At 42.4% G+C, this 72,089-nt stretch overlaps 1 long non-coding RNA gene across 1 annotated transcript; it reads left to right on the forward strand.

Annotated features, from left to right (window-relative positions):
- Nucleotides 1–22,161: 22,161 nt before the first annotated feature.
- LOC113097714 (uncharacterized) lies at nucleotides 22,162–24,420 on the forward strand. Its single transcript, XR_003288936.1, has 2 exons — nucleotides 22,162–22,864; nucleotides 23,724–24,420. It is a non-coding gene; the product is annotated as an uncharacterized LOC113097714 (long non-coding RNA).
- The last annotated feature ends 47,669 nt before the right edge of the window (nucleotides 24,421–72,089 follow it).

Raw genomic sequence — 72,089 nt, forward strand, 5'->3', positions numbered from 1 at the left:
ACACAATGACGTCACAGGACTCATGAACCGATACGAGAGTCGATTCACTGATGATTCACTGCTGCCCAGAGAAGCACTTTCAACCTCTGAGATTCACAACATACAACACATGAACATATTCTCATCCACCAGTGTGACGTCAGACAGTCAAGCTCTCTCTCTTTAAGTGTTTCTGCTTGTTTTGAGTTTATAAATGAAAGCAGTAAAAATACCAGAGACATGTTCTGAGTGGAAAATTTGTAATTCCTATATTTACTAATGTTTGGCCAAAAGAGTAATTTTATTGTTGGATTGCAATATTGTAGTCACGCAGCATCATGAAAAAAAAAAGAAAAGAAAATTATTGTTTGTTTATGAGATGATAAAGTTGTAAACAAGTAACATAAACAGGGGTTTCAAAGTAACTTTGAAGACAGCATGCTAGCAAGACCCGAAGTAATATACCTGGGTCAGATAACCTCTGACAGATTTAGAACCAATGTTGAAATTCCGAAGCCATGGCCAGAATTAAGTGAATGAATAAATACAAGTTGATGTACAAGTAATGACAATGACTGCAAAGAACTTTGAGAAACATTTGAGTTGCGAAAATAAAGTAAAAATACAAATATAAAGATGTTTATTTTTAAAATGCATATAATTTCTGACAAGTTTTAAACTGGGCTAGAGTAAAATGATAGTATGATGAAATTATGTTAAAAATGAATGAAAATGCATTGTTACGAGTCCTGAATCCCTCAGAGTTCTCTCTCTCTCTCATTCAAAGTAAGCTAAAATGCCTGTGTTTAAGTGATAAGCTATTTATAGTACAGCACAGTGTTTCAGTCAAATCATACTGAGATGCTAAAGGACATGATAAAAAGAGTTCAGATTTAATGCATTAAGAGGGCAATTGGTAGGTAAATGTTCAACTGCCCAATGCATGTAAGAAATAAGAGATTATAAAAATAATGAATAACAATTTAGGAGCGATTGTTGAAGAGACATGAGGTCTTTAAAATCATAATACAGACCCTGAGCTATAGATGTAATCATTTTGAATAGTTAAACAGTTGTATTGCTATTTGTTCTATGACCAGTAACTTATCTGTATTATTTTAGTCTCCACCATCACACAGGGCCTGATGGCTGCAGCTACAGAAGCAACAAAAAAAATTACAATGAATGGACGGGTGTGAAAAATAAATTGACTGAGTAATCTCACTCAGCATGATAGTTTGGAGGTATCCAATTGATTTTAGCGATTAAATATTAGTTTGATTAACCCTTTTCAATGTTTTAACACTAGTAGGTGCTGTCAATGGCTCTCATGGTTCTTGAGTGCACCTTTCCTAACCTGAGGGAAATACTGGATTCTGGAAGAAGACTGTCGAGGATGTTGCAACGGAAAGAGTGGTTACCAGTGTGCATGAGGTGATTTCTCAACGACGGGTAAGATCCTCTTTTGGCCAATAGGGGACCACCTAAGGCAGGGGGTCACCGCCACTGGGCACCTGCCCTGAAGGGAGGTGTTATATGTGAGATGGTAGTGGAGTTGACTGGATGCTTGATAGGCCTAGAGCATCATTAAGAGGGGAACTGTAGGAAGTACAGCAATCTACCTCAAAATGTGAGCTCCTCCAGACCTGATCACCAGCAACCGCATTCCTTGATTGATTGTTGTGACAAGCGTCCACGACTCGATGCCACTATGCCAGGGGATCACACCCTGAGGACAAGGAGCTTATTTATAAAGAGTTAATGGTAATGGGCAGTCAAGAACCATCTGAGACCATGTGATGACAGACATTATTTTGAGACAAAATTTCTCATGTAGCTAAAATGATATTGAACTAATATGTCTATATCATAGTCTTTACTCATGCAGGTCATTATTCATGGCACAAGATGATTACAAGATATGGTGGTGGCTAAAAATGAGGACTGCTTTTGCTGAATCAAGAGATGGTTTAGATAACAAAGGTTAAGGGACTTAAGGATGTAAGGTAAAAATAATTTTAAAGAAATGTCCCTATCATTATGTATTTTAAACAGTCTAAACTGAGATTTGAGATATAGAAACTTTGACATTTTTAACCTATTTGAATGATTAAGGGTTATATGCTGTAATGAATTTGATATTATAGTCGAAGTTTAAGTTTGGTGAAAACGGTCAAATAAATAACTAATATTCTGCACAGTAAGAGAGAGAGAGAGTGCTTGAGTGGAGGCAGGGATGGTGCTCTGCTTCTCCTATCGGCCTGCTAAGAGTAACCAAAACAGAGCAATGATTTGAAGACCAAAACAACCCAGCTGATTTTTCTCTAAATAAAAGGCATTAATGAACAGGCAAACTTTGATACTACCAAAGTTGAAATCCTTCCGATTTAACACCAAAAGCAAGCCTTGAATATGAGATGTTAAATATTTATGTTAAGTATGTGCAAGCATGAGGATGACTACCGTATATTTTGGAGGACAATTCTGTTTCTGCTTTGTGTATATTGAGTCACTAACCTCTGGAATGAGTGTTTTATCATTACAGATGTGTTAAGTGAAATTACTTTACAGAAGTCGATAATTCTGAGTGAAACTAATGAGAAGACAATGCCGAACATGGGACGAGCTTTAAGAGGATTGGTTATCCAGCTCTGTCTGCTACTGGTAATAAAGAAAGAAGAAAAAAGAAAGTGAGGTGACATTCAGCCAAGTATGGTGACCCATACTCAGAATTTGTGCTCTGCATTTAACCCATCCGAAGTGCACACACACAGAGCAGTGAACACACACCCGGAGCAGTGGGCAGCCATTTATGCTGCGGCGCCCGGGGAGCAGTTGGGGTTTGATGCCTTGCTCAAGGGCACCTAAGTCGTGGTATTGAAGGTGGAGAGAGAACTGTACATGCACTCCCCCCACCCACAATTCCTGCCGGCCCGGGACTCGAACTCACAACCTTTCGATTGGGAGTCCGACTCTCTAACCATTAGGCCACGACTTCCCTAAAATTAGACCACGACTTCCCTAATAATGACTTGTTTTGTCTTTTATATTAATTAATATTAATTATTAATTATTGATTAATATGTTTAAGAGTGTTTATATGATTGGATTTGTGAAATTTAAGTTTGCCGTCCAAAATGGGTTTAAAATCCATGCCTAAATTTAAATGAGGGTCTAAATTTTAATAAGTTAACACTTTTTTGTTTGAATGGTAAAGGTAAATATTTTAGACTTGACGGCAGAAAAACAGTGACAGATTGGCTACGTCACTAACCAAATTATCCAGAGAGCACCCTCACATAAAGAAGCCTGGTGGGAAAACAAAGGAGTGAATCCTGTTTATGTAATATAGTGCAAAAGCAAAAGCAGCCGTAAGGCTTTGTGGCTCCTCAAGGTCTGAATGACACAATAGTTTGGTTTATGTAGAACAGAGATAAGTTGAACAAAAACATGTGGATCTCCTGGGATAGCCCCTTAATGGAGGAATACCATAACAAGAGGTTTGAATGAATTGAAATAGCACAGCAAATATATATATATATATATATATATATATATATATATATATATATATATATATATATATATATATATATATATATATATATATATGTTTAAACAACACAATTGTAATAGGCTCTATGGAGCTGCTTATGAACACAAAGTCAAATCAAATTTGCTTCTGAATGTGTCGTTAATATAGTCTGAGTACAGTAATATTGTATGATAATTGACAAGATTTGCATAAAAATGAAATAAAAAAATAAAATAAGTAATAATAATAATAAGGCAATGAGTATGATTAACAGTAATATCATAGTATACAGGTGGACAGGTTAGTTGTATTTTTGAAGTTAGCCACTTCGATACTTAAAATGTAATTTTGACCAAATGTTGTTAACAATGACAAGTTTAGGTTTATGGTTCATGTATGTTTAAACAGCATGTGAACTATGATGACTGCAAATGGATTCGTGGTGAAAGTAAAACTTAATAGAAGGACTATTAAGTAATAAACTAGAAACTGCTCTAGGTTTTCGAGGAAATAATGATTATGATTATTTTTATTTTTATTTTTAAAGATGGCTCAATATTGATCTTACTTATTTTTGGCTGCAGTAGGTAACTTTTGTAAAAATATATTTTTTACATATTTGTTAAACCTGTCATTATGTCCTGACAGTAGAATATGAGACAGATAATCTGTGAAAAAATCAAGCTCCTCTGGCTCCTCCCAGTGGTCCTATTGCCATTTGCAGAAATACACCGCTCCCGGTAAGAAACAACCAATCAGAGCTGCGGTCCGTAACTTTGTTTGTGTCCAAAATTTACAAAATGTATATAATAAGCGAGTACACCATGAATCCATTTTCCAAACCGTGTTTTTGGCTTGTCCTGAATCACTAGGGTGCACCTATAATAAGTGTTTATATTCGGCTACGATATTCTTCCGCAAGACGCAAGCAGTTCTGTTTATTAACCGCTAGAGCCTCTAAAGTTACCTACCGCAGCTTTAAGGCTGTTGGATAAATGTTTTGTTTTAGAGGGTAAGTGTGAAGTAGCTGTAGTAGGAAGAGAGGTATGTACAAAGGTATGTTGATGAAAGTATATATGGATGGAGGACACTTTTCCAGGTAGAGGGACACAGAATGATTCACTGGAAAAGATAATATGTGAAGAAAGACTAGTGCAAGTGCAGATATTGTGGGATTAAGTAAGTAGATGAATGTATATGGGAAGTAAGAATGTATATGGGAAGTATTTTGTACAGAATAATGTGTTTATTACTAGAAATGTCAGACAGTACCAGAGATGTTAAGTATATGCACCTGCTTAAGTTGACCAACAGCCTGCATTATTAGCATGCATCACAACTACACCTGACCTCATTTATTAGACCAGATGTGGGTTATTAGACCCCACATTGATCTAAAACGGGGGACTGAAGGAAGGGATGCCGAGTTGCCATATCCTTCATACTGATATTAATTATATTATTACATGATTTCTTGTTTGACTATTAATCAAGTTATGGCAAGAGTGAAATGTGTAACCTTATATGCGCTTATGAGATATTAAAGAATCCTGTTCTACCCTGTATTTCTTTTCCTCAAGATTAATGTCCACATGTGTGTGTATCCAACCGTAATAAGACACTCATCAGTGCTAGAAAGCCTTGAATTTTAGATAAGTTCTCTGTGTATGTATGTATCTGTCTGTACAGGGAGAAGCTCAGACATTCCCAGGACAAACGATCAGCTGCCAGTGTCCAGCATATCAGATATACGTCTTTGGAGAGTTTATCTAGGTTTTGGAACCAATCAGAATTTTGTTGACTTATGTATTGACGCAATTAGTATCCTCTGTCAGGGTATAACTGTGGTTGATTTTGAGTTGTACGGGGGCGGTCTACAAACTCCGTCGAGAGTATTGAAGCTGACTTCTGCTGATGAAATTGCAAACTATTTTCTTCAAGTAAAATTATTATTATTATTATTATTAATTGAACTCATCTCTGACTCCTGGTCTTCATTGCCAAATATCTGGTCCTTGGGTTTTAACTGTAAATTCCCCAACAGTAGCTTGGCAATGTTTCTAAGATGGAAGAATGCAGTTTTTGTAACATGGGAAATATGATTTTCAAAAGACAGTTTCTGTCTAATATAACACCCAGCTTTTTGACTGTAGAGGAAGTAACAGTACATTCGTCTAGTTTTTAACACACTCTGTTAGTTTAGATAATTTAGAAGTTTCATCTGGTCTCGTTGATAAATATAGTTGAGCATCATCAGCATAACAGTGAAAACTAATCCCATATTTTCTAATAATATTACCAAGGGGCAACATGTATATTAAAAAAATAGAAGAGGACCTAGGACAGTTCCTTGTTTCAATTACAATTACATTTTGGGCTAAAAGTGTGTTGTAACGCAAGCATTACTGAACATGTACCTAGTAAAATATTACTGAAAATTGATTGATGCCTTACACTATTGCATTACAGCAAAATGTAATATGTTACTTTATACTACAGGGCCATTGAATGCTTTAATCTGATTGGCTAATGAACGTTTTGAGGTGTGCAATTATTTTCTGGGAAACGCACAGCGAACGTAGTTCCAGGCAACTATCCTGACCGCATTACAGTTCCATATCACATCGCATAGAAAAGCTGTAATAATTGTCACACATTTTGCACAAAAGGAGATTTTTATGTTAACCTATATAGTATAGCAACTTTAAAGCCACACGTGGCCTTTCTCACTAGCGAGGTAATAACAGAGCTGTTTAGAGACGCACAGAGATAGCCTAATTCCTAATTCCTCTTTCTCTCTTTGTGTGTCTCTGTCTCTCTCGCTCTCTTTCTTATAACTTCATCAATAACTGCATTAGAATGCTATCAACGGCTCAAGCCTCTATTACCAGCATTAAAATTATGTTTTGGAACTAGCAAAAGTGGCATTGAATGAAATGCGGAAGAAACAATCCTACTCACAATAGCAATTTAAGCACAAAAACCAGAGGAATCTCTGGTCCGATCCTAATCAATGGAAAGGTTATTTATTCATGTTTCAGATTATTTATAAATCTCAAATAAATAAAAAAAATCATTTAAGACTGGGTTTGTGGTCCAGGGTCTCTCTCTCACGCACACACACACACACACACACACACACGCACACACACACATGTTTGTTTTTGTGAAAAGTGGGGACATCCCATAGGCGTAATGGTTTTTATTCTGTACAAATTGTATATTCTATCGCCCTTCACCAACCCCACCCCTAACCCTAACCCTCACAGGAAACTTTGTGCATTTTTACTTTCTCAAAAAAACTCATTCTGTATGATTTATAAGCGTTTTGAAAAATGGGGACATGGGTTATGTCCTCATAAGTCACCCTCTCCTTGTAATACCTGTGTCATACCCATGTCATTATACAAAGTTGTGTCCTGATATGTCACAAAAACATGCCCACACACACAAACACACGCACACACACACACACACACTTATTTGCACTACTCATATTTTCATAGACTGTACATGGTTAAAGCTATTACACTATATAAACTGTCTAAAGTTGTTACTGTACAAGCACAGTAAACTATTTATATAAAAAATATCATTGCACTACTGATATTTTGAATAGAATACATAGTTTAACAAGATTTTTGCACACTCATCCAACTGTATTTATTGCCACTGTTCTCACGTTGCTGCTGTTCATAATGTATATATAATCCTTCATTGCTCTGTTCATAATGTACATACAATCCCTACATCACGTTCATATTTATATATACTCTTCTCAGTATTGTACATAGCAACTCCACTGTTCATTCTGTATATCATAGCTTTACTTTGCACTTTTATGTATATAACTGACCAGATGGCGTTACACCAGCCTGTCTGAAAATCTGTGCTGACCAGCTGGCCCCCATCTTTTCACAGATCTTCAACAGATCCCTGGAGTTGTGTGAAGTGCCTTCCTGCTTCAAACGCTCCACCATCATCCCCATTCCAAAGAAACCCAAGATAACAGGACTTAACGACTACAGGCCTGTGGCTCTAACGTCTGTCGTCATGAAGTCGTTTGAAAAACTGGTTCAGGCTTATCTGAAGGATATCACTGGACCCTTACTGGACCCCCTGCAGTTTGCTTACCGAGCAAACAGGTCCGTGGATGATGCAATCAACATGGGATTGCACTTCATCCTGCAACATCTGGAAAAAACAGGGACTTATGTGAGGATCCTGTTTGTGGACTATAGTTCGGCTTTCAACACCATCATCCCAACAGCCCTTCAGACCAAACTGACCCAGCTCTCTGTTCCTAGCTCTATCTGTCAGTGGATCACCAGCTTTCTGACAGATAGGCAACAGTTAGTGAGACTGGGGAAATTCATGTCAAACAGCTGCTCCACCAACACTGGCGCCCCTCAGGGATGTGTTCTCTCCCCTCTGCTCTTCTCCCTGTACACCAACGACTGCACCTCTTTAAGTTTGCAGACGACACTACAGTCATCGGCCTCATCCAGGACGGTGATGAGTCTGCTTACAGACAAGAGGTTGAGCAGCTGGCTCTCTGGTGCAGTCTTAACAACCTGGAGCTGAACACGCTCAAAACAGTGGAGATGATCATGAACTTCAGGAGAAAACCCCCTGCACTTTCCCCACTCACCATCATGAACAGCACTGTGACTGCAGTGGAGTCATTCAGATTCCTGGGAACCACCATCTCTCAGGACCTGAAGTGGGACAATCGCAGGAGCTGCTGAAACAGTTCTACTCAGCCATCATTGAGTCTGTCCTGTGTACTTCAATAACTGTCTGGTTTGGTTTCAGTCTGGTTTCAGACATCAGAAGACTACAGAGAACTGTTTGGACTGCTGAAAGGATTATTGGTGCTCCCCTGCCCACCCTTCAAGAACTGTATACATCCAGAGTGAGGAAAAGGGCTCAGGAAATCACTCTGGATCCCTCACATCCAAGTTACCCCATCTTTGAACTTTTGCCATCTGGCCGGCACTTCAGAGCCGCAAATACCAGAACAGTCAGGCACAAGAACAGTTTCTTCCCTCAGGCAATCTACCTCATGAACAGTTAAATGTTCCCCACTTATGCTTTAATTTATTTGTTACCCCTACATCCTAGAACATCCCTGCATCTTATTCAATCCTATTCCATGACCATTTATAGCATTGTTTATACACTTATTTATTTGCCTATTTTTATTTTATTTTTTTGTCTGTGTGTTGTTGTCTCTGTGTACTGGAAGCTAATGTCACTAAAACAAATTCCTTGTATGCGCAAGCATACTTGGAAATAAAGATCTTTCTGATTCTGATTCTGATAAAACACTATATTCTTGCACTTCTGGTTAGATGCTAACTGCATTTCATTAGCTCTGTACTTGTACTCTGCATAATGGCAATAAAGTTTAATCGAATCTAATCTAATCTAAAAAAAAACAGTTGATCATGTGTTGTTACTCTGTCCTAGGTGTGAACAGGAAAGGAATGAACTAAAAAGAGAATCACAGAAACTTAGGATGCAATCAATTTTCAATCTGAAACACATTAAACACAAAACAAGTCAGACGCACTAACAAAGAGGCTAAATGACTGCAGGGAATCATGGCTTTGAGAGTCAAAAAAAAAAAAAACCTTCCCCAAACTACTTCTTTTTTGGCAGCTGTCACTTGTTATATATATTGTGTTTAATGCAATTAAATTATGTCATTTTTAAGTGTGATTTTTGGACCGCTGTGGGGATCATTTATTTTTAATAAGAGGGACAGAAAAGAATGAAAAGTGATGAAGAAACTTGTGTTTCACCGCTCTTCTCAAACTCTCTGAATCTCTAACAGAGAAACTATTTAAAGATACAATACCATAGAACACCAAACTCACATTAACACAAATACATCTGATTGAACTGAAGAAAATAAGAAGAAAGTGTATCACATCATAAACAGCAAAGTAAAATGACATTCAGACAAGTATGGTGACCCATACTCAGAATTGGTGCACTGCATTTAACCCATCTAAAGTGCACACACACAGAGCAGTGGGCATTTATGCTGCGGTGCCCGGGGAGCAGTTGGGGGTTCAATGCCTTGCTCAAGGGCACCTAAGTCGTGGTATTGCCGGCCCGAGATTCAAACCCACAACCCTAGGGTTAGGAGTCAAACTCTTAACCACTAGGCCACGACTTCTCCAGCAAGAGCACACGTCCACAGACCCTCCATCTTTCACAAGCAGCTCAGATAAATACATGTTTTCTGAAACTCTGTATCTGATCCACACGCAACACATCATCACATTAATCTGAACAATAAAGAATTCATAGAGCCTCCTACACACAATCATTCATTTATCTTCAGCTGAACACTGTTAATAACTGAAAAACTGAAGATAGAGTAGAATATAGTGAAATACTCACAGATCATGAGAGGCAGTACACTGGAGGCCATACTGACACATTAACAGACTGTTTTAACAGTGATGCGTCTCTAAATCAGACACTTCCTGCATTTCACAGTTCAAGAAGAGATGAGGGAGGAGACACAACTCTACACAGAAACACAAAACAGGAAGAAAAAGAGATTGATTGTAAGATATTTAGCTGCTCTTTCAGTGCAAGCAAGTTGTTAAAGCTGTTTTTGTACTTGAAAAGAGTAATTGGTAATAGTCTCCAGGTAATTGTTCTCACACTGCATTATTTTGTTGTTCACAGTCAGAGCTGCACACATTACAGACAGACCAGTGAATGAAGTAAAACCATGAGGTGAATAATGAAGGTCTGTTCATGTAAGTCCTGCTCTTATTTGAGTTATCCTCACATCAACAATAGCCGCGGCCCGGTTAATGACAACTAATCTACTTTTACACAATGATTGAGATAATCAACAATAATCCAATGTATCTGGTATTAAATTCTGGCTATATCTACATATTTTCCTTCTATTTATAGTTTATTAAAACATGGTTCCTGTAACATGATTAGACAAAAATGCAACCACTTTGCTGTCATGAAAGTATTATTGCATAAATATTGCATGCATCACCATATTTCATATATAAAGACTATTCAGCAGCAATAACCCAGAATCAAAACCCATTCTGATTGTTGAAAGCAGCAATGGGACGCTTGCCACAACTGTACAGACTGGAGCAGGACCACCAAAAGTCCTCACAGACAAAAGATGATCGTCTCAGGTTTGACTGTCGATATGCAGAACAAGAACTGACTGAAGCTTCTCACTAGAAATGTTGCTTCACCAGCTGCTATTATTGCTGATTTAGTGTCAAACTAAATATTAGAAAACAGAGACTTAAATCTGATATTAGACAGGGATTCTAAGAAGGGTAAGTAAATGAGAATGACATGCACATGTTGTTGTGGATCTTTTGGTCCTCTCATAGTATTTTGAGGTTTATGAAACTATAGATGCAGAATAAGAATAACTATCTTCCCCGCTCTGGTTAAAACTATAGAGTAGAAATAGAGCAGACGTCTAAGCACAACCATCAGCTCAACCTTTATTAGGCCTCTTAACACTTCTGTCATTTTCTTTCTACACGCAGCTCCTAAAGTTAGCAAAGCACAAATAACAATGTGTCTTCAATGATGAGCTGAAAAAAGCCAGTGCAACAACTGAAAATGTGATGCATATTGCCACAACTGAGAATTTTTATTATTATTATTTTTTTTTTTTACTTGCATTGCATTTCAGTCTAACCTGACCAAAAACAGACTTTTACAAATGATGGCATGGCTGGCTACGGCTGCATCCAAAAACTGTAAAATGGTCACGTGACACGCGTTTTAGGTTGTGTAGTGTAAACGGAGATCGTTTCTGAAACGACACAGTGTTTTTTTTTTTTTTTTGTATCGAAAGGGATTTTTGTTTTTTATTTTGTTTTTTTGAATAATGGCAAGTATGCCAAACAGACCGCCCGTATGTTCACCCGAGGTAAAGCCCCAGAGAAGCAGCTGGCGACTAAAGCCGCTGTAAGAGTTCACCCGCAACCGGAGGTGTAAGGAAGCCTCATCGTTACAGGCCCGGTACCGTGTCTCTAAGAGAGATTTGTCGTTATCAGAAGTGTAATGAACTGCTAATTCACAAACTGTCCTTCAGCGTCTGCTGAGAGAAATCTCTCAAGATTGAGAGACGGAATGGAACCAGAGCTCCGCTGTCATGGCCCTGCAGGAGGATAGAGAGGCTTATTTGGTCTGTTTGAGGACACCAACTTGTGCTCCATTCACGCCAAGAGGGTCACCATCATGCCACAAAAACATCCAGCTGTCCCGCCGCATCCGCGGGAGCGCGCTTCAATCAACAGCTGCTCCAGACACACCAACTACTAAAAGATCTGAGCTGTAGTTTATTATCAGTTAGGATATATTATCAAAATATTACTAAAGCATGCTAAAATAACATGATAGATAAGCGGCGTTCTAGACTGTTTAAACCATTTACGTTGTTAACGGAAATAATGACAGTAGTCAGGAATATTTGTATTCTTATAGTATGAAATATTTAATAATATTAATAATAATAATACATGTAGTTATTTAAACCCCGTTTATGAATATTGCAAGACTGAACTCGACACTTGAATGAGTGACGTTTAGTAGCCCCGCCCCATGATCGTGGTTTCACCTAGGTCGTTTAAGCGAAGACTAACATCCACCTCTCCTTTGATGTTCTCAGATCATCTATCTTCGTTTGTGTGAGTTGAAAGGAGAGTGTGGAGATGTCTGGATAAGGAAAAGGTGTTTCTGGATAACGTTATTCGTGATGCTGTGAGCTACACTGAGCTCACTAAAAGAAACCCCGTCACTGCCGTGATGTTGTGTGTGTTCTGAAACGACAGGGACGCTCTGTGTAAAAGACTCCTGAACAAAACTAAACCCCACCGACTCTTTTAAGAGACACACTGTTACACGCCAAGAAAAGTTTACAAATAATTATATTATTTAATATACATTATAAAAATAATAATTTGAGGATTTAAAAAAGTGAACACTAACGGATGGAGGATGATTGTAACACATGAGATGGGGGGCGGGCTTCACATTTTAAAGCCTCTGATTTGCTTTAATGTGGCCAATGAAATCATTCTGTGGGTTGGTCAACGGAGACACCAATCACAGACCGTCGTTTTCTCTTTAGAAATTATCATAGAGCAGTGAATAAACACACGAGTGATGGAGCCAAGACTCAAGCAACAAGATTTTTTGACATGGTAAAAAAATACAAATATAAAAAAGTATTTTTATATTGCAAAGGCATATACACATTTAAATGAACATTTAACATCCATAAAAATAGAAGTACGTAGCATATAGAGTATGTATATGTGTATACAGTAAAACTAAAGTACTACTAATAATACTAATAAAAAGTCAGAAGGACTGGATCCTGTCATGTCAGTCTCTGTGTGTTGTACAGTGAACACTTCTGGTGGCTTCACTGACTGTTGGCAGTTTAGAACGCGATGATTGATCCAGTCTTACATAGATCAGTGGGTTCTATACATTTTGTGGTATGTGGTGACTCGCGTGATCTGCTCCGTGCTCTCATGTCTCACCGGAGCAAAGTGTGTGCGGTGCGGTGTTTAGTTAGACCAGAGACAATTTATAAGAGACATTAAACTTCCTCAATCATCTATAAGGGTCTTTCACACAGGACGCGGTATGCAAGGTACTTCAGATACAACGCGATTTGCGCTGCGCTATGCCAAGAGCAAAGTAGGTGGAGTTTTCAAAACTGCCCATACATACGTTCTATTTATAACAGTTCTTCTATCTAATAATGTGCAGGCCTGTTAATTGTATCGTACAGCTCAGGAAATTCCGACACAGTACAGTACTAGTCCATCCATTTTGATTTCCATGCTTGTTTGGATGCCCCGATCGATTCTAGGCTGCGCTGGTAATCGTCACAGAGTGCAGCGGCAAAAGTTGAACTATTTTGAACTTTGACCGTGGCGTGCGCACCGCTGCGCTTGCGCTTTGGTCGACGCAGCAACAAAACGTCCTTGTGTGGCGCAAGCCATTGAAATGAATGGGTTTTATAGCGCAGTGCTGCCCATACCGTGTCCTGTGTGAAAGGCCCAATAGAGCATCACAGTCCCACACACAGCCCGAGAGAGCTTAGGTGCCGGAAGTAAATTTCCCATTCATTTCTCCCACATTTTTAAAAAAAAATCCGTATCTAGAGCATGTCTGAGGATAACCAGCTGCAGCACAATACTACGATATTTCTTCAAGACCAGATCGTGGAGACCTTTTTATCGTCCATGATAAAAAATCGTCATATCGCATACCCCTAGTTTATAGTTTATCTATATCAAAGGTAGGCTATATTTGTGTATAAAGTTGGGGATCAAACTGTATTCCCGGTCCCGCCCATTCCTGCTGAAACTTTATTCCCGTCCCAATCCCGTGATTCATAGTGATTTTGTTCAGTGATTGAATCCCGAATATATGTCATCCTCTATTGCAGATGAGCTCATCTAATAGACATGAAACAGGCATCTGACTGATGTGTGTGTGTGTGTGTGTGATATTGTGTAGAATTCACTGTTGTCAACATTGTAAACAAACAAATAAACTAAACATAAGTTATCTATTTTATTTGTCAGTTTGCTATATTGATAATTTAAGGAATATTTGTATTGGATAAAAAGTGAGTTACATCAGTAACTAACTCAACATCTAAATCTAGTATATCACAAATAAATCACAGAGGAGACTGACTCTGATCTGGATCTTACAGGGACAGATGAGACACACGGGTGTTTTTCCAGTGCTGAGTGACTGACTGTGTGTGTGTGTGTGCGTGTGCGTGTGTGTGTGTGTGTGTGTGTGTGTGTTTTTGTAGGATATGAAATGTCTGCAGACTGGTGTGTGCAATGAGGATGGAGAAGTCCACTGCATCATCCTGGAAATGGTCCAGTGACACAGATAAGATGCTCCATCACATCTAGCAACGGACAATCAGAATTCCATAAAGCGGTAAATAAAAATTTCATGTGTTTATCATACTATGAGAAGCTATACAAAAAAAAAAAAAAAGTGTAATGAGGATTTTGCACAAAGTTATTGAAAAAAATATTCAAGAGATAACAATTTTGGGTTTTCTTAATTAAGAAAATAATAATAATTAAAATGATTGAAGGATAAAACTTTGATCAAATGAGTGAAGTTAAAAATATAAAAACCTAAATTAACAGTATTGGCTATACTACAATCACAAAATAAAAAGGTAGCCATTTCTTCAACAAGAACACACATGGACAAGTGTTATCATTATCAAGATACTTACAAATACATTAATTAAACCTTTCACTCATATCTTTAAGTTTTTGTGCTTGTTTTAACTTCTTAGGTCACATGATCAACATAGCGTATGATGATATCCAAATTGCATTCATGCTTCATACATACATACACACTGTTAAAAATGTATTGTAATTTTACAGGAAATTCCTGGCAACTAATTGCCGTGAATTTACAGCAAGTAATATACAGGTAATATATTGTTTTTTTTTTTTAATACAATAGAGTCCTGTATTTATACACCAGTGCTACTGTGATTAAAGTAGCATTATTACAGTAAAATGATGTAATTTATTTTAATTTACTGTATTTTTACAGGAGACAATTACAATTGAATATTGTAATTCAAAATATATTGTGTATATATATATATATATATATATATATATATATATATATATATATATATATATATATATATATATATATATATATATATATATTGTTATTTCTAAACATAATAAAATACTGCAATTTTCCATCTTGCAAAATTAAAACCAAAACAATGGCAACTTTTTTTATTTTTTATTATTAACACACTATGCAACATCACATATTACAAACTTATTGTATCTGTTTGTTTGTTTTTTTCATACAAACAAAATTACAGTTTCACTGAAGAATTTTGCTCACTTCCAGATGTCCAGATAGTCTATCATCAGGGGGAATATGGTAATAAATAACAAAAGATCCCAACCAGTCTTGAACTGGGGAAACTGTGAGGTGTGGGGAGGGCATCAATACTAGCCCATCAACTCAAAGTCCAGGAGTCTTCTTAATAGGTTGCAGACAGGTGCGTTGAGCCCATGTCTCTTCTCTGCTTTGCTGACATCTTGGAGTTGATTCCACAAAAAGCTCTGAAAATAGAGAGAGTGAAAACAAGTTTTCATATCAGTTAATGATAGTAGTTCTTATCCGGTAGCTTCTGTCATGATGATTTACCACTTTGACCTTTGACCTTTTGACAGGTTGAACTTCCGGTAACCTTATGATGGATGGGCTGAACTTTCCGAATGAGTTTATGGGTTAACCTATTGACCCCTTCCCATGCATCGATCATGTGGTTTTGACAGAAGCTTTTACCCTATTGACCTAGTTAGTTCTAAATCATGGTTTTTGACGTGTGGTTTTACGGTATATGAACCCTCCCCACGCATCGATCATGTGGTTTTGACAGAAGCTTTTACCCTATTGACCTAGTTAGTTCTAAATTATATTTTTTACGGGTGGTTTTGTGCTATATGAAACTCTCCCCACGCTGTTTGTCCCAGTTAGCTTGTTTGAACTTTGTCCCAGTCATACGGTTATGTGTGTGTGTGTGTGTGTCCCACTCCCATTACATTCATGAGCAGTATATAAATGGGATCGGTGTGTTCTACATGCACTACCGGAAAGGGAAACATGAGCTACATGAGCATGGATGGTTTATCCCCCCCTTAATCGGCAGATGCGGGGCCGAGCAACAGGATGGCGAATAGTCTGACTATGGCGCCGAGAAAACCTTTCGGACACATCAGTTTGACAAGTTTTCTCCATGAAATTTCGGAATGGACTAAAGGTGAATTTATGATGCATAGTAACCACATATTCAAATACCAATTTCACATACCAACTCGAGTTGTTACGCTCTACACCACTGACGGCCTCAGTGAATTTCAGGCTGGGGAAGACGAGTGTCTGGTATTTCCTGAAAAAGACTGGTCTCTATTTTACAAACGTGTCTGGAATGATCTGAATAACGGCGGCGAAGAGCCTTTGTACGTGGCGGAGTGGGATGGGGCGATCCCGAATGTCCGGTACCGTGTGGTGGGTGACCATACTCAAAAGAGGCCAAATGATTCTGTTTACATATTCTGCTGTAAAGACAAGACAAAGCTCAACAATGCACGGTTTGGGCGCATCTTGCCTAACGCAAGCATCATTTATAGCTGCGGTATCTCTTTCGGCAGCATTCTCGACCCTCCCGACGACGACCCAACCCTACATACTCCGACTGATGCCAGCGGTCCATCGGGCCTCCACAACGACTGGGTCTCGGCTAAAACACTCAGACGGCGCATAGAGTTGCAATCATGCTTTGAAAACGATTGGGCTCCCGACAACATCGTCACCCATGAAGCCTCGGACCTCCAAAACGACTCTGGTCCGGCTATCAAACGTAGCTTATACTCTGATCCGATGATCGGGAGCGCCTGCCCCCACGGAGGGGACAAAAATTTAGGGGTCCAATCGCACGACTCATCTTCATTCAACCGAACCCTTCCTCATTCTAATCCTGGCTTCGACACCACAGACGGATGTTTCAGCGGCGTCGGATTCAAAATCGTAAAAGTCGCGACTGTGGTTTTGCTGCAACATCTCATCAACGACAAGCAGAAGGACGAGTGCGAGGGCTGTGCGATTAACATCATCATCATTATTATTATTATTAATATTTTTCAGGTTTTTTTAGGGGGAATAAATTTAAAGAACTGCATTGTTTTTACATTTGTTAGAGTTATCTCTATTTGTCACATTTATATTATTTACATCAAGCTTTTGAATGGTATAGTATTGTATATTGTTATTGAAACTTCATAATGTTTCACTTGATTATACATTTAGTCAGGAATTATAGTTTGGAAAAAGTATTTGGAAAAAGTCTAACTAGTAAAATGTTTACACGTTATGTGAAAACTAGTACAAATACATAAAAAGAGACTTACTCATGTTTATGATCTCTGCTGAATAAAGTGCTTCATTCTTTTTTCTGAGGAAATCCATTTCTCAAATCCTCAACCACATCACATCTTTTTGGAGTGATTTATGTCTTATTCCTCTCATCGCGAAGCAAACAGTAAAATAAAATAAAAACTTGAAGAACAGTCTGGCTGCTTTTTCTTCTGTGTGGGCGTATTCAAGCCGCGCGCTTCAGTTTGAATCTGAATAGCGCGTTAAGCGCGGGGGAGTGGTCACATTAAATATAATGAAGGGAGACATGCAAAATAGACATCGCGTTGTTTTCATATGGATTACTTTATCTCAGAATATTTGTTTTCGGCAGCACTTGTTTATTTTAAAAGTAGACATTTCAGGCTTTCTATAGATATCTCTCTCATGTCTCTTCGTTGAGTATTCACGGAGTTACAGTTCATTTTAATGACGTGTTTGTAAATGAAGATCAGCGCACACAAAGGCTGCAGACAGCGCACCTGGTTTGTTATCTTTGTTTTATAAGTGCACAAAGGTGTTTTGTTATTATGTGTGTATCCAAAAAAAAGTAGACTCTTTACAGATTCGATTGATGTATTGCTCTTATCTGTACGATTAAAACTGAGAGTGTAATTTAAGTTCTTTTCGGGGTTATCCGGAGAAAATGACTCAAAACGCATATATGCGTTAATCGACTTCAAAGGGTTAATAATTTCGCTACTGCTACCGATTTGAAAGCCAGCACCGTGGAATGATTTAACAGAACGTTAAAAAGTTGCATGTGGAGATTTTGAATGGCTACAAGTTCCCGTCGATACATAGATGTTTTACAAGACATCATGCAGGGGTACAACACCAGTTATCATCGAAGTATCAGAATGAGACCCGTGGACGTCGGCAAAGAAAACGAGGATCAAGTGTTTCAAAACTTGTACGGCGATATTAAGAAGACCGAGAGACCCGTATTTAATTTCAAAGTCGGCGACGTCGTCAGGATTTCTAAAGTGAGAGTCTTTTTATCTCTCACAATGTTTTCCATCTGAGCCAGGATGCATTTGGATCTATCATGAGACGTCACATAGCTGTCAACCAGACCAATCAGGGATTCGAGACAGAAAGCTTTGGAATTTTTAGCATTCAGAGTTATGCCCTTAGCTTTCATGGAAAATGGAAGCTTTAGCATAAGTTCTGCCAGGAAGACTCAATTGTTAGCGTCACCTATTACCTTTTCAATCTTCCAATCACGTTCTAATAATAGAAGTATAAAAGAACCTGTGCTTACACTTGTCTGAGTTTGCAGATGCTGAACACGTCACTCAGTTGCTCGCGTTCAGTTGCCGACCAAAAAAAAAAAAAATGTCTCAAAACTCGCAATACATTTGTGATTACTCCGACTCCGACAATGAAATCGTCCTGCCATCTCCTGTTACCGCTCGCCGAAGTTCGCGTTTACAGTGCCGCACTTCACCATGGGCTCAGTGGTCTTCGGAAAATATATACAAAGCTCTCGAAAACGCCGGAATACCAATAAGCCAAGGTCTCTCAAGAGAAGATATACTTTCTCTCGCCTATAACACGCTAGGCTATCCCCCGGTTCCTACCCAAACAACTCCAAAACCTTCAACATCGACAACTCAGACAAAACAATCCGGAAGGAAAAGAACGGCTAAATCATCTTCACCCGTTCCCGCAAAAAGAACATCACAACTTGCCAGAGCTCCGTCTCCACCTCAATGCATCGAATCCACCGATACAAATCTCCATCTCATCTCTGCTGTTCAAAATCTCTCCAAAACAGTCATAGAACTACAATCAAAAATGACTAACCTCGAACATTCTTTTATCAGTTCCCACTCAAGTACAGATCCGGCAATACACTCCTCAGCTATTCCACAATCTCGTCCTCCTCCTTCTGGAATTAGTAACTATCAGAGCATGCCATCGACTTCAGCTTCCTCGCCACCTTCCCAGCTCACTATCCAGACGCCTTTTCAAAATGTCTCCGCTTCACCGGCTTCCTCAAACTTCAACCTTTCCACAGCAACTCCAGCACAAGCATTCGGTAGGCGTTTTGTTCCACCAGCCGCCGCAACAGTGTCTAACCATTTAAGAAGCAATATCATCCAAGGTAAGGACATCAATCTTGCTACCTTACTGCTTCCTTCGCCTGCTGCCGACAGGAAAATGGTCAACTGTGGTGACGTGGCAGTACTTCTTAAAACTTCCGATCCCCGTTTACAACGAAATCTCTCGTTTGGCGAATTCGTCATTGCATTCAGTATTTATAGAGACATTCTGTGTCAAACATACCCCGAGAGAAGGGAAGAGCTAGATCTTTATCTATCAATGATGGCGGACTTCAGTCAAAGATACGGGGGAACTCTATTTTACGAGTACCACAAGTCCTTCTCAGCAAAATCTGCCTCCTTTATCTCACTTTTTAATTCAAGACTAGACTGGTCAGTTACCGACACCGAACTGCTCGTCCGCCATTTCAGAGGCCAAAAGAGCTTAACATGCGCCATTTGCAGCGCTCACGGTCACAAGGCTTCATTTTGCCCTAAAGCGTTTGCTAGTAACGCTCCAGCCGCTGTCCACGGTCCTGAAAATGTAAGCCTCTCTTCAAACTCCAGAGGTCGCTCTACTACGGCAGAATTCAATAATGTAGCTCTATGTTTTCAATTTAATGAGGCCGTTTGTTCTTTTCCTAACTGCAAATTTGCTCATATTTGTAGTGTTTGCAAGGATCCACACCCGAAATCTGTTTGTCCACGCCGGTACAAACCTGCACCCCGAGGGAAAGCCCTAATTCGGAAAAAATTTTGAATAAACACCCATCTACTCCTATTAATATTCCCAACCTTTCAAGCTACCTCTCTTCTCACCCCGATCCGGTATTTGTTGATTATTTAATCACCGGTTTGTCCCAAGGGTTTCGGGTGGGTATCCTCTCTCCTCTTTCTGCCTCTTTTGTTGCAAAAAATTTGCAATCCGCAAGACAGGAACCTGAAGTGGTTTCAGTTCTTTTAGATAAAGAGGTTAATAAAGGATATGTTATCGGCCCCTTCACTTCTCCTCCTTTTTCTCCTTTTCGGATTAATGCCATCGGCATCGCAACTCGCAAATATTCCGGTAAAAAACGTCTAATCTTTGATATGTCTTCTCCACATTCCTCCAACATAGCTAGCGTTAACGAAAACATTCCCCTAACACCTTTTTCTCTTCATTACGCTACGGTGGATAACGCCATCCAGTTAATAAAATTAGCTGGTCCTGGCGCTTGGTTAGCCAAAGCTGACATTACCGACGCTTTTAAAATTATTCCAATTCACCCATCTGATTGGCCGTATTTTGGAGTGAAATGGAACTCAAAATTCTACTTCGCTGTGAGGCTGACGTTCGGTTGTAGAAGTAGCCCGCATATTTTCAACAGTCTCTCAGAAGCTCTGTGTTGGATTCTACTGAACATCTGTAAGCTTCCTTTCGTTTTGCATTTACTAGACGATTTTCTGCTAGTCGACTTTCCATCTTCACAATCTTCCATCCTTAGTATTCTTAAACAAATATTTAGCGACGTCGGCGTTCCACTCTCTGCCGAAAAAACATTAGGCCCTTCTACTTCGTTAGAATTCTTAGGCATTTCCCTTGACACAGTCAAAATGCAAGCTTCTTTGCCACAAGAGAAACTCCTAAGGATCAGGTCATTTCTGGAATCTTTTTCCTCTCTACGCTGCGTCACGAAACGAGACATGCTCTCTCTGCTCGGTCACCTCAATTTCGCCATGAGCATCATACCACAAGGCAGAACATTTATCTCTCGGCTGTTAACTATGGCCCATTCCGTCCAAAAATTAAGCGATCCGATCCAGTTAGATGACGGTTGTCTCTCCGATATAAAATTTTGGACTCAGTTGCTTAATGATTGGAATGGTATTTCTTTCTTTTACAATGACGCCTTTGAATCCTCCGCAGACCTTCATTTATTTACCGATGCTGCCCCATCCATCGGCTTCGGTGGGTTTTTTCGAGGGCAATGGTTCGCAGAGAAGTGGCCAAACAAATTCCCTAAGAAAGAATCAGGTTCCGTGTCTTCTGCGCTCTACGAGATTTATCCTCTGGTAGTTGCTAGTGTAATCTGGGGTTCAGCGTGGTCAAGGAAACGCATTTTGCTGTTTTGCGACAACGAAGCCACTGTTGCCATTATCAATAAAGGCAGGTCATCGTGCCAAACGATCATGCCTTTTTTGAGGCGTTTAATCTGGCAATCCGTCACTTTCAATTTTATTATTAAAGCTGCTCATATACCAGGGCACTGCAACGTTATTGCTGACGCGCTCTCCCGCTTTCGTTTTCAGACGTTCAGACGACTTTGCCCTTCAGCCAATACAGAACCAACACCCTGCCCTCCCCTATCAGCAACTATGTTAAATTAGACGATTTGCAAAGATCAGCTAGGCATTACATGTCTAAAGGAGTTGCTCCTTCAACTTTTAAAGCTTACACTTCAGCTTGGTCTTCTTTTCTAATGTTTTGCTACTCCTTCCAGATACCTTTATTTCCTATTCTGGTTACCACGGTTTGCTCGTTCCTTGTTTTTAATTTCGAAAATCGCAATTTAAAAATTTAAGATTTTCCAAGTCTCTTCACTGATTCTTCCGTTAGATTACTGCTCAAAGGCTTCGCTAAATCCTCTACGAATTCCCCCGACAAAAGGTTGCCTTTTTCTTTGCCTCTGTTGCAAAGATTAATCCTTTCCCTACGCAATGGCCTTTTTTCCATATACTCCAATATTCTGCTAGAAGCAGTGTTCTTAACTGCTTTCTATGGATTTATGCGCCCAGGCGAATTCACTTCAGCATCTAAACGTTTTGATCCTGTCCGTGGTCTCTGTCTCTCTGACTTACATTTCTCTCCTAACTTCTTTACACTTTTTCTTAAACACTCTAAAAATGACTCTTCTGGTTCTGGTGTTTCCATAACAATATCCAAAATAAGCAATAATTTCTGTCCCTTCACATCTATGATTAGATTCCTCAAAATTCGCCCTAGATCCTCAGATCACTCACCCCTATTCTCACTCTCTAACGGAGCTCCTCTTTCTAAAACCTGGTTCAGATCTCATCTAGTTTCTGTCCTTAAAAACTGTAGCCTATCCCCTTCCCTGTATACTGGACACTCATTTAGGATAGGAGCAGCTACTACAGCAGCCGAACGCGGCGTTCCTACAGCAGCTATTAAGATTCTGGGAAGATGGTCTTCCTCTGCTTTTGAGTCTTACATAAGACCTGACCTTAAGACCATCCTCGAAGCTCAGCAAGCTCTGCAATAATAATTCAGGTAAATTCCTATGCAACTACTGGTGGTGGTGCCATGCTCTATCTATCTGTCAAAGTACAGTTTTCATAATTCATGCCATGTATTAGTTGCGTTGTTCTGAGTCACCTTGTCTATGTGTGGCTCAGCGTGGCCTTGTCTATGTGGCTCAGCGTGGCCTTGTCTATGTGGCTCAGCGTGGCCTTGTCTATGTGGCTCAGCGTGGCCTTGTCTATGTGGCTCAGCGTGGCCTAGTCTATGTGGCTCAGCGTGACCTTGTCTATGTGTGGCTCAGCGTGGCCTTGTCTATGTGGCTCAGCGTGGCCTTGTCTATGTGGCTCAGCGTGGCCTTGTCTATGTGGCTCAGCGTGGCCTTGTCTATGTGGCTCAGCGTGGCCTTGTCTATGTGTGGCTCAGCGCGGCCTCGTCCATGTGTGGCTCAGCGCGGCCTCGTCCATGTGTGGCTCAGCGCGGCCTCGTCCATGTGTGGCTCAGCGCGGCCTCGTCTATGTGTGGCTCAGCGCGGCCTCGTCCATGTGTGGCTCAGCGCGGCCTCGTCCATGTGTGGCTCAGCGCGGCCTTGTATATGTGGCTCAGCGTGGCCTTGTCTATGTGGCTCAGCGTGGCCTTGTCTATGTGTGGCTCAGCGCGGCCTCGTCCAAGTGTGGCTCAGTGCGGCCTCGTCTATGTGTGGCTCAGCGCGGCCTCGTCCATGTGTGGCTCAGCGCGGCCTAGTCTATGTGGCTCAGCGTGGCCTAGTCTATGTGGCTCAGCGTGGCCTTGTCTATGTGTCTATGTGGCTCAGCGTGGCCTTGTCTATGTGGCTCAGCGTGGCCTAGTCTATGTGGCTCAGCGTGGCCTAGTCTATGTGGCTCTCTTTTAGGTACGTCAAGATAGACAGCCGGCAAGTATATTAATTTTCCATTTCTGGGGGTAGGCTCCATTCCAATAGAATTATTCTTCCACTAGTTTTTGGGGGTCGGCTGCGCCCCTGCCTTCATCTTCAGGCAGGAAATACTGAATCCGTACCCTCGGACAGCTATTTACGAATGGGGCCTACGCCAAATACAAACATACAGCTTGCTGGGTCATAAATAAATGTATGAATTGTTTCAATATCTTCTCCGAGTCTTTCTGGTTGAAATGGAAGCTTTAGCATAAGTTCTGCCAGGAAGACTCAATTGTTAGCGTCACCTATTACCTTTTCAATCGTCCAATCACGTTCTAATAATAGAAGTATAAAAGAACCTGTGCTTACACTTGTCTGAGTTTGCAGATGCTGAACACGTCACTCGCCACCACCCACCCCTCCACCACCAAGATCGGCTCCTCCCTCAACAATAACAAGCATCTTCTCTCCATCTCCCTTACCACCACAGGATGTTCTTCCCCTCCAACCATCCCACCACCACCAGGATGGTCCCTCCTAAAACGTCACGGGGGTCGGCTGCGCCCCTGCCTTCATCTTCAGGCAGGAAATACTGAATCCGTACCCTCGGACAGCTATTTACGAATGGGGCCTACGCCAAATACAAACATACAGCTTGCTGGGTCATAAATAAATGTATGAATTGTTTCAATATCTTCTCCGAGTCTTTCTGGTAGAACTTTACCTTTGACCGTCTCGAAAGCACATGATTTGGGACCACTGGCACAGAAGGTCGTTATATGGTCGTCGGGGTCTAATTCGCTCGTCAGCTCCCCTAAATGATCACTCAGAGGAGGCTCCCAGTCGCCGTCCCTAAACACGAATACAACGCTGTCTGTGTCAGAGTATAGCAGTCGGTCGCCTAGTCTGTCCATCAATTTGTACAATTCCAGTCGGGCGTGCGCTGTAGTGAAAGCGCCTACAAATACATTCACGTCGCGCGCCTTGCAAACATCATCTTTGTCGGGTTTATGCTGGACTAGAGCTACGTCATCTGAGACGAATGAGAAATAGGTCAACGTGTCGGTGTTGCCAAAAACGATTGTGGTGAAATCTTCGGGCTCGCGCACCAGAATCGTTTGAGGTAAGTTCGGTCTTAAAGAGAAGCGTCCCCACAAACTATTCAGAATGAATTTAGTGATCGCCCTTTGGGCAGCGTTGTACTTGATTTTTTCCAGGTCGAGTTGAATACCCTCTTTCTCTTCATCCATGACGATGTTCGAAGGGTAGCCCGAAGCTTGTTGTTTCAAACGCAAGAAGGTTTTCACGTATTTGGCAAACATCGTGTCTGACTGTTGTGGAAAATGCCAAACCTCGTCTATCTTGGCTACCACATAGCCCTTCTCGATGGCTTTTAAAAGCTCGATACTGACCCAACAGCCTGAGAGCGATCTTTCCTGGTCTGTGTGGGTACAGCTCGAGGTCTGGTTTTGGTCTTGAGCACAGGTTCTACATAGCGGAAAAGTGAGTTTTCCGCGGGATCTGAAAGGGAGGATGCCATGCAGTAAGTTGCGGGGAGGGTACACGGTGGTTTTGATAAGTCCGTAATAATTTTCAATCGGTTCGAAATCTGTGAAAATGATTTTGGGGTGTCCGATCTGGTAGCTTTTCCTGGCCTGACAGAAAGGGTACAGACTGGTGAAATCCAGATATCTTATTTTCTCATCGCCGCTCACTTTGTGGTAAGTTTATACGCGTTGTTTCAACCTCCGTAAAGTACATCGCGCAGATTCAGTCTCTCAGGGGCGGAATAATTGGCCATAAATTCTATCACGGAGGGATCTGTCTTTTTCATCCGATTCCATTCGCATTCCCACAGAACCTCGATTTGCAAACCGCACGCGTTCCAGAGAATTTCAATCTTATCGTCAAACTGGTTCCTGAGAACCCCGTAGGGTATTCCGGACAGGGTGTGCGTCTGATTGGGTTCAAAGCGACAGCAGTGTCCACGGAAGATGTCCCCCCATATTCTAAGCCGTGCCTGATGCCGTCTTGCTCGTAGTAGCCGTCTAAAAAAGTACTTACCGATCGATACTTCACCGTAGTTTACGGCGTGATGAACGTCCAAGTTTCGAGTCTTTTTTTATATACTCGAGCCATTGGATCGAACCGCTTGTGTAGGACTTATTCTGATGGATGTACGCTTTGTTATGCGTCAGGGCGAGCGTGTTTCTGGCGAGATAATGTGTTTTGAAGACCCCCATTGCGCAGCTGGCGATCGTTGTGAACCCAAAAGGGTCGAGTTGGGTGCAGTGTAGGAATGACGTCCTGTACTTCATGCAACCTTCACGCAATAACACGACGTCGTTAACGCCGTAGGCGTACAGTTCTTTCTTGAAGTTAAAGAGCTCGCCCTTCACCGTGCTGTACCATGCGTAAAACTTTTCTCGGTCTTTATCAGACATGTTCTCGTAGTTGTAGAACTTTTTGTCAGGGTACGGTCCGACATAGTTCTCATTTTCTACCCTTTTGAAAGGGGGAAATAGCCTTTTTCAGTCGTCGTCAAGTCTAACGCCGTGGGCATTTTGGCGAAAAATTAGTAGCTATCGATGTATCGTTGGGCAATTGCGTCGTCGTACATCAGGAGTAGTTTGCACCCTTGCATTATGACATCAAGCACGATCCCTGCTTTGCAAAAATGCTCCAGAATTAGAAAGTTGTCAAATCTGGAGGCGTAATGAGCGATGAAGCAGTAGCCTTTGTATCGGGGTTGTCTGAAGCGCTTGATTAGCTTAGCGATGCAGTCCGTGCCGTAGGCGGTAAATTTCTGACTTTTGAATGTCTGGGCAGAGACAAATTAGCCTCGTGGCGGCCATTTTCGTAAAGCGTTTCTCCAACCGTAAAAGATATACTTTTCACACGGTTCCTTAGGGTCTAGAGGTTGTATGAAGCTGTGACGAGTGGGGCGGGGCCGAGAGGCGTGGGAATGAGGAGTGAGGCCAGGTGTAGTGATTGAAGATGAGCTGCACCTGAGCCCCACCGCCGGTATCGAGTCCCACGTAGGAGATGGAAGGATATAAAACTGGAGCGACTCTAGTGAAGGACGAGAGAGGACCAGGCCTGGGACATTATTTTATGTTTTGCTTTTTATTTATGCGCACCAGTCGGCCGTGAGGGGCTGGTGCGCTAGTTTGTGTTTATTTTGGATATTAAAATGAGTTTTGATTGTGCGCCGGTTCCCGCCTCCTTCTTCCCGATGTATAGGAAGTTTGAATTGTTACAGTGGTGCCGAAGCCCGGGAGAAGGAGGGACGCGCTGCTGAAGATCCCTCGCCGCTGTGGTGAATCCGCGGTGCCTTCGAGCAGGCGAGGTATGTGCCGCCAGGGACGCTCGAGGCGGTGGGCTGGAGCGAGTTGCCGGGGACGGGCGAGCTCGCTGCCGACCGCCCACGACAAGGAGGGGCGGCTGCCGTCCGTGAGGGAGCGGAGGAGTCGGCGCCGTTCGCCAGGGGGCCGGAGCCTGCCGCCTCCGTGACGGAATCCGGAGGGGCAGGGAACGGGGGACTCCTGCCGCTGCCCAAAATCGGAGGAGCCGTCGCCGTCCATCGGGCGGCGGAGGAGTGTCGCGCCGTCCGCCGAGGGCCGTCCAGTGCCACCGCCAGGCACCGCGGAGGAGATCACCCAGCTGGTGGAGGGCCGAGCAGCAGTGCGTCTGGGAACCGGATTTTTTTTTTTCCTCTCTCCCCTCTCTCGTCCTTGTCGCTCCTCCTTCCATCTCCTTTTCTCTCGCCTCGTCTGTCCTACCCCCAGGTTCCTGCAGGTCCCCGTGAGCGGTCCCCCCCGGAGGGAGGGGGGGGGGGGGGAGTAGAGCGCAGTCTCGAGGGTACCCCCCGGCCTGCGAGGGGCGATGGGGGTATGTGGCGAGTGGGGCGGGGCCGAGAGGCGTGGGAACGAGGAGTGAGGCCAGGTGTAGTGATTGGAGATGAGCTACACCTGCGCCCCACCGCCGGTCTTGAGTCCCACGTAGGAGATGGAAGGATATAAAACTGGAGTGACGACCGTGAAGGACGAGAGAGGACCAGGCCTGGGACATTATTTTATGTGTTTGCTTTTAATTTATGCGCGTCAGTCGCCGTGAGGGGCTGACGCGCTGTTTTGTGTTTATTTTTGGATATTAAAATGAGTTTTGATTGTGCGCCGGTTCCCGCCTCCTTCTTCCCGATGAGTATGGAGTGTTGAATCGTTACAGAAGCATTGATGTGCCCCATCGTCCATCAGACGCTCCCGACAATGCACACATTTGTCTGGTGAGAATATGTGTTTGGTTTTCTCGTTCCCCGATTTAATGCTGTAACGTCTGTTACATAGTTTGCAGTATTTGATCATATCACAGGCGGGGTATTCCTGAGGGGTTCCTGTTTTTTTTTTATGCATTTAAAAAAAACACAAACAATCGGGGCAATGTATGATTCTTGTAGGGAACCTGTAACATTCCGCATCGAAACAGATGTTGCAGGCGTGCTTAATCAATGGTCTCTGCGGTTGCTGTAAGATTTGTAGCAAAATGGACACACATATGTTGAACCAAGGAATGCCTTCAAACTCAGGAAGACCTGGAGATACAGGAAGGCCATTTGTGGATGGGGTTCGTCTGAATTTTTGTAGGTTTCTAAGACCATGGCGTTAGATCTGTGAAATACGACGATTTTAATGTCTAGCGCTCATTCAAACGAGGCTATGTCGCCGAGACCAATTCGGTCTTGGATTGAGAAGCCGACGCTGTTTTGGATGATGGTAGCCAGTTTTTCTAACTCACTCTCAGGGTGTTGGGGGTTAAGAAAACGGGCGAGACAGATGGAAAAGCACAAATTATTTGAAATATTGGTCAGGCAAAATAAACTCGTCTTTTTCCTTTTGATCACCTCATCAACAGCCAAGTCCGCGAGTTTCCGACGACGACCGCCGCCTTGTCTGTTCATGGCTAGGGAAGCTTCAAATTCTACGGTTTGGTCAGTTAGTAACCGGTTGTTGCTCTGTAAAACTTTTTCAATTTGATCCATAAACCCATCCACGTCGTAATTATTACCGTGTGTTAAAATCCCACTAACGGGCGTCTGTAAACTGGGAGCCGTCAATGTGATAATGATCACCGGAGAATTTTGGTAAAATTCCCTAGCGAAATTCACAATTCCAGTAAGCATGTCGTGTAAGCGGGTGTGGTAAGAGGCCAAATCTGTAGAGTTAATCTCTCTCAGATTCGTAGTCCTTCTCAATGTCACGCTATTGAAACGAGGTCGTGATAAAACATGATATCCGTTAACATTCCCACCCTCGCGAATCAACCTGTCAACGTCTGTACGGCTTAATCGAGTCTGTGTAGTAGGGTCAACATTACCTGATGCGGACGGTTGCGAAGTATCATTACTGGCGGGGTGGTCTGTGTTGTCAGGATCAGGCTCGGTACACGCCGCCGGTGGACTGTTTAAAACACCACCGTGTTGTACAACGGGGTCGTTGTCTATGCTTAGCAGAGGATCAAACAAATTCATATTTGGATTTACGGCTAATTCAAAAAGATCCAAAATAGCAGGGGATTCTAGATAAACAAATACTGTTCTAAAGAGTCCGGCAGTATACTTAGCATTTCGATCTCGTCCGGCATCAGTTCTGTGGAGGATTGGTCTGATTGACTTATTCGTCTGACCCGTCCATTTTTAGATTTCAGACCAAAACACGTATTATTACAAAATCATAGAGTTAAAACAAGCATACATGAACTATTACAAATTTCATAGAGTATAAAAAGCATACATGAACTATTATACATTTCATATAGTATAAAAAATCATAAATGAACTATTACAAAATCAGAATATAAAAAGCATATATGACTTATACTTCATTTATCACAGTATAAATGAAATATCGGATTATATGTAAACAAAGTATAAAAAGCATACATGAAATATTTAAACAATCATAGCAGACGTGAGATATGAGAATTACATGAAATATCAGGTTATATGTAAACAAAGTATAGATGGAATATTACAATAAACGGGCGATATAAGAATTACTCGGAATACAACTATATTCAATTTGACTCTGTGGTCTCATCTACAATGGTGAGAATAAGGTGATGAAAATTGGGAATCACTTCCCATTGGTATTGACTCACCATACGATCATTTCTATCAAACTGCTGATAAATCGTTGATCTCATAGCATTGACGCGATGGAATATTTCATTAGCCAGATCCTGAATAAAGCGATCCTGAGCATCGAATCAACTGCGTGTCTCGAGGTGATACGCACGGAGCTCCCCGTGCAGCGCGTCTAATCTGCTATGGGTTTCGATTTGTCTGTCACGAGACTCGCTGCGCAACGCAATCAATTTGTTGTTAATATCATCTTGTACGTCACGGAGTTCGACGTATTTGTTGTTTATGTCAAACTGCGCGTCGCGAAACTCTTGACCAAATGATTGTATCGAATTAATGGGGCTATGAGTCGGAGGCAGATCACCGAATGGTTCATCAACCGGCTGAGGCACCGCCACTTCTTCCACTTCTACTTCTTCTGACGACGATGAGCGAGAAGGATATGGTGTTCGACCTGCGTTGGGTGCTGACACCTCATCACGCTCGCTCGTCCAAGAACTCTGGTCCCAAGCATCGATTTGAGATGTGCCCCAGGTAGTCACGTCATCCTTATGGCTTCTACTCGAGTCTGCTGGGTGTAAAAAAAAAAAAATCTTAATGGTTTGACTCCGTCGGAGTTTAAATGCAAATAATGTAGATAGTCTTACCATAAAACAGCGCGGTCTCAGGACTGGTCACCGGGCTGTTCGGTGGTGTCAGACACAGAGTTTTCCTCTCTGGAGAGCTCTCAGGACTGATCGCTAGGGTAAAACGATAAGCCTTTCTTGGTAATTCGCCGTTCGGTTCAGGTCGGACCACCGCTGTAAAACGATAAGTCTTTCTTGGCGGTTCGTCGTCCGGTCCAGGACTGACCGGAGAGGTGGGGCAATTCGTTTTTCTAGGCTTCTTTCTTACTGGTTCACTGCTGGGTCCAGGAAGTGGTTCGTCGCAGGATCCTATTGGATTCTCGACGTGGGCTGGAGTGGAATCAGGTAAGATGTGAGATTTGTCTGCTACGTTGACGGAGGGATCTTCGTCGGCATCTTGCGTGAGAATGATAACTGTCTGGAAGCCGGGTTGGGTGATACATTGTATAAAATCTAAAAAATTAAATTTGATTTCTCATAAACATAAAAAAAATCTAAAATTTGTATTTCTCATAAAAAATGTTGGAGATGGATCTTGTTTTACCATCAGCTGCGGTGTTTGGATTAATCGCGGCCGCTGTGAATGAAAAAAAAATAAAAAATAAATAAATCATAAAAAAAAAAAAAAATACAAACACATACACACACAAGTACCCGCACGCACACACACACGTACACGCACGCACACACACACGCACAGATGTGGTAGAGAGATAGACTGTGACAAAGAAATCATGATGTCATAATGTAGCATGTCTGGACCGGTCACCCTCACACACACACAGAGACCACACGACCACTCTTCGATGAGATTTAGCACTTTCCTTTACTGTAGTGAGAAGAAATAATCAGTGGATCAAAAGGCGACCGCTTCTCCCTCTCTGGCACACAGAGTAAATTACGGGGAGAGCTCAATAATACATGTGCTCCTTAGCCTCGCACACAGGTGGACTGAGGCTATCGCACATCGCACGCGGGGAAAACCCCGGATGTGTTCCACTGATATAATTCCCTCCCCAGACAGAATCCAAAGAAAAAGTTCCCCGAATCTAATATTATGTAATTTTAACCTGCAAACAATAATAAATGAACAAAATTTTGTGGAGTTCACTAACCCATTCTTATTATGAAACTTATAGAATTTATATAAAAAAATAATAATCCAATATAGAAATTAAAAGAAAGCAAATTAAATTGAGTCAATTATACACACCAGTTACATTCTCCGCCCTGAACTTCACAAATTTTGACTATTACAGGGTCTAGTATAAACTGAGGTCATTAAACCACCTTTTTTTTCCAGAACATCTTGCAACAAAATGTTTCCCCACTCTCAGGGAAGGTGAGTGCGGCAGGTTGATCAGGCCTACCGCAGCCACCTGCAAAAGGTGCCTTAAACACCATTCATATCAGATGAAACTCCATCACTGATCTGGAACAACAACATACTGAAATACACTGACTCACATGTGCTGTATTTTAAAACTCAAAATGACAAAAAACAGTTAAATACCATACATTCTCATCTCAATAAGGATCTTACATAGATTGAGTCATGTTCTCTATCAGTCTGTTGACTGGTTTCACAATCCTACCTACTCTGGTCCGAACTCTCATATCCCCTGAACCAGGAGGTGGCTCAACAGCTTCAAGAGGTGAACCGCTATGGTCACTATGGCCAACTGCCTCAGAAACAGAACTGCGAGAATCGCGGCTCTGTCCTTCATCTGGACTGCTTACAGTATTTTCCACCTTGGTACAATCATTCTTTGCAGCTAATTGCTCATGTCCGGTTGACTCCGAGACTTCGTTCAATGATTCAAGGCTTTCAGATCTGCAGGACAACCTCTGCTGAGGGTCATCAGAAACTGCGGTCCTTTCCACCCAACTGGCGACTCGTTCCGACAAAGGACACAAATCAGATGCAGAACCAACAACATCCATTGATAAACTTCTACTGCTAAGGGCAGATTCACCACTGTCCTCAAATGATTCAGATTCCTCAAACTCAAGTGGAAGGAAGTTTGCTTGCAACAGCAAATTGCGGTGAACAGTTTTCTCCTGACCTGTCTTGGTGTTACGTATACGGTAAATGTGACACTGTGGGTTTAGCGCAATTACCCTATAGGGCGTGGACTCCCACCTGTCTGCCAGTTTTCTTTTCCCACGCTCACCCTTGTTGGCCAGCAGAACTTGATCACCCAACTCAATGTTACGACCTTTTGTCCTTTGATTATACAACTCAGCCTGATGTTGCTGACTGGCATCAATGTTTTTCTGAGCAACTGTAAGTGCTTCTTTTAGATCATCTTTTAACCTCTTTACATACTTGTCGTAACCAACAATGTCACAGTCTCTTACAGCGTTGCCAAACATCACATCCACGGGCAGCTTCGGGATTCTACCAAACATCAGGTAAAATGGAGCATAACCTGTGGATTCGTGCGCGGTACAGTTGTACGCAAAGGTCAGTGTCTGGAGCAACTGGGACCACTTTTCCTTAGACCTCGCTGGGAGCGCTCTGATCATGCTGCCTAGGGTTCTATTAAACCTCTCAACAAGGCCATTTCCCATCGGGTGGTAAGCAGTTGTTCGGGACTTTTTCACACCGGCAACCTGCAGCGACTCTCGGATCAGTTGGCTCTCAAAATTTGCCCCCTGATCCGAGTGGATCCTGTCAGGAAAACCGTACGTGCTTGGTGAGGTAAGGGGTGAGCATCCTTGATGGTTCGGGCATTAAGCCAGCGGTAATCAACACAAACGCGAAGATCACCACTTTTCTTCCATACCAGGACCAACGGGGATGCCCACTCACTGCAAGACTTGCGGATAATCTCTTGCTCTTCCATCTCAGAGAGCACTTTTCTCAGTTTCTGATATTGAGCAGGGGGAACGTGTCGATACGGAAGTCTAAACGGGCGGTTATCTGACAGGTGAATCCTGTGGACAAACTCTTTGGCTTTACCGCAGTCTAACTTATGTTTAGAAAACACATCTTGATATCCTTGGATCAGCTGCAGAAGTTTGTCTTTCCAGTACTGAGTGACTTCACACGACTCAATATCGAGATCACTAAGACCAAGCTCCTGCAGTGCCTCACGAATTCCAGAAGGAGAACTAACCGCTGCACCTGTGCTAGAGGAGACAGCTTGGCTCTGCACATTCACAGTTCCCCCATCATCATGTCCAGGCCACATATCGAGGTCTTCAACTGCTAAAACGGGAGAAACATCTGCTATTTTGGCATTACGTCTTAAAGTTACAGGTTTATTGGATGGGTTAATCAACTTAACCGGCACCCATCTGTCACCAGGCAAAGTAGCTATGACACGTCCAACAAGAACACCCTTCTTATGGGTTTGTGCCCTAGATGGCTCAATCAACACTGTGCTACCAACAGAAACAGTGGAACTGGTTGGAAGTCTACCCCACACGAGGTGCTCTTGGTGAGGTAAGAGCGTGACGGCCTGAGTGAGCTTGGCAGTCCCAACAACGGTTGGAATACTACCACCTTCCCATCTATCATGTCCAGACAGCATACTCAAAAAACGCTGAATCTCGGGTTCCCTTGTAGAATTTGGCTGGTTCATGACACGCCAGTAGCTTTGTGACTGCTTAAGTTGACTCATGACGTACTTGATGACGTTAGTACCAACAATTAGCTGGTCTTTTTGCCCTGGCACAACCAAGGTAGGCACAATAACCGGAAATCCATACACGCACATCTTCAGCTGATGGATGCACTTAGGTTTGACCCGAACACCACCACAACCGATAAGCAACACATCAGTGTGGGGCTGCTCAGGCTCAAGAGTCCCACATGCATCCAACAACCTGCGCTCAACTTCCTCGTTGATAGTACACGCCATAGAACCAGTGTCTAACAGGCCTTGACAAGCGACCGTATCATTCACCAACACATCGGTATAAAACAAACTGTCAGCTTTCTCCAGCTTTGCAATGTTTTGGAACAAGATAATACTGCCGCTTGACTCAGTCTGACACTGGTTGCTATAGATGACCATAGGATCATCCTCACTGATGAGAGGTTGATTCTCGACACTCACACTGCCCTCTCCCCAATGTGAGTGATCTAGTTTCCCTGATCATCGCTGGTCTGGGCCACGCCCCGGGCAACAACCCTGTGACACTGCCTACGTTGGTGACCAAATTCAAAACAATCAAGGCATCTTTTTTCTCTCATGCAGTGCGAGTGAGTCGAATGGGATCGGTCTCCGCACACTGCACAAGGAGAAGCTCGATACCACGGTGACGTTCGAGGTTTTGTTTCTGAAACTGGTAAGGTTGTGCGCTCCAACACCCGTTCTAACATTTTCAGCACCCTCTCTAAAGTGCCTGAATCATTTACTTCATTTGGCTTAGTGTGAAGACCTGTGATACATACTGGTGAGGTTGCACCCACACTTTCGCTTTCAGTAGCTACCTGATTTCCGACTGCTTCCTCTGTAACAACAGCCTGATTTACTACGACCTTAGGCAGAGGTGAACCTGGTTTCCAGGACTTACAGTCCCTCTCATACTCATCGATGGCCTCTTGGACTTCCTCTGCAGACCATTTGCTTATGGGCTTACACCTAAAAACACTGGAAAGGTCAGAATTAGGGCAGTTTCTGATAAACATCATTGAAACTTCTGAGCTCATGTTTTCCATTTTGCCACCGAATCTTTTCAGGTGAGTGTCTGCTAGCTCGGCTGCCTCATTCAACCTGACCCAATAATCAACAGGGCGCTCACTTTTCTTCGGCTGCGTGGCATAAAAGTCGGCCAACGGCTGGCACGAGCCAGGGCTCTCGCTAAAATAGTGCCGCAGTACCTCGTAGACAACTTCGGGACAAAGTACAACAACTGGACTACTTTTCAGCTTAACCTTAACGATGCTTTTTGCCCGACCACATAGATGGTTCAGTATTTCTTCTACACTATCAGTTTTGTTGCAACCCTTTTTGGTCAGATAAACATTCATCTGTTCAATCCACTCCACTATGGAGCATTTGTCACTACCATCTCCCCTGAACATTTGTGGTTCTCTAATGTCAGCTTTTACTATCAGGTTTAACTTAGACAAATCAAGGCTTGTAGACAGGGGTATGGACCCAGAAGGTTGCTGCTCAACCGATGGAGAAGAATCAGGTAATACAGAATTCTGGCTAGTTAACAATCGTGAAACAATTGAATCACCAATCTGGTTTCCAAGCTCGCCAATGAGGTCGCGCAGCTGCTGTGTAACACTGTCACAACCAACATTGGCAGGAGTGGAAGACTTTGGTTTATTCGACTCATTATCTGACATGTCCGAAATAGTCGCAGAATCAAACACCAAAACATGTGGTTTGCCTACTACAGGCTCAGGTACCCCAAAAAACCCACGACCCCGGCCAACGTGTGGCGTCACTAAATCTTCGTTCCACCCCCCTTATGCCATATGAAAGGTAGATTGATGAAAACACAAGAAAAAATTACTTCACTGTTATTCACTTTTAAATACAGAAATAAAGAAAACAAATAAAAAAAAGGAAACCTTCAAATATGCGCAAAGTGTAAAGTCCAATGTGTGAGTAATGTAAAGTGAGAGTTCAGTTACTCAGTTCCACGTCCAGACACGACCAGCAAAACGTCAACGATGAAGAGTCTTTGTCCGATGATTTCAGAAGCGTTGTGATTCGGCGTTGTCAAACCCCAGTGATCAGCTACTGCAGATCTGGCGCATCCGGGTCACGGCACCAAATTTATGTAGCATGTCTGGACCGGTCACCCTCACACACACACAGAGACCACACGACCACTCTTCGATGAGATTTAGCACTTTCCTTTACTGTAGTGAGAAGAAATAATCAGTGGATCAAAAGGCGACCGCTTCTCCCTCTCTGGCACACAGAGTAAATTACGGGGAGAGCTCAATAATACATGTGCTCCTTAGCCTCGCACACAGGTGGACTGAGGCTATCGCACATCGCACACGGGGAAAACCCCGGATGTGTTCCAGTGATATCATTCCCTCCCCAAACAGAATCCAAAGAAAAAGTTCCCCGAATCTAATATTATGTAATTTTAACCTGCAAACAATAATAAATGAACAAAATTTTGTGGAGTTCACTAACCCATTCTTATTATGAAACTTATAGAATTTATATAAAAAAATAATAATCCAATATAGAAATTAAAAGAAAGCAAATTAAATTGAGTCAATTTTACACACCAGTTACAATAACATTAAATCGCAAGCAGAATGGCTCAATTTTCACTATAACAGTGTGTCATAACATTAAACCACCGCAGATGGTGCAATTTTCACTATAACAGGGTGTCATTTCACCCCCGACTCACCGGAGGGAGCCATTTCACTATCAAAAATCCACAGGAGGAAGCCGTTTCACTACATCGGGAAAATGTTGCTGAGATAGAACCGTGCATTCTTTACCGGGAGCGCTTACATCCCCTCGATGTCGTGTTCATAGATGACAAACGGATAACGCGATGGCAAAACGTCGATTTAACGGACCAGAATTGTTTTTCTGAAATCCTATACATAGCGAAGTGAATTGAAGCAGGAAAAGCTAAGCACATGTCAATGTCTTTTCAAAATAAAAGTATTTTCAACAGGACGTCGTCATATTTTCAAAATAAAAGTATTTTCTACAGGACGTCGTCATATTTCAAAATAAAAGTATTTTTTCATACAACAGTCTGACGGTGATTGGGGCATTAGATGCGGCGATATTAAGTCAAATAACACATACTTTATGAATATAGTGTTAAAATATCTCTATCAGCAGATGAGACAAAGCAGCAGATAAATACCGGTGTATAACATGAAGAAAATTACAGGAATGAAATGTAATATGGTTTAAAGACGCCACAGACTGTAAAAATAGCAGAACACACTTTGATCAATTAATAGTTTTTAAATATCACTACCATCAGATAACATGAAATGATAAAATACTCACTTTTGTCCATTGTCTTGGAAAGCACATGTCTTGGAGAGTCGTCCGAGAAAGTTTTCTGGTTCAAAGTGAATGCTTTGTAACACGTCAAATTGGATTTATAAGGGGGCCGTGTGAAAGAAATCGGTGTTGGGTGACCACTAGGTGTCATCCTTGTTCTATGAATTAACTTGTTCAATAGGTGGGAAACTGAGCAGGGGTCGCCCTGTGTCATCATAAATTAGAGGGGTACAAGAGATGCTAGCCACGCACCAACCGTAATTCATAGGTGAACCATCAAAAAACTGTCAAAAACATGGTACTCCTGTGTGAGATACGTTAGTTTTAAACCGATCCATGAAAAAGGAGGGGGCACGCTCGCTCTCTCTGTGTGATGACACACGTTTGCGGGGGCACGCTCTCTGTCTGACGGCGCCGCTTGCAGGCATGAGCACGGCCCCGCAAACGTGTGCTGTCATTCAGAGAGAGTCCGACAGATGGAGCTGGGAGCCCGTTTCACAAGATGAATCTTCTGTCTAAATAAGGTAAGTGGATTGGTTTCAGTAAGCTTTTTATAATTATTTTAAAGAACAATGTTTTTCAACCTTAGTTAAATTGCTTTAGATTATGTATATTATATAAAGGATGTTTTATATATGAATGTGAAATAACTGAAATGTTTTTCAACCTTTAATTGTTTTAGATTATATAAATTATAGAATGTTTATATATAAATGTAGAAAACACCGATCCCATTTATATACTGCTCATGAATGTAATGGGAGTGGGACACACACACACACACACACACATAACCGTATAACTGGGACAAAGTTTAAACAGCGTGGGGAGGGTTTCATATAGCACAAAACCACCCGTAAAAAATATAATTTAGAACTAACTAGGTCAATAGGGTAAAAGCTTCTGTCAAAACCACATGATCGATGCGTGGGAAGGGGTCAATATGTTAACCCATGAACTCATTCGGAAAGTTCAGCCCATCCATCATAAGGTTACCGGAAGTTCAACCTGTCAAAAGGTCAAAGGTCAAAGTCGTAAATCATCATGACAGAAGCTACCGGATAAGAACTACTAATGATGAATACTGTGTAAAAAAAAAAAAAAAAAAAAAAAACTTAAAAAGTAAACTATTCCTATTTGCTTGTAGAACAAAAATGACGTTGATGTATTTATTTAACATCAACATATTTAACAACATAACATTTAGAATTACATTGGCTTTTAAATTGTTTTTCTTAAATATATAATGTCACTGTATGAACTGTAAATTGAATGTCGCTTTGGACAAAAGTGTCTGCAAAATGGGTCATATGACGTTGCTAAAAAGAACATTATTTTGTGTATTTGGTGTAATGAAATGTTTAAGCGGTTTAAGGTTAAAAAACACATGATTGCTTCTCCTCTACAGGTACTCCTCTCCTCGCCTTCTGAAACGTGTTCATTTTTACAAAGCTCATCGTTCTGAAAAGCGAAGTGTGCTCTGATTGACCAGCTATCCAATCTATCTATCATGTGACTGAAATGTTATGCCTCTTAACATACTGTGCCCTGTCCGGGTGAAGCGACAAGACATAAACATTTAATTATAATGTTTGTTTCGTTATAATGTCAAAACCCATTATAAACGTGATTTTAACATGATTTCTAGTGGTGTTCTCTTTTGGAAGGCCAATCAAAGTAGTTTCCCTTTTTAAAGAAACAGCGTTTAAGAGTGACGCTTCAATTCAACCAAACGAACAAACACATGAGAGCAATTTCAAAAGCATAAGGAGCTGTCTGTTCTGCTCTCTTTAGCTCTCATGAATTTCACACAACGATCGGCCTGCACAGTGCAAACAGCCCAAAAACCTGGATGTTTTAGGCAATATTAAAATCCTGGCGTGGACGTGTCCCGTATGAACGGCGCATATGGCCACCCTATACAGATCTTCTTCATTCACCGAGAGCTTGTAACACTCCAAAGAGAAAGGAAAAATGAAACATCATCTAAGGACTTTAACCCCAAAATTGACTTAATTAAAATTGTAATGTTAAACTGCTGTCTGTCAGACTTTTCTGGGTTTACATAAATGTCTTGCAGGGCAATACCAACTCTATGTTGGACACTTAATAGCAATAGCTTTGTCTCCATCCAGCTTTTTATTGCACATTTTAACCTTTTGATTTTTTTTTTTTTAAATTCCTTAATGGAAACGGTTCAAATTCACATAAAATATTCTAATGTAAATAAAACTTTTTATGTGGATTGACTCGCTAATAAATGCAACATAAATGCACATTTGTTGCAACTCTATCAGGTGTTTTAAGTTGCCCCTTAAGTTTTGATCCCACAGCGTTTCTTGACTACTCTCCTGTCCATTTCTAATTTACATAACAGAGCTGATGGAAATGCTCTCCAGTTATAGGTTTTTTTTGCCATCTTTGTTTCTTTTGACATCAATGCATAGAGTATATCATAGAGCCTAACAATACTGAACAAAAAAGAAAGTGATTCATCGGATGTTCCATATGAGAATGATCTATTTTCTTTATAAGTGTGCAAACAGTTTAAACATACCTTTAGTGCTTGAGGCCTCTTTAGGATACTGTTAGTTAAACATGTAGACAGCCAAGGTCGCTGTCACTCCATTCAGAAGGCTGTAGTGAGGCCGGATCACAGTTGTTCCTTCCAAAGACATCATCCATTTGTCTGCACTTAGTGCCTCTCCTGAAATGCATACACAATATGATAACTAAAAGAGCACTAGAAAGCTGCACTACATACATACACGCATGAGTGGCAGTATTGGCAGGATGGGCAAAAGTACCAATTTTATCAGGTGGGAGACAAAGTTATGGTATGTTTTTTCCTAATTTAGACTAGGCATTTTATGGATGCAATAGGCTTATAAATTACAGCCTTTCCTTTCTTCTTTGACATATATCCATATAACAATTATTAACAGGGCTTAAAGCAAGCAAACGTATGTTCCATCTAGCAGCCGGTGTGCAGCTGATCCTGCGGTGTGTCTGTTCCCACTCAGTCTTTTCCTTCTGCGTTGACCGTTCATGACCATGGTACAGTTATGACGCGTTTCCACCGACCCCCCCTCATTTCAATAAGACGAAATATGATATCAAACACCACCACCTACTTTCGTTTTCATTTTCATTCGTTAAACATATTAATAGCCGCAGAAATGAAGTTCAGGGAAATGTGTAGGCCTAACTTATATAAAACAAAATATTATATCAAACAGTAGCCTATTGTCTCTTTTTTTCATTTTAACATATTAATAGATTAACTGAATAAAGACCAAAGATTACCTGTTATGTTTACCCAAAACTAATTATATTTTATGCTTAACCACTAAAGAGACATCAGAGCCAGCAGCGAACATCATAAGGTATTGCCGAGGTGAGGCTGCTCCCGTCGGATTCATGATCACTGAGCTCCCGCTGATCGCGTGGAGCTCACCGTCTCCGAGATCGGCAAAACACATTTTTAAATAGGCGCAGTTGTGCTGGAGTAGTTTCTTCTCCCTCCAGTAGGAGTCGTTGTATTTGTTAAGAGTGTTATGTTTAACCTTTACTAGCATGAGAGTGAGAAATGCAGCACATGTTGAAGTATGCTGACAGCAGAATCCACTTCTGATGTGATCTACATTCATCCTTCTTTGTTGTCTTACAGAAAGCATTGCTTGTGAGTATTTCATGTTTAATATGAGTCTTGAAGACAATATTCGTGAACATTTATGTTAAACAAGATTATATTTGATAGTTTTAGTTTGCTGAATGTTAGCCAGACTTTGCATAGATACATGTGAACATACATTAGAATACAGTTTACATGCTGTTTATTCGTTTCCTTTGTAGTTTCACTCTGTCGGTAATTGAAGGATACGTCAATAAAAGGACATCACACCTGTCAATTGTCGAGGAGTTTATCTATCTGCATAGCTGTGTCTGAATCAAACAGTGAGGGCAGAATAGTGAAAAAGCACCTATCTTCACAACAACAAGTGGATGTTACATCAGCTTCAGCATATTAAACAATGTCTGAAGAAGGGAGAAAAAGCGCAGCATCCGTCTGCTCCAAGAAATCGCATCACTCCAAGAGCTCTAAAGGTTCAGTTAAATCATCTGCCAGTATAGCCGCTCTCAATGCTCGAGCTAAAGCTGAAGCAGCTCGTACAAGAGCAGAATTTGCAAAAATGGAAATTGAAATGAAAGTTAAGAAAGCGGAGCTTAAAGTAGAAGAGGTGCGCCTGGATGCCACACTACAAGCACTAAGAAAGCAGTGTGATGCAGAAGCCGCACAAGCTGAGGCGTATGTCTTTGAGAAATCGGCCACTGATCTCGAAGAAGAATCTGCATTGGGGTCCGCGAAGGTAGATTCCACAGAACGTACTCGCGACTATGTAAAACACCAAAAAATCCTAAAGGCAGATTCAAGTCCACTTAGCAACATAGAGCACAATGATACTCTACAACAACTGTCCCATACGAACCACCAAAACAAGAACCAGGCCAGTCTACGGACACAGAGTACGTCCATCCACCCCCGGGTGCAGACAAATGTAAAGATGTTCCCCAGCTTTCCCAAAGCATTCCTGTGCGGAAACTTTCATTTGGAGCATTACCGACACATCAAAGTACGGGATATACTCCACAAGTTGGCAATAAGACTGATATAGCCAGGTTCCTAGCACGACGTGATTTGCTTACTGGCGGCCTCAGAAAGTTCAGTGATAAGCCAGGCGACTACTGGGGATGGAAATCTTCATTTAACAATGTAATTGATGATTTGAACCTGTCTGCTAGCGAAGAATTTGACTTGTTGATCAAATGGCTAGGAGCAGAGTCCGTTCAATATGCAAAACGTCTGAGAGCAGTGTATATTAACAGACCCTCAGAAGGATTGGGCAAAGTATGGGAAAGACTGGACGAGTGCTACAGCTCCCCTGAAGCCCTGGAGAAGGCACTACTCGACAGACTTGAGCGTTTTCCGAGAATCTCGAACAAAGACCCATACCTCTTGAGAGAACTTCAGGATCTTCTCCTAGAGATAGAGGCTGCAAAGGACGAAGGCTATATCCCAGGCCTACTGTACCTTGACACCGCAAGGGGCATTCATCCTGTTGTGGAGAAGTTACCCTTTGGTTTGCAAGAAAAGTGGATGACGTATGGGTCTAAATACAAGGAGGAGCATTCTGTATCGTTTCCACCATTCTCAGCATTTGTCGCCTTCATTAGCAGGGAATCAAAAATGCGCAATGACCCAAGCTTTAAGCATTCAGTGCAACCCAGTCTTGTACCCACTAAAATGAGGTTTCAGGACAAGCAAAATAAGAGAGAAGCAATCTCAGTCATCCGGACCGAAGTGGTCAGTACCGAGCCAAATCCGACTGCAGGAACAAACATCCACGACCCAAATAAAGAATGCCCAATCCACAAGAAACCCCACGCACTTAAAAAATGCAGAGCTTTCAGAGAAATGCCTTTGGAGGAGCGTAAGGCCTATTTGAAGAGGAATCTGATATGTTTCCGATGTTGCGCATCCACTAATCATCAGGCAAAAATATGTAAAGCCGAGACCCTTTGTGCAGAATGTAACTCCAACTCACACATTACTGCTCTTCATCCTGGTCCTGCGCCTTGGGCAAACACCACAGAGCCTGCTTCCGACAACGGTGGGGAGTGCAATATAGTTTTACCTACGGCCAGGTATACATGTACGCAAGTCTGTGGGAGTGAAGTTGAAAGTCACTCATGTAGCAAGATCAGTCCTGTATTCATTTATCCACAGGGGTCCCCTGAGAAGAACCTCAAAACTTACGCTATTTTGGATGACCAAAGCAACAGGTCACTTGCCAGATCTTCAATCTTCGATACGTTTGGCATTACCAAAGGCTGCTTCCCGTACAAGCTGAGAACCTGTGCAGGCCTTGAGGAAGCTACGGGGAGGAAAGCACACAACTTCATCGTCGAATCTGTGGATAGCAAGTCACGCCTAAAGCTCCAAACACTTATTGAATGTAACATGCTGCCGGACAATCGCAATGAGATTCCTAGACCTGAAGCTGCTCGTAACCATTCTCACCTCCAAGACATTGCATCCGACATCCCAGATGTTGATCCTGACGCTAAGATCCTGCTTCTTATTGGTAGGGATGTTATTCAAGCACACAAGGTTCTTGACCAACGCAATGGACCTCCAAATGCACCCTTTGCTCAGAAGTTAGCTCTGGGATGGGTGATTATTGGAAACATTTGCTTGGGTGGAGCTCACAAACCCGTACAGGCCAGCGTTTTCAAGACAAGCATTTTGGACAATGGCCGCCCGAGTCATTTCCTTCAATGCAAGAACTTCATCCAAGTAAAGGAACGCATCATCCCACAAAGCCACAACAAGGTCAGTCTCCCAAATCATACCAAGTGCACGTCCATCGGAGAAACCGTGTTCCAACAAACAAGTTTGGATGAGAGACCTGGTTACTCTCAAGAAGAAGTGGCCTTCCTGCAGATAATGAATGAGGAAGTCTATCAGGACAATACAAATAGTTGGGTTGCTCCGCTGCCCTTTCGCTCACCTAGGCCACGCCTTTCTTACAACAAGCAGCAAGCTGTCCAGCGCCTAGCTTCAGTTCGTAATATGCTGAACAAACGTCCTCACATGAAAAGTCACTTCCAGGAATTCATGCAAACCCTTTTTGATAACGGTCATGCGGAAATAGCACCACCCCTTATTGGACAAGAAGAGTGTTGGTACCTTCCCTTCTTCGGCGTTTATCACCCCCGCAAGCCGGACCAAATAAGGGTTGCCTTCGACTCTAGCACGCGATTTGAAGGAGTGTCCCTCAATGACGTCCTTCTTACCGGTCCGAATCTCAACAACAACCTGCTGGGAGTGCTCATGCGGTTGCGTGAAGAGAAGGTAGCTGTAACAGCTGATATTAAGCAAATGTTCCATTGCTTTGAGGTCAGGGAGGACCATCTGAACTTTTTGTTTTTTCTCTGGCACCAGAACAACGACATGGAACAACCAATCGTGGAGTACCGAATGATGGTACACGTCTTCGGCAACAGCCCATCGCCTGCAGTAGCGACCTATGGACTTAGGAGGGCATCAGAAGATCAAGAGAAAAGAGACAATACAACAAAACATCTTGTGGAACATAATTTTTATGTCGATGACGGGCTTGTCTCCCTGCCATCAAGTACCGAGGCCATCTCTGTCATTCAAAAGGCTCAAGAAACATTGGCCTCATCTAACTTGAGGCTGCATAAGATCGCCTCTAATGATATCACAGTAATGAAAGCATTCTCCAAGGAGGATCTTGCAAAGGGTCTGAAAGATCTCGACCTAGGAGCAGAAAGTCCACCAATGCAAAGGAGTCTTGGAATAAGCTGGGACATTGCAACAGATGAGTTCACCTTCCAAGTGTCTACCGTTGAGAAGCCCTACACTCGTAGAGGGGTACTTTCCATCATTAACAGTTTGTATGACCCTCTAGGTTTCGCAGCTCCGGTCAGCACCAAAGGCAGGGCCCTTTTGAGAGAGCTTTCAATGGATGCAGGTGGATGGGACGACCCACTTCCAGAACGAATGCAAGAAGAATGGAGTACATGGAAAGAATCCCTGAAGCATCTTGAACAAGTGCGAATACCAAGAATGTACACATCCATATCCTTCTGTGGTGCAGCCAAAAGGGAGCTCTGTATATTCTGTGACGCGTCCACCAAAGCTATTGCTGCCGTAGCTTATGTAAAGATCACAGATACAGAAGGCAAGAGCGAACTTGGATTTGTGTTTGGCAAAGCTAAACTTGCCCCACAACAAGACATAACTATTCCGAGGCTGGAACTATGTGCAGCTGTTCTTGCCATCGAGATTGCAGACTTGATTGCAGAGGAGATTGATGTTCCATTCCATTGTACAAGGTTCTTCACAGACAGCAAGGTAGTACTTGGATACATACAAAATGAATCCAGGAGATTCTATGTCTACGTGTGTAACCGAGTTCAAAGGATTAGAAAATCATCCAGCCCAGAACAATGGAATTACGTGCAGACAGATTTAAACCCAGCCGATGTAGCTTCCAGGTCCATTCCAGCAAACACTTTGATGTCCAGCATGTGGCTCAAAGGACCAGATTTCCTGATACGAGCACACGCGAAAGAAACCAAGTGCTGTTTTGAGTTACTCAGTCCAGACTCTGACCCTGAGATTCGCCTTACGGTGATGGCCTTTGCAACTCGTCTCATAGACTCTTTCCTAGATCCAAGTCGCTTTGAGTCCTTCTCAACTTGGACATCACTGCTTAAAGCAATAGCAAGACTCGTTCATATCACCAGATGCTTCAAGGGAAATGCTTATGGAAGCAAGTGTCGAGGTTGGCATATTTGCAAAAACATCGCCCCAGAGGACTATGGGAAAGCAAAAAGCGTTATTCTGAGCTGTCTTCAACACAAGACTTATCCTGAAGTCTTTGCATGCATCGAAGCCCAGAAAGAGATACCAAAGCAAAATCCACTCAGAAACCTATCGCCATACAAAGATGACGCTGACTGCCTTAGAGTTGGAGGTCGTCTTTCACGAGCCAACATGCAAAATGATGAAGTACATCCTTATATCATCCCAGGAAAGCACCACGTGAGTACACTACTGGTACAGCACTATCACCAACAAGTACAGCATCAGGGACGCCATTTCACAGAGGGCGCGGTAAGAACGGCCGGATTATGGATTGTGGGCGGAAAACATCGCATCAGCTCCATCATCCACCACTGCATCAAATGTCGCAAACTGAGATGGAACACAGAAACCCAAAAGATGTCTGACCTACCAATTGATCGAGTAACTGTCTGCCCAACATTTACTTACGTTGGCGTCGATGTATTCGGACACTGGACTATCAGTTCTCGTCGAACACGTGGAGGTCTTGCCAATAGTAAGCGCTGGGCTGTCATTTTTACCTGCTTGAGTACCAGGGCCATCCATAACGAGGTTATCGAGTCAATGGAGTCATCCAGTTTCATCAACGCCTTACGACGGTTCATTTCCATTCGTGGACCAGTAAAGCAACTCAGGTCTGATTGCGGAACCAACTTCCTGGGTGCATGCAATGAGCTTGGTATAACCTTAAACCAGTGTGATAACCCGGAGATACAAGATTTCTTGGACAAGAATGAATGCACATGGGTCTTTAACCCACCTCATGCCCCTTACATGGGAGGAAGTTGGGAGCGCATGATTGGAATTGTGAAGCGTATTCTCGACTCAATGTTGACTACCAACTCAGTTCAGTTGCTGACCCATGAAGTTCTCGTTACTCTTCTTGCAGAAGTAACAGCCATCGTAAACTCTCGACCTCTCATTCCTGTCTCATCTGATCCCAACTGTCCCTTCATTCTTACACCAGCTACACTTCTAACCCAGAAGACAGGATCTCCACCTATCCCTCCTGGAAGCTTTGGTGAGTCAGACTTGTATGGACGCCAGTGGAGATGGGTGCAGCATCTTTCTAATGTCTTTTGGCACCGGTGGAGAACTCAATATTTGCCAACATTACAAGATCGAAGAAAATGGCAGACGAACAGGCCAAATCTACAAGTAGGAGATCTTGTACTTCTAAAAGACAACCAAGCCAAAAGATGTCAATGGCCCATGGGAGTTGTGGTCAATACCTTCCCTAGTCGAGATAGAAAAGTCAGGAAGGTAGAAATAAAAGTTGCTTCTGGGGGTACGTGCAAAACTTTCTTGAGACCAGTTACGGAGACTGTACTTCTGCTGCGCAACTCCAATGAATGTAGCCAGCGGTCCTAAGAATTAAGGGTGACATCCTATGGACGTCAGGCGGGGAGTGTGCTGGAGTAGTTTCTTCTCCCTCCAGTAGGAGTCGTTTTATTTGTTAAGAGTGTTATGTTTAACCTTTACTAGCATGAGAGTGAGAAATGCAGCACATGTTGAAGTATGCTGACAGCAGAATCCACTTCTGATGTGATCTACATTCATCCATCTTTGTTGTCTTACAGAAAGCATTGCTTGTGAGTATTTTATGTTTAATATGAGTCTTGAAGACAATATTCGTGAACATTTATGTTAAACAAGATTATATTTGATAGTTTTAGTTTGCTGAATGTTAGCCAGACTTTGCATAGATACATGTGAACATACATTAGAATACAGTTTACATGCTGTTTATTCGTTTCCTTTGTAGTTTCACTCTGTCGGTAATTGAAGGATACGTCAATAAAAGGACATCACACCCACCTGTCAATTGTCGAGGAGTTTATCTATCTGCATAGCTGTGTCTGAATCAAACAGTGAGGGCAGAATAGCAGTCTTTATAAATAAACCGCATATTTGACAACAAACAACTACATTCTCGCCTGAAATAGTTAAAACACTATACCTTTCATGACACGATGACAGTAATATTTTAAAAATTATCAAAAGAAATGGTGGTTGAAATTACAATGCTGCATTGCCACTTCCAAAAGTTCAGTACCTTTGAACAAGTACGTCGCGAGCAGGGAGATTTTCTGGGTAAAGTTCCTGCGGTGAAAATTTGGATAGAGTATGAAGACGCGATTTTAACTAACTTCACCCTATTCCACTGAAATATACCAAATGAAACAATCAGCACGCACTCACTTTTTTGACATCTTGTGTGGTTCTGTGTGACTTGGACAACTTCAAGTTATGCCCCTGTCTTGAAGTCTGCAGACAGACCCTCACAGGCAGGAGTGACACTAATCAAGTTCTTCACTCTTATTTAATTTGTGTCCCTGACTTAAACTGTGTCTTTCTTACAGTCAACTGCAAGCTCACATTCATATCTGTCTGTGTTGTTGAGTTCAGTGATCACATCTCAGAATACACTCAAACACTGACGAGTGATGGACAGAACCAAATCCCACTGTTATATTTGCATCAATATGCTATAATAACACAGATATTTCTGTTTCGTTTTAGAGTGTAAAGCAGAAGAACCTGATTTCCTCAACAACACACACACCACAGCCATCAGTTATTATAACATCAACTCAAATACCTTCCTTTTATTTTCATGATCATTGAGAATACAGAAGATATGATCTGGAGCTATTTCTGGTTCCTTGTGAATTTAAAAATGTGGATCTGAGTCCTGAGAGTTTTAGGAGATTTTGGTTATAAAATGCAGTTTTTATTCTCATGAAAAACTGAACTCCATGTAAGTGTGACTAGCTTCCTAAAACAGTATCAAAATCACTGATGAGGAATTACATGCTATAAACCACTTCTGCATTTGAACAGAACAGAGACCAGAACATGAGATAACAGCATTAACAGCAATCACAGACTACAGACTACATGGCAAGTTATTTATTTATTAGTATTTTTTATTTGTAAAAGGCAGCACTTTTAACCTGGTTATGCACAAAATTGATATAATAGGATAGTTTACTGAATATTTTGACAATCTTAAAACTAAAAAAATAAAGGTTTCATGTTGTTGTAAATTTGATGAAAACATAATACAATGCAATACAATGATAACTGAGAGAAGAACAAATATAATTATGTTTGGATAAACAAGTTTCTTCAGTCAAGTAAATGTTTGACTTGAAATATTACTAACAATATAAAAGTTATTACTTTTACTTTAAAATTCAGAAAAGATTTAACAGCAAAGAGATATTTTTTAGAATTAAACTAAAACTCATTTTATTCAGACACAGAAAGCATAAAAAGATGTTGTTCAGATGTGATTTGACATCATAATTGTTGTTAGTAGTATTTAAAGGGTGTCTGTCAGTAGTTTACAGTGAATGTGACGCACATGAAGAGCATTGTCTGTTAGTCTTGTAATGGACTGCTCGTGTCCAGTGTGTTTCAGTCTGAGACTCCAGCATCTTGTGACTCTGTGTACGGTTTGGAGAAGAGATGAAGATTATTCATCTGTTACAGCGGACTGGCTTCAGTCTTCAGTCCATGTAACTGTGAAATACACACACACACACACACACACACACACACACACGCGCACACAAACACAAACACACAAACACTAAACATTTATTTACACAATTCAGTGTCACTTATTGATTATAAACAAGCATCATCTGATGTAAATAGGGATCTATATAACAGATAAAGAGATGAAGAGTAAAGGGCTGTCTGTCAGTGAATGTGAATCATTGGTAAAAGTGAGTGAGATGGAGAGAGACGGATCAGACAGAAGTGTTACCTCTCGCTCTGTAACATTTGAACAGCAGCACGACTGTCGACAGCAGATACGGACAAGCTGCCAGAAGAAAACTGAGGATGCTGAAGACAGAAATCTGACCTGAACCTGACAAACAGAGACACAAACACATTATTGAGACACATTACACCCCTAAAGACTTTCAGAAACTTTCTCAGGGAACCCAATGTTTTGTGTGAAAATGCAATAGCATTGAGATGACAAATGTTCCTCGTTTCTCATTATTATTCCACCATCATGTTCCTTCAGGAGCTCTGTATTATAGAAATAGTTAACCCCAAAACTTATATTCTGCCAAAAATTACTCACCCTCATGTTGTTCTAAATCTGCATGAATTTCTTTCTTCTCTGTGGAATAGAAAATATGTTTTGAAGCCTTTTAATTAATTTATTTTAATGCTTAATCTTCCTCACACCATACATGACCACAATCGGATTATTCCTTGCTGATTTCAAATAAATAAATAGTTCATGGACAGTAAGATCTCAGCAGTAAAGTCAATAACATGTTTGATCTGATTATATTTTAATGCTGCAGTTAAAACACTCTTCATTTCACTGAAATCTAAGATGTTGGTTATGAGGTGTTGATGATTTCACTATATTTCTGTGTATTTTGTATGTAATTTTGATAGGTATACTTTTATTCATGTGAATCGTGTGAAATAATAAACACATCTGTCAATAATTATGTTTGCTCCACCAGAAATAAGAGCCAGAGATATGTATATTAATCTTGTGGTCTATCTTAACAAATGCTCAAGAATAAAACTGAATCTGATGGAGAATGAAGTCCAGACTCTCACCTCTGACTGAGATCCAGCTGTGGAGTGACTCTCCTCTCGCTTTTTTACAGTAGTAGAAACCCTCATCTGACTCTGAGACATTCATGATGCTCATCTCTCCTGTCGTCTGACTCTGGACGAGGGATCCGTCTTTATAGAAATCAGCTCTGAGGATCGAGGAGTTTGTAGATCGATGTAAACAGTGTAGAGTCAGAGTATCTCCCTCAATCACAGGATCAACAGAACTCTCCAGAATCACATCACCGTCTACACAACACACACAATAATGTGAGCTTACTGCAAATAGGAAGAATATTTAAAATACAGAGCTACACATGTTATGAACTGAATTGTACTTAATGCTTCCTGTGCTTTATGCACTAGTCCAACCCAAGCACAAAGATCCATCCCAAACCCTAACCACCGGTGTAAAAACACTGTATTCAAATATACTAATCAGATTGTACAAATTCATCCAGCCAAAAACTGTCCATTTAACTGTCAAGAGATGAATGAATGTGGACAGGTTTAACCCCACTATAATAGATGAAACTCGTCACATAGTTGTATAGATTAGAAAGTGTGATGGAAACAGGACTCACCATGTACAGTGATGTTGAGAGGATGACGTTTCTCTCCAGATTCAGACTGACACCAGTAAACTCCAGAGTCAGATGTGCTGAGAGAGACGAGTCGACATGTAGATCCTGTTTGTTTTGAACAATCTTCTGTGTTTCTGTCTGTGTATCTTCTCACTGTCCATCCAGCAGAGTTCCTCTGATCCTCACAGCTCAGAGAGAGAGAGTCAGACGAGAAGTGTTGACTTCTGCTGGGACGGACCATCAGAGAGACCTGCGACCCATGACCTGAGAAGAAGAAAACCACTCAGAATCAACAGCATGTTGTGTATTTGATAGTGCTTTTGATCTGATCTAGACTGAGAAATAGAGGGAAGTGTTTGGTGAAGCACAAATACAGATGAACACAATCATAAATGCTGACACAGACTCACCAGTGATCCACAGTGTCTCTGTGTTACTGTAGTTTGTGTAATAGGCCGGTCGTCCTCTCTCTGCTCTGCACGTATAAACTCCTGTGTGCTGTAGAGCAGCAGGACTGAGAGTGTAAGAGCCTCCAGCTCCTCTGCTGCTGTCTGACAGACGATCATCATCTCTGAACCAGCTGAACGTCCAGCCTGTAGAGGAGCCTGTAACCTCACAGATCAGAGTCACTGAGTCTCCTTCAGTCAGCCACGGCTGTGGAGACACTCGCACTGCTGCCTGAGCTTCATCTGAACAAAACATGAGATGAGTTCTAGAGAGAGAAGCTGTTCACACTGATGATAATGAACACACACACAAACTCACCTGATACAGTCAGTGTAACAGCATCACTGCGCTGAGAGTGTTGTGTTCCCATCTCTCCTCTACAGCTGTATTTACCGCTGTGAGAGTCTTTAACACTGCTGATGTTCAGCTCTTGTGTTGAGATTGAGTTATTTTGGTAGTTTGTTCCCTCTGTTTCCCATCTGTACGTCCATTCAGTGTCTCCTCCCCACTTTATATCACATCTGAGAGTGACTGTTTCTCCTCTGAACACTTGTTCATCAGGTCGAACCGTCACCACAGCTTTAGGACTCACTTCACAAACAGATTATTGCATTAGTTTTAGACTCAAAGTTTAAGGCGTTCTGCAGATATTGTCTGTGATCTGTATCTTGTGTCAGATACTATGTTCTCTCTCACCTGTAGCATTTACCCACAGTGCATCACTGTATTGTGTGTAGTAGACTGGTTTTCCTCTTCCAGCTCTACACCAGTACTGGCCTCCAGCAGACACTGAATCAATCTTCACTCTGTAGGAGTTTGTTTGTGTCTTTGTCTCAGAGTTCAGTGTGTGTTTGTACCAGTAAAAGTCCCATCCAGTGGCTGGATTCATGTGACAGGTCAAAGTCACTGTGTTTCCTGTCAGTGCAGCTCCTGCAGGATCTGATGTGAGTTCAGGCTTTGGCTTCAGATCTGCAGGAGAACAAGAACACACTCAGATCCTGAAGAGTCAGAGTTCAGCTGTGTGAGACTAATCATTGAGTATGAGCCACATGTAAGAGCTGAAGAACCTCAGACACTTTCATCTCCTGAGAGACAGACAATGCAAACACAGTGTATTAACATAGAGACATCTGTTTCCACATCTCACTGAGAGAAGATGCAGAAAAAACACCTTTCTCACCTATACATCTGTTCCTTCACTCAGCTCTCAGGATGGTCATTAGCAATATATAATATTCGAGATGACTGCAAATGATATTCAAAGTCATGTTTGATATAATTTGAAATGTCTCAGTGTGATTGATATGAGAATGATACGAGAGTCTCAATCTTACAAGAAGTAGACTCCCAGTTTCTTTCATGCAAATTACCATCTGTGCCGAAAGGTGTCAACTCTCCATGTATAGGTCTTGATCAACGCACATTCCAGTTGTTAGTTCCTGTCTCTTTTGGAGGATGTTTGTCTTGGTCTAAGTTCTTAACGACATGTTGTGAAAGTGAAAAAAGTGAGGGTGATTCTGTAGACAGATGAGTGTGGAGTGTGTCTTTACTCTCCATACCAAGGTTATTATAGCTTTCAATCTTTAAATTAGTTTTATTAGGGCCCGAGCACCGAGGTGCGAGGACCCTCTTGTATCTGCTTTGTTTATTATTATTATTATTATTATTATTATTCCGCTTCTTCTCCATGAAAAATGAAGTTGCTATAACATACAATGTCCAATCTGCCCCAAACTTCATGTTTAATTAGACTCCGAACCTCAACAGATTGACATGCCCATATTCAGTTATAGTAATAGCGCCACCTATTGGCAACAGGAAGTGACATATTTTACACTGCGACAAACTAGTCCTAGAAATTTTATGACATCAATGTCTTTTTTGTGGTCAGTCTAATCTAAAGGCCTGTGCGATGTTAAGTTGTGAAGATCTTGAGTTTTCGTTAAGGGGCGTGTCCGTGGTGCCGTGACGAAGTTCGATGTCTCGCCATGGGAATAAAAGATGTTATAACTCAGTCATAAAATGTCCGATCTTCCCAAAACTTCACATGTGTGATAAGAGTTCTGGCCTGAACACAGCTGAAGGCCAATATTCCATCGGGTGTGGCAAAATGGCTCGATAGCGCCACCTATACACTTTCAACAGAGTGCGCCTCGAGCTATGTTTCACGCACATCTACAAAAATCGGTACACACATGTAAACACCAATACCTACAAAAAAGTATCTTGGTACAAAATCCGAATCCCAACAGGAAGTTGGTTATTTAGAATTTTCTCTGCAAAATTGGTGTTGTTTTTTACATTTTCAGGGGTTGTACTTTAACGAACTCCTCCTAGAGATTTATTCAGATCAACACCAAACTTGGTCAGTTAAATCTAAAGCCATGTTGCCGAGATAATTCATTCCCCTTCGTTTTAAGTGTGTTCCCAAAAAATCTTCTTTTGAAGGGCTATCTGGTCCTTCCCCTTACCGCTTCCCCTCCAACGAAAAGAGAATCGAGACACCCCTACCCCTTCATGTGAACGCGCGAAACGGAGGGGTAGGGGAAAGGGGAATGGCTAAGGGGTAGAATTGGGATTGGGCCTAAGTTTAGTTTTCGTTTAAGAAAATAACCTTTTCTAAAGGTCAGGGCCCGTATTCATAGAGAATCTTAATGCAAAAAGTAGCTCCTAATGACCAAATTCTAAGAAAATTCGTAGAAATGTGGGCGTTTACTCTTAAAATTAAAGAAAAAATCCTAGTAAAGAAAAAAGCATCTTAACCCTTAAAAGAGGTCTTAAGGTCAAACTTGTTAGGAGCACAGGCGAGGACTTTTAAGAGGCTTAAGAGTTTCTTTAGAAGAGGAGAAAATGGCAGAAAGACGAAGAGGCAGAAGAAATTACATTTACATTACATTTAATCATTTAGCAGATGCTTTTATCCAAAGCGACTTACAGATGAGGACAGTGGAAGCAATAAAAAACAACAAAAAGAGCAATGATATATAAGTGCTATATCAAGTCTCAGTTAGGTTAACACAGTACACGTAGCAAGGGATTATAAATAATATAATAAATAAAAATAAAACAGATAGAATAGAAAAAGAATAGAGCAAGCTAGTGTTAGAGATCTTTACACACACACACACACACACACACATACAATTGCATAATAAATAAAAAAGAAAATAGAATACAAAAAGATTAGAAAGGTAGTTAGATTTTTTTTTTTAAGAATATAATTAGAATAGTGAGTGTTAAAGTTAGAGGGTCAAATAAAGATGGAAGAGATGTTTTTTAAGCCGATTCTTGAAGATGGCTAAGGACTTATTTTGTTTGCAACACAAGAAATGCTAACATCTCCAACACAGCGCATAAATGCCATAGCGCCAGAAATTAAAGTAATCACTACATTACGATATTTGGTGACTGGGAAAACGCAACAATGCAATAGTGATGATTTGGGTCTGTCACAACCTTCTGTAAGCAGAGTGATCACACAGCACTTTCAGAACATCTTATTGTGTCACAGTTCATTTCGTTTCACTGGACATTCCCACCTTGCAGGCTCAAAAAACTGCATTTATAAATATAGCAGGCTTATAGGTGCGCACAAGCAGGGGGAATGAACCGTTAATAGTTTGTGCTATACGCTCGCTCCCATGTCTGCATCTTATCCCTTGCTGTGATACCCGGCCCGAATTTTCCTTTAAGAATGGCCTTGTGTTCATCCACTAACTGGGCTAACAGTAAACACTGTTCCTCTGTCCAGTTTGGCTTTCTCGCCCTTCTTGGCTTTGATTCCATGTTTGATACAGTACATTAAAACCAACATTCAAACCGCCACTTATATAGGACAGCAATCACTGTTATTGGAAAGAGTGGAACAATTTTTATCATGCTAAGCCAATCAAATACCTTATAGGAAATTAAAAGCATGGTAAATAAACAAGGATTTATATACACACATAAAATGTGTGTGTGTGTGTGTGTGTGTGTGTGTGTGAGAGAGAGAGAGAGAGAGAACGGTCAAATAGGAAAAATTACGCATGTAAATTCAAAGTGAGAATTAGAACAGACCCTATACTTAAAATCACTCTTTTTTTCCTTCTTGGACAACCAACCAATCACAGTCTTCAAAAGATTGTGTCATACATAGCAACGGGGTCAACCCCGCCTCCTCACTAAGATAAAAGTTCTTGTCTTTTCTTTACTCAGAGTTGCTCTCAGATCGGTCCCAAATCGCTCTTAAGCTAAGACTTCTACGTAAAAGTTTTTAAGCTAAATTAAGAATTTTCTGAGAGGATTCTTAGAATCTTTATGAATACGGGCCCAGGTATGTATCTTTTACTCTTAGATTTAGAATTTGATGTCTTGTATATATTTCATTTGATATCTCTGAATTAAATGTAATTGGCATAATGCTGTGTACACAGCAAAATATTTTTTACATCTTATACGATTTTCCAAATGTGATAGACCACAAACATGAGGATACAAAATCCTAGATTTATCCGTTTGCTCCATGATGTGACAAAGACAGCACACCACACACAAACAGATTTTAAAACAGAGTCTCGACTGAACACAGAAAATCTTGCGGGACTTCAGAATAAGTGTTGCGTACAATGTGCAGGAAGAAATTGTAATGATATAATTTGGAATGATTTTCACAGAATATTCACTGAAAAAAAAAAAGGTTTTTGTGTAAAGTCGTGGAGACGGCGGGGACATGGTCTGTACAAGTTACAGAGTGAACAAGAGGTGAGCAATGGTTGTAAGGGAAACAGGTTAATTTAGCTCAAAGGGAATCATTCAAGATTTTAAAGGGAATTTGAACATAATCACTGTTTCACGGCTGAACACTGAGACGCCCTGCGATTCACCGAACGAGCCGTTTAACATCAAATCTGCACCGGATTTTAATATCCAAAGTATAGTGAAAACACTATTAATTAGCACAGTAACAAGATTGGCAGTTTAAGACATTAACTTGTAAGCACAAACACAAGATGCTTCTCTTTTCGTGTGGTCCAGGGCCATGAGAGCATTATTCACCATTTGGAGATTTATGGTGTTTATGCACGTTCATTTACTGCGGGTTATTTCTTATGCATCTGTATGTAACCATAGCCTACATGTTAACTAATGTACATTTTATTGTACTTTTTGTTTCAGATAACCACTCACACACACAAACACACTTATTCCTTCTGACCGAGGAAGATGAGCAAATCTATAATCAGCCACAGAAGCACACGGTCTCTTACAATATGAATAAGGCTTTATTAGATAAATCTAATACATATAAACTAATCTAACACATAAGCACATTCAGAAATTCATACAAGTTGCAGGAAGATAGAAAGTTAGGAAAAGATGAGTTTAAGAGAATGGAAATGTGGAATCCCAAGTTTACAGCAATACGTGAAATTGAACAGACATGAACAGTCATCAATCACTTAATTAACCCTCGCATTGAGTTCCTCAATGAGGTTAAAATTATATTATATACACCAGTATAGTTGTCTGGAGGAGTTACTTGCGTCTCCTGTGTAAAGGGGGTTCCCTTTGTTGTCGTTGAAAGGGGGTTTCCCGATGTCGCTGATTTGCCTGAAGTACAGTAGTCGCTGAAGTGACGTCTTGGGAAGCCCGTGGTTGGGCGTTGGCTGACGAAGCGGAGTTGTGTGGGCTGGTTGAAGTTGAACGGGCACTTGAGGTCAGACTCGGAGACACGTTGTTACAAAACTGAACTTAGAACACGAAAATACTTGCGTCTCCTGTGTAAAGGGGGTTCCCTTTGTTGTCGTTGAAATGGGGTTTCCCGATGTCGCTGATTGGCTGGAAGTTCAGTAGTCGCTGAATTGTCGATGCACGCTGGAACCACGCTCAAAGAACACTGAGAGTGATGACTAAAGGCAAACTAAAAGCAAGATTTGATGGTGTCCTAAGTATTTAAACTGGCCTGTTGGCCACACCTCAATTGTTGTCTTGACCAATTAGATATTATCTTTGCTCGGGGTATCATAAATCATATTTCTATAACAAGATTATGATACATTTGACAAATAACTGATGGTCAGGATTGTTTCAAGCAAGCAGATTCAAACACATACATACTAAACATGTATATGAATCCTTAAGCTATCCAATAGTTATTAAAAGACATACACAATAAGTGATTATAAACATGATAGTCAAATGTGTGGGTTACATATAAATGAATATGGTGTTAAGCAATGGACTGAAATTCATTTATAAGTCCTTTTGAGTTAATTAAAAGACAGATCTTGTGCCATTCTCTGACATAAAGATTTCTGTGGAGACCAGAGGTTAAAGGCCATGTTGCAGGTTAACCACCACTTTCGACTAATGGGTACATAAATCACTCAAGATATGTATATCATTTTTAAAATGTCTCAAAAAAATGGTATTAACGTTTTTTTTACGCAACTCGGTGATGACGTCACGTTGGGGAGAAGTCGAGGAAAGGTAGCCTCAGCCTAGTATGATGGTTCCAGGCCACCCGTAACCCGTGTTTTTCCAACCTTAAACCCGTGAAAGTGCACTGGAACGGCAATCAAACCCGTGACTTCCCACCCGTGAACTCGTGTCTCGTACTAGATCAATGTACTCCGAGTTCTGAGGTCACACAGCACGCGAAACAACGATGACAGCCCCTACGAATAATACTGCCTACGGATGCAGTGTTTATGCAAGTGGTACACGTTGAATAAACGATTTTAGGTCAATGTAACGTTGCAATAAAATAAATAATTTAGTTACAATTCCTTGCGTTCAGAAAGTTTGGCGTAACTTGCCTGGAACGGTACAAAGTCGTTGGTATGAAATAGTGATTACGAGCTCAAAAACCTGCCTGTAACGCGCGCAGCATCAGAACTTTTTTTTTTTTGCACCAGAACTAATGTTATAGCGCCTGACTGGGATGAGGAAGAGGTAGCCAACATGTATGATGGCCCGCAGCTGTGTAATTTCGATCGAGTCAGCCGTGACAGGGCAAATGCATGGTCTGAGGAGAATGAGTGGAGAGTTGAAGTGTCCTGGTGAGTTGCTATCATTTAGCATCGCAGCAATGAGCACTGGAGCTAGTCTACGAGCAGCAGTGCACAATAACGACAGACACACACATACATACATGCATACATATATATATATATATATATATATATATATATATATATATATATATATATATAATTTTATTTATTTTTTACTGTCATTGAGCAGCAGCCGTGTTTCCACTTTATTTATATCTAGTGGCAGTGATCCTGACGTTAGTTCAGATAAGTACCGGTAAACTATGTCTTTGTCATCTAGAAATAGAAGACATCATTAACTATATGGATGTTTCTAAGCGTTTATCGCTTCCTCCGGTGAAAATGTTGTTGCAAACGTAGCTGCGTGTCTATCGCTGTGTTTGGCAGGTGTTTGTGTGGGTGCCGTCCCATGGAAACTGCGCTGGAAAGCTTGTGCTGTAGGGAAGTGAGTGCGTTTGGGTCGCTGTTGGTCGATATCTCTATCTATCTGTCTGTCTATCTATCTATATATGTAGTCTATCTATCTATATATTGTGACATGCATCCCGAGCGCTCATCAGCGTCGCCCTGGCAACACAGTGGAACCACCGGCACTAGCTCGTCACGGGCTGAGCGGCCGCACCTGCAGCTCGTCCAGTGGCATCTACTTAAGCAGAGGAGGAAAGCAGTATGGTGAGGAATGTCTCCCAACGAGGACTCTAACCCTTGCCTCCTCTGTTACAGAGAGCAGCGTGTGACCGTCAGCCCCATCCAGGAGAGCACAGCACGGGATCCACCACTCAGGACACAGAGAGCACGAGGGACTTGGAGCACCACGGAGAGCACCGCCTTCACTCAGAGCACCATTTATTCAATAAATCCACCCTTCGGGGACTTTCTCTGTCCATCGGTTGTCGTGTAGTTCCTCACCCCGCCACACTGGTGGAGAATGCGGGCAATAGTGTGAGCTGGACACCGACAACCGACCCCGAGGAGATCGTTAAAGTCACCCGTTTGTTTTTTTTTTCTCCCCTTTCATTTGTATCTGCTCTGTTTCCACAGGCGGCCGCTCCTCCCCCGGCATGGAAGAGCTGCTTAAACACCTCACCGAGGTGAGCATCCGCCAGCAGCAGATAATGGAGCACATGGCCTCGCGTCAAGGAGACGCCGAACGTGAGCTCGCCGCCCTCCGCGCCGCCGCCCACCGCACGCCGCTGCCTGACCCCCGTGTCCAAGCCGTCCAGCTGATGCCACGAATGACAGCGCACGACGATGTGGAGATGTACATTCAAAGGTTTGAGGCCACCGCGATCCGGGAGGCGTGGCCAGAGGACGAGTGGGCCCGACTCCTCGCGCCGCTGCTGACCGGGGAAGCGCAGCGGGCGTATTTCACCATGACGGCCGAGAGAAGCCGGAACTATGGAGAAGTGAAAAAGGAGATCCTGAGCCGAGTAGGCCTCTCCCCAATCTGTGTGGCGCAGCAGTTCCATGACTGGGAATATCGAGCTCGACAGCCCGCTCGCGCCCAGGCGGCAGAACTAACCCGGTTGGCCCAACATTGGCTGTTGACAGGGGGTCCCTCCGCACACAAGGTAGCAGAGCGTGTGGTGATCGACCGACTCCTCCGCGCCCTCCCCCGCGCATTAAGGCAGGCGGCTGGCATGAGGAATCCCACCGATCTCGACGAGCTCGTGGAGGCCATTGAGCTGGCGGAGGCCGCCCAACACCGGGAGGTAGGGGAGCGAGCGCCGCCTTTTCCCCGAAGGGTGGTCCAGGAGCGACGCTCGCCTGAGGGCACCCAGCGACCCGTGAGCAGGCCTGCGGTTCCCGGCCCCCAGGACGAGCCGATGCCCACCGAGCCGCCGCGTTCCCCACGACGGACGTGGCTAGCAGGCTGTTCCGTGCATGGTCCACCGCCGAAGGCACCGCGAGCTAAGGTGCGCATCAATGGCCGGCCATTCATCGCCCTCCTCGACTCGGGCAGCGGGGTAAGCCTGATACAACCCACTGTCCTGCCGCCCCGAACAGGTTCCAGAGCCCGGCTGGCGATAACGTGCGTGCACGGGGATACCAGACAAGTGCCGGCCTGGCGAGTGACCATTACTGCGTCCCCTGGTTCCTGGCCCGTCGAAGTGGGAATCCTAAAGAACCTGCCGGTACCCGTTCTCCTCGGCCGGGATTGGCCGGGGTTCGACCAGCTCCTCACCTCCAGCGCACAGCCTGCTAGCCTGGCCGGGAACCGCCGACGCCGGGGTCCAGCAAGGCGCTCTCGACGAGGCCCCACGCTGCTGACGTCGGACAGCCCTCGAGGAGGTGAGTCCCCCTCCCAAGACTCTAACCTGTTCTTTGATGTCTTCCAGCAGATAGCAGGGGGGGGGACGCTTGCCAAAGAGCAGCGTGGGGATGAACGCCTCAAGAATTGCTGGTCTCAAGTGCGGGTGGCGGAAGGGGAGGATCTACAACCGGCTCCCCACCCCACGCCCCACTTCGTCATCCAAAACGGCCTGCTTTACTGTGTCGCCCAGCGGAGGGGGGAGGAAAAGACGTTGCTGGTGGTACCGCGAAGCAAAGTCCAGGCGATCTTGGAACTCGCCCATGCCCACCCGATGGCTGGCCACCTCGGTGCTCAAAATACTGTGCAACGGATCCGGGATCGCTTCCACTGGCCAGGACTGGAGGCGGATGTCAAGCGGTACTGCCCGGCGTGCCCGACGTGCCAACGGACCTCGCCACATACTCCTCCCCCTAGCCCGCTGATCCCGCTGCCGATCATTGAGGTGCCCTTCGAGCGCATCGGGATGGACCTGGTGGGGCCGCTGCCGAAGTCCGCCCGGGGGCATGAACACATCCTAGTTATCGTGGATTATGCCACCCGCTACCCAGAGGCCATTCCCCTCCGCAAGGCCACCGCCAAGAACATTGCACAGGAGCTCTTCCTACTGAGTAGTCGGGTGGGCCTACCAGCGGATATCCTGACTGACCAGGGCACCCCTTTCATGTCCCGGATCATGGCTGACCTCTGCAAACTCCTCAAAGTCCGACAGATCCGGACCAGCGTGTACCATCCACAAACCGATGGGCTCGTGGAGCGCTTTAACAAGACCCTTAAGCAGATGCTGCGGCGTGTCGTGGCCGAGGACCAACACGACTGGGACCAAATGATCCCCTATGTGCTGTTCGGAGTCCGGGAGGTGCCCCAGGCGTCCACTGGCTTCACGCCCTTCGAGCTCCTCTTCGGCCGCCAACCCCGAGGGCTTCTAGATGTCGCCCGTGAAGCCTGGGAGCAACAACCTGCGGTATGTCGGACCACCCTCGAGCACATCAAGGCCATGAGAGAGTGGATCGACAGGGTCATGCCATTGGTCCGGGAGCATCTGACTAAGGCCCAGCAAGACCAGCAGCGCCTCTTCAATCGGGCCGCCCAACCCCGGGAGTTCCAGCCGGGAGACCACATCATGGTTCTGGTCCCCACCTCCGCCTGCAAATTCCTGGCACGCTGGCAGGGCCCATATACGGTTACCGAACGGGTGGGACCCGTCACCTACAAAGTGCGCCAACCCGGTCGCCGAAGAGAGGAGCAGCTCTATCATATAAATCTGTTGAAGCGCTGGGTGGGGACCGGACCCCAGCTCTCGGCCCTCGCCACCACCTCTCCCGTGGTTGTGGACATGGATCCCAATCTCTCCGCGGCCCAGAAGACGGAACTGCAGCACCTGGTCGGTCAGTTCTCGGATGTGTTCTCCCCTCTGCCAGGGCGGACGACCGTCACCCAGCACGAAGTCCGAACACCACCAGGAGTTATCGTCCGGCAGCGGCCCTATCGTGTCCCGGAGGCTCGGCGACACGCAATCGAGACAGAGGTACAGGAGATGTTGAGGTTGGGGGTAATTGAGCCCTCGCGGAGTCCCTGGTCCAGCCCCATCGTAATGGTCCCGAAGCCCGACGGCACCCTAAGGTTCTGCAACGACTTTCGCCGCCTAAATGAGGTCTCTGAATTCGATGGCTACCCCATGCCCCGGGTCGATGAGCTCCTGGATCGACTGGGAAGGGCCCGGTTCATATCGACTCTCGACCTCACCAAAGGTTATTGGCAAGTCCCCCTGTCTAAGGATGCCAAGCCCAAGACAGCCTTCTCAACCCCCAGTGGCCACTGGCAGTACCGGGTCCTTCCCTTCGGCCTACACTGGGCCCCCGCCACATTCCAGAGGCTCATGGATGTCCTGCTGAGGCCCCATATGGCCTACGCCGCGGCCTACCTCGACGACGTGGTCATCCATTCAGAGACCTGGGGGGAGCATTTGGAGCGGCTCCGGAGGGTGCTGCTGGACCTCCGCCGGGCGGGGCTCACCGCCAACCCCCAGAAATGTCACCTGGCTCTCTCGGAAGCCAAGTACCTGGGCTTCTGCGTGGGTCGCGGCCTCATCCGCCCCCAGGAAAAGAAGGTAACAGCTATCCTCTCGGCACCCCGGCCCACTACCAAGACCCAGGTACGAGCCTTTTTGGGGTTGGCGGGATACTACCGCTGTTTTATCCCTAACTTCTCCTCCTTAGCCTCTTCCCTGACAGATCTGACCAGGAAGGGGCAACCCGAGAAGGTAGCCTGGAGTCCAGAAGCGGAAGAGGCGTTCCAGCAGGTGAAGCTAGCCCTCACCACGGAGCCAGTCCTGCGAGCCCCCGACTTCAACTGCCCCTTCCTGGTGCAAACCGACGCCTCGGACACCGGGTTGGGAGCCGTTCTCTCCCAGGTCCAGGACGGCGAGGAACACCCGGTGATCTTTATTAGCCGGAAGCTGACCCCGACCGAACAACGGTATGCCGCCGTAGAGAAGGAAGCGTTGGCCATCAAGTGGGCAGTCCTGGAGCTTCGCTATTACCTCCTCGGCCGTCGGTTCACCCTGCTGACAGATCATGCGCCACTGCAGTGGATGGCCCGCGCAAAGGACACCAATCCCAGGGTGACCCGGTGGTTCCTTGCGCTCCAGGACTTCCACTTTACCATACAACACCGGGCGGGGACAGCCAACGCCAACGCGGACGGCCTCTCCAGGATAGGGGCAGCTTTCGCAGGTCTGTCAGGCTCCACTCCCCGCCCCCCCCCATATCTCCCCATTGTTCCGCAGGCGCAGGTCGACGCTTAGGGGGGGGGGAGTGTGACATGCGTCCCGAGCGCTCATCAGCGTGGAACCACCGCACTAGCTCGTCACGGGCTGAGCGGCCGCACCTGCAGCTCGTCCAGTGGCATCTACTTAAGCAGAGGAGGAAAGCAGTATGGTGAGGAATGTCTCCCAACGAGGACTCTAACCCTTGCCTCCTCTGTTACAGAGAGCAGCGTGTGACCGTCAGCCCCATCCAGGAGAGCACAGCACGGGATCCACCACTCAGGACACGGAGAGCACGAGGGACTTGGAGCACCACGGAGAGCACCGCCTTCACTCAGAGCACCATTTATTCAATAAATCCACCATTCGGGGACTTTCTCTGTCCATCGGTTGTTGTGTAGTTCCTCACCCCGCCACAATATATCTATGTATTTATCTATTTATGTATAATCTGCGCTATCTAAATACTCTTGTCTACCACTCGTCTCTCTAGTCACTCTCAATGCTCTCAAGGCGTGCTTTGGTAAATTCTCTCCCCAACGTGACGTGATGCAATGCATTGTGGGGGAAAGGAGACCGCTGTAAGATAGTACCTACTTTTTCGTATTATATTCCGTTTTGTGATACCCAACAACATAAAATACAATTGATAACAGTTTAAATGTTTATTACCAACAAGCAAATTGCACAAATTCGTTAAAAAATTAACCTTGCAACACGGCCTTTAAAAGGCCCCCTTAGGAATTTCAGTCTGGTTCTGCTAGGTGGGGGACGTCAATCCAAGGATCTTGTGTATTACTCTCATGGGTTTACATGTGATGTCCGGCGTTGCATCTAAATTACTTCTCTTCTCTGAATTTAAATTGTCAATAATTGTTCTAATGTTGTTAATGCTGAAAGCTGTTCTGTGAAAGAGTTGGTTGTTTGGTTAACTTGTTTCTGACTTGTGGCACTCGGAATGAATTACAACATCTTGTTGCCTTTCTGAGGAATTCAGCTTGTGTTTCAACCACAGTCCTGATCGACTTTTTAATTTGTCTGGTTAGGGTCTGATACGCTACATGGTCAAATTTTGTTTATATATATATGTATACACAGTGCAGACCAAAAGTTTGGACACACCTTCTCATTCAAAGAGTTTTCTTTATTTTCATGACTATGAAAATTGTCGAGTCACACTGAAGGCATCAAGGGCTATTTGACCAAGAAGGAGAGTGATGGGGTGCTGCCCCAGATGACCTGGCCTCCACAGTCACCGGACCTGAACCCAATCGAGATGGTTTAGGGGTGAGCTGGACCACAGACAGAAGGCAAAAGGACCAACAAGTGCTAAGCATCTCTCGGGGAACTCCTTCAAGACTGTTGGAAGACCATTTCAGGTGACTACCTCTTGAAGCTCATCAAGAGAATGCCAAGAGTGTGCAAAGCAGTAATCAAAGCAAAAGGTGGCTACTTTGAAGAACCTACAATATGACATATTTTCAGTTGTTTCACACTTTTTTGTTATGTATATAATTCCATATATAATTCCACATGTGTTAATTCATACTTTTGATGCCTTCAGTGTGAATCTACAATTTTCATATTCATGAAAATAAAGAAAACTCTTTGAATGAGAAGGTGTGTCCAAACTTTTGGTCCGTACTGTATAAATAATTGTTATTCTCAGTTTTCTCTTGGTATAGAGATCTTATTCTACATAATAAGTAATTGCCTAAATAAGCTTCCATCACTCTTTAAGAAAGATCATCTCGCTTTCTGATTGGAAATTGTTTTGTTTCACCTGATAATCTCCAGAACGTGTGCGTGTTTGTCCTTGGGGTTCCCCCCACACATCAGGATTTATGATCGTAAATATTAAACATTTCTTTGCACACTGAAAAGACCGAATACACAGTAGACCTTCAGCCACCACTGGATACCTTCATTGGGGCAAGTGGTTGAATTTACATTCATGTGTGTAAAAAAATGAGGAGTGTTTGTCCAGAAAAGGAAGATGCACATGACACAGCACTATATCGTATTATAAACTGTTTGGTCAAATTGTTTGAATGCAGGTTGTGCAAAATATACTTGAAATACTGAACCAGTGAACTTGCTACTGAGTCTCTTATGCAGGTCTGCATCCAAACTGAATAATGACTAAAGTGAACAGATGTGGCTGATGCAGAAGAGAATGTGAAAGGTGTTGAACCACAAATATTGATGTTAAATGATGATTAAACAGATATGAATCTGAACACTCACCTGATACAGTCAGTGTAACAGCAGCACTGATGTCTGATGATATCTGTGAGTCTGATCTCTCTCCTCTACAGCTGTATTCAGCACTATCAGACACAGATGTGATGCTGTAGAGTCTCTCAGTGACGTCTCTCATGACTGAACCATCTTTAAACCATCTGTATATCCACTGAAAGTGTCCTGCTCCCTGTATGTCACATGTGAGAGTGACTGTCTCTCCTCTGAACACACGCTCATCTGGAGTCACCTTCACTACAGCTTTTGGTCTCGCTGTATTAATAAACATATTAGTATTGATATTAAAGAAACATAAGAATATTATGAGCACTTTTCCTTATATGAAAAAAGAGTGCTGAGTTTAATTTGTAATGCGATGAGCTCATGTGACTGATACTAAAGTTTGGATTATTTATTGTTTAATAATTATTAAATAAGTGACTTGTTACATATACTATTAGAAGGTATTAGGCAGAAAAAAGTATGTACTAAGTTATGTCAAATAAACAAGAACAAAACTAGTCTCTCAACTAGATATGTGATAATAGAGTGAGTTTATGAGGACAGTGATATTCAACTCACCCATAACAGAGAGAGAAACAGAGTTTGAATGTGATGAGTTTGGTCTCTGATCTCTCTGTCCTATACACCAGTACTGACCCTGATCAGATGTAGTTACTCCTCTGATAGTGAGAGTGTCTCCGTTTACAGTGTAACGATCGGACGTCTGTAACATTACACTGTCTTTATACCACTTATATCTCCAGTCATATGTCCAGTCATATCTCCAGTCATATGTCAGGGCATTTCTCTTTGTCCAGTAACTGTGAGACTCAGTCACACACTTCAGATTGACTGTCTCTCCAGTAAATACAGGACTTTCTGGAGTCACAGTCAGTGAAGATCTGGGGAAATCTGTGAAGAAAGACAAAAATATGAGTCAAACTATTTATATATATATATATATATATATATATATATATATATATATATATATATATATATATATATATATATACTGTATAGTCATTATTTTAATAATATTAGTTTAATATTATTACTATTATTATTATTAACATTATTAAGACACCTCGTTCTCTGACTTCAGTACAAAACACGTCTCCATTTTAAAACTAAAAAACGGAGAAACCTTTTGAGGGACCCAGCTTCAGGAGATTTTTGTGTTTTCATGACATTTTGTTGTATGAACTCAATACAATTCAAGAAAACTCAGAAATCTCCTGAAGCTGGTTGCCTTAAACTTTTACATTTTCTCAAGTGTATTGAAAGTGTGTTGATCAAGTCTTTTCTTATTCTGATTATAGTGAATATCATCTGTAAAACACAGTCAGGTTTCCATCAAAGGATTTTTGTGTGAAACTTTATATATTTAGCATTTCAAAATTTTTACAGATAGCTAGCAATATATAGCTGATGGAAATGCCATTAATCAAGAAAAAATTATCATGTGCCACAACATCTTTTTCCATTTAACTTTAGCGCATAAATTCCATATTGATACTTCAAATATCGCAAAAACACTTTTTTTTGTCGAGAAAAGGGGCTTTAAGGCAAATATTGTGTTGTCACATGACAAAATTAGCCTATAGACAGCGTCCGTGTTCATGTTGTTGCTCACATTAAAGGTACAATTTATAAGATATTTGCAGTAAAATATCCAAAAACCACTAGGCTAGTGTTATATATTTTGTCCAGCTGATTAACAATATCTCTAATGTTTTCAACTACTTGTAAATCATTAGAAAATTCAAATTCTAAACAGTGACATGGGGCAGTGCAGTCACCTGTCAATGATGTTAGTTACCCTTTGTGACCGCCTTTACTGACGTAGAAACCACATGACAACAGTGTCGTGGACAAATGCTGAAGTAGTGTCTAGTGTCCAGCAAACCACTAGCTTGCTTCAAGCAGTTCCTTATTTACTTCTTCTTGCACGTTTTATGGTGGATTGTGTTACTTATTTATGGAACATAATTACTGTTTACCATCTGCCGCTGGTTCTGTCGACAAGGACAGCTCCCGTAAACATACGGGCCAACCAAACGACCCAAGAAGATTTTGAGACAAGAGGAGAGAAAGAGCAAGGATCAATATCAGTGTTATTTTCTAGATGGAAAGAGAGCTTCGCGACAAACTTCAACTAGAAAGAGATGCGATTCTTGCTCGGAATAAAGTGCGTTTGGAGGACAGCGCTATCAGCCTATGATTAACAGTTTTTCACAAGTTCATCAAACAACTGTGGTAAGAATATTTCATTAAGCACGGTGAGTAATGGCTTCTCCTGCTATTGTTATATGCACCTCTTGCCACATGTACAGTTTATCTGTCTCTGTCGCTGATGAGGGATTCACATGTGATAAATGCAGGGAAATAGTTAGGCTGACAGAGAAGATTTCAGAATTAGAGACACGCATCCAAACTTTAATTGAGGACAGTAAGAATGTTAGGGCTCTAGATACGGCTTTGGATGCATCTAGCTCAGGGATTCCTGTACATTGTTCGGTTCCAGTAACAATTTCTCCCCATTCAGTGATGCACCCACTGAGAAACCTGATGAAAGTGCTCTAGTTATTGGTGATTCTATTGTACTGAACGTGAATATAGAGACACCAGCCACCATAGTCAAATGTTTACCGGGAGCCAGAGCGCCTGACATCTTGGCAAATTTAAAAGTGCTGGCTAATGCTAAACGTAAATACAGTAAGATTTTTATTCATGCCGGCGCTAATGATGTTCGACTTCACCAGTCAGAGATCACTAAAAATAACATTAAAGAGGTGTGTGAACTTGCAAGCACGATGTCAGACACTGTAATATGCTCTGGTCCCCTCCCTGCTTACCGTGGTGATGAGATGCATAGCAGATTGTCATCACTCAATGGCTGGATGTCAGAATAATATAGGTTAATATAGGTGCCGCAGAATAACATAGGTTTCATATACAATTGGACGAGCTTTTGGGGCAGACCTGACCTGTTGAAAAGAGATGGTCTTCATCCCTCCTGGGGTGGCACCACTCTTCTCTCTAGAAATATGGCAAATAGTCTTAGAGTGTATACTTGACTAACTGTAATGTTTTATTGGGTGCTTGTTCTGCACACTTAGTAAACAAACTACAGCTAGTCCAAAATGCAGCAGCAAGAGTTCTTACTAGAACCAGGAAGTATGAACATATTAGTCCGGTCCTGTCAACACTGCACTGGCTCCCTATCAAACATCGTATAGATTTTAAAATATTGTTTATTACTTATGAAGCCCTGAATGGTTTAGCACCTCAGTATTTGAATGAGCTCCTTTTACATTATAATCCTCTACATCCGCTACATTCTCAAAACTCAGGCAATTTGATAATACCTAGAATATCAAAATCAACTGCGGGCGGCAGATCCTTTTCCTATTTGGCACCTAAACTCTGGAATAACCTACCTAACATTGTTCGGGAGGCAGACACCCTCTTGCAGTTTAAATCTAGATTAAAGTCCCATCTCTTTAACCTGGCTTACACATAACATACTAATATGCTTTTATTATCCAAATCCGTTAAAGGATTTTTAGGTAAACCAGAACCGGGAACACTTCCCATAACACCCTATGTACTTGCTACATCAGAAGAATGGCATCTACGCTAATATTAGTCTGTTTCTCTCTTGTTCCGAGGTCACCGTGGCCACCAGATCCAGTCTGTATCCAGATCAGAGGGTCACTGCAGTCGCCCGGATCCAGTACGTATCCAGACCAGATGGTGGATCAGCACCTAGAAAAGACCTCTATATCCCTGAAAGACAGCGGAGACCAGGACAACTAGAGCCCCAGATACAGATCCCCTGTAAAGACCTTGTCTCAGAGGACCACCAGGACAAGACCACAGGAAACAGATGATTCTTCTGCACAATCTGACTTTGCTGCAGCCTGGAATTGAACTACTGGTTTCGTCTGGTCAGAGGAGAACTGGCCCGCCAACTGAGCCTGGTTTCTCCCAAGGTTTTTTCTCCATTCTGTCACCGATGGAGTTTTGGTCCCTTGCCGATATTTCCTCTGGCTTGCTTAGTTGGGGTCACTTCATCTACAGCGATATCGTTGACTTGATTACAAATGATTGCACAGACAAGATTAGTATTATGTATTATAGTATTGTATTATGTATTAGTATTATACAAGGCTAGAAACGCGGGGCATCGCGTCTCTAGACCCAAGCGAGGATGCGTCTGATCCATAGTCTGATCGCGCCTTTGCATTGACTGTGTAAGTAATCTACTCGCGCAAATAGTTGAACTCACATTTGCTATGTATGCCCAATTATTGTGTTTGAATGTACATGAGTGTATATATCTGTTGAACAAGTGGTAATCGTTTTCATATCATCTGAGTAAACGGTAATCAATTAAATCCATGAAATATCATTACGTCTGATTGATGGCCGTCAGCAGTTGGGTAGAAGACAACAAATCCCATCGTTCCACACTCCTTCTTAGCGTCATCAAACCACACGATTGTTATTGTTTTAGTAGTGCGCCCTCTAGAGGCAGGTCCTATAACCTGTACCTTTAAAACACCCTTTCTCTGTAGTTCAAAAGCGCATTAAATCACGCATAGGCTATTATTATATCTAAAATTTATTCATTTTGTTCTAAAGATGAATGTTGTTCAGTTAATGCTTAAACGCGTGAGGTCCCTGCAAGATCACTTGATTTATATTATTTTTTTCCTTATAAAAATGGAAACAACTTACAATAGTCGTTCATTCGTGGTCATATAAGAATAAGACATTATTTCAAACCATTCTAAATATTTTTTTTTTACTTGTGTTCATCAACAATAAAAACAAACATTGTGCTTAAATAAAGGAAACAAGAAGGATGCTGCTTTTTCAAGAGCGCGTCACAAAAATGAACCGAAATTCTGCTACTTGATGCAGTTTTTATTTATTTTATTTATTAATTATTTTGAAAAATATATAGGTATTTCGCATATAGGCATAGAGGCCAAAATCACATTCTGTTGTTCATCCTGTTTTTGCCGTGTGTACAATTAATTTCAAATTAATTCAGGTATTTTGAATGGACCACAGCCATGTATCACTCAGAGTTAATTTATTTGTAATTTAACATAATATTGTCGGTTAACGCTTAATAATGGCTTAACGACCATCGGGTGTCGGTTATAGGACAAATTAAATAACCAAAATAAATTTCCAATACAGTCTAATAAAATTTAATCAGAACAATAATAATAATACAACTGCACCTGCTTATTAATATTGCTTGAAGGTCAAGTATCTAATAGACTAGAACAAAGTACAAAAAAAAAATATATATATATATATATATATAATAATAATAAAAAAAACTATAATATAGATGTTAACATTCAGATTCAATTAATGCGTTTAGCAGACGCTTTTTATACAAAGTGACTTACAGTGCATTCAGGCTAGACTATATAACTATTTTTATTGTTTCAAATGGATGAAGAATAGGCTGCTAGCTTATATAATTTGCGCAAAAGGTGAAATTATGTATGAAAACAGCTCAAGGAGATTTTTTTTTTTTTTTTGGGGTAGGCTACACCAAAACTTATGCAACAATTCGTTTTTTAGGGATGACGTTATTGCGCATACCCTTTTATCGGTAAAAGGGCAGTTGGATGGAAACTGACTGGACACCGACTGTTTTTTTTTTTTTTTTTACAAATGTTCTCTTTGTCGATAACCAAACTGGATGAAAACTTGGCAGTGGCTGAAGTAATTATCAAAGATGTGAATGGAAAGCCATGTCACAATTAACATGACATTATAATAAACCAAAACCTCCAGAAAAACACTCTCAAGATCTGCAGGACTGTATCTAAACAGAATAATGGCAGAATAATGATTTATGAATTTCTTCAGTCCTCTTATAAGAACAGATGCTTCTGCTTACAGAAGAGTACATGAAAAGTGTTGAGCCACAAATATTGATGTTAAATGATGATTAAACAGATGTGAATCTGATCACTCACCTGATACAGTCAGTGTAACAGCAGCACTGATGTGTGATCTCTGTGAGTCTGTGTCTCCTCTACAGTTGTATACACCACTGTGAGAAACATAAGCTGTGAAACTGATCTCTGCTGTTTCTGTTGTCTGTGAATAGAAAGGGTGTCCATCTTTAAACCAGCTGTATCTCCACTGAATGTGTCCTGCTCCCTG

This window comes from Carassius auratus, unplaced genomic scaffold (assembly GCF_003368295.1).
Source record: "Carassius auratus strain Wakin unplaced genomic scaffold, ASM336829v1 scaf_tig00216379, whole genome shotgun sequence".
NCBI classification, from domain to species: domain Eukaryota; kingdom Metazoa; phylum Chordata; class Actinopteri; order Cypriniformes; family Cyprinidae; genus Carassius; species Carassius auratus.